Source organism: Panicum virgatum, chromosome 1K (assembly GCF_016808335.1).
Source record: "Panicum virgatum strain AP13 chromosome 1K, P.virgatum_v5, whole genome shotgun sequence".
Lineage (NCBI taxonomy): Eukaryota > Viridiplantae > Streptophyta > Magnoliopsida > Poales > Poaceae > Panicum > Panicum virgatum.
This window is the reverse complement of record NC_053136.1, coordinates 29,268,214-29,339,005: the sequence shown is the minus strand read 5'-3', so window position 1 is coordinate 29,339,005 and position 70,792 is coordinate 29,268,214. Positions and strand designations below refer to the sequence as shown.

At 43.9% G+C, this 70,792-nt stretch overlaps 4 protein-coding genes and 1 long non-coding RNA gene across 10 annotated transcripts; 4 read left to right on the top strand and 1 right to left on the bottom strand.

Annotated features, from left to right (window-relative positions):
• Positions 1–30,193: 30,193 nt before the first annotated feature.
• LOC120701893 lies at positions 30,194–33,582 on the bottom strand. Its single transcript, XR_005686285.1, has 2 exons — positions 33,367–33,582; positions 30,194–30,463 (listed from the first exon to the last, which is right to left on the bottom strand). It is a non-coding gene; the product is annotated as an uncharacterized LOC120701893 (long non-coding RNA).
• A 1,376-nt stretch (positions 33,583–34,958) lies between these two features.
• On the top strand, positions 34,959–38,706 carry LOC120701883 (probable LRR receptor-like serine/threonine-protein kinase At3g47570). The gene is made up of 2 exons (XM_039985693.1): positions 34,959–38,025; positions 38,124–38,706. Exons 1-2 carry the CDS (start codon positions 34,998–35,000, stop codon positions 38,525–38,527), a joined length of 3,432 nt encoding a protein of 1,143 aa, XP_039841627.1. The 5' UTR covers positions 34,959–34,997; the 3' UTR covers positions 38,528–38,706.
• A 448-nt stretch (positions 38,707–39,154) lies between these two features.
• Positions 39,155–50,112, top strand: LOC120701840. 5 transcript variants are annotated; one of them, XM_039985666.1, is made up of 15 exons: positions 39,155–39,468; positions 40,462–40,571; positions 41,240–41,302; positions 41,390–41,570; positions 41,654–41,758; positions 41,824–41,951; positions 42,118–42,619; positions 43,257–43,322; positions 43,476–43,552; positions 45,523–45,804; positions 46,366–46,684; positions 46,773–46,922; positions 47,458–47,994; positions 48,311–48,495; positions 49,945–50,099. In XM_039985666.1, the coding sequence occupies exons 1-15, from the start codon at positions 39,199–39,201 to the stop codon at positions 50,072–50,074; spliced, it is 3,105 nt and encodes a 1,034-aa protein (XP_039841600.1). In that variant the 5' UTR covers positions 39,155–39,198; the 3' UTR covers positions 50,075–50,099. The 5 variants fall into 5 exon arrangements, with proteins under 5 accessions (XP_039841600.1, XP_039841586.1, XP_039841593.1 ...); XM_039985652.1 differs by having other exon boundaries at positions 42,118–42,679; XM_039985659.1 differs by having other exon boundaries at positions 39,199–39,468; positions 42,118–42,679; positions 49,978–50,112.
• LOC120701875 lies at positions 50,076–53,012 on the top strand. Its single transcript, XM_039985684.1, has 3 exons — positions 50,076–50,495; positions 50,596–50,638; positions 52,631–53,012. Exons 1-3 carry the CDS (start codon positions 50,226–50,228, stop codon positions 52,753–52,755), a joined length of 438 nt encoding a protein of 145 aa, XP_039841618.1. The 5' UTR covers positions 50,076–50,225; the 3' UTR covers positions 52,756–53,012.
• Positions 53,013–55,725: 2,713 nt separating this feature from the next.
• LOC120701824 (polyadenylate-binding protein-interacting protein 4-like) lies at positions 55,726–64,179 on the top strand. 2 transcript variants are annotated; one of them, XM_039985641.1, is made up of 15 exons: positions 55,726–55,995; positions 57,423–57,572; positions 57,651–57,803; positions 57,926–58,056; positions 58,273–58,457; positions 58,959–59,136; positions 59,271–59,462; positions 59,842–59,966; positions 61,613–61,682; positions 61,762–61,798; positions 62,168–62,439; positions 62,702–62,848; positions 63,128–63,217; positions 63,612–63,665; positions 63,765–64,179. In XM_039985641.1, the coding sequence occupies exons 2-15, from the start codon at positions 57,425–57,427 to the stop codon at positions 63,795–63,797; spliced, it is 1,815 nt and encodes a 604-aa protein (XP_039841575.1). In that variant the 5' UTR covers positions 55,726–55,995; positions 57,423–57,424; the 3' UTR covers positions 63,798–64,179. The 2 variants fall into 2 exon arrangements, with proteins under 2 accessions (XP_039841575.1, XP_039841578.1); XM_039985644.1 differs by having other exon boundaries at positions 55,727–55,995; positions 61,765–61,798.
• Positions 64,180–70,792: the final 6,613 nt, after the last annotated feature.

The following is a 70,792-nucleotide window of genomic DNA, read 5'->3' as shown; positions in this document are numbered from 1 at the left end:
CACCGAGCCCCGTGGCCTCCAAACCCTAGCACGCGCCGCCTAGATCCTCGCCACGCGTCCGTGGCACGGACGCCGAAATTCGCCGGCCGTCCATCCACGTCCACACCGCGAACCCTTGCCCGGCCGCCTATAAAGCCTTGAACGCCGCAGCCATAAACTCTAGCCACTCCTGGGGTTTTTCCCCTTCCCAATCGCGCCGCCGCCACCACAATCGGAGGAGCAGAGGAGACGGGGGAGAAGGAGCCAAGAACAGAGAGAAGAGAGAGGGAAGGGAAGCGGAAGAGGAGAAGGAGGAGGTGCGCCACAACCACGCTAGCAAGAATGAGCCCGCCGCGGAGGAGCATGGGAACACCGACACTGCCACAGGAGCTCTTCGTCACGCCTATGCCCAGATCGACTCCCTCGCCGTAGCTGCGCGTCCTGCATGGCCCGGCTCTTGCCTGCACCGACTCGCCACGGCGCCGAGCACCCTCGTCCCCAGACCCGCCGGTGAGCCCGCCGCCTTCGCCGCCCATCCAACCTCCATCCCCCTGCTGTCCGGTGAGCCATGTGCCACCGAGCAACCCACTTGTAGCCCGGTCATAGGGACCCGTCCCAACCTTGCTTGCAGGAGCCTACACTGCCGATGCCTTGACCATGCCGTCGCGTCGTGCCACGCACCTGTGTCGCCGGTGTTCCGCGAGCACGTTACGACCACGCTGCGGCCCTGGGTTGCCAGGAGTTCGCGCGTGAGTGCGTTCCCGAACCTTGGCCGGCCTTGACCTCGCCCCGCAATGACTTTTGGCCTCGCCGTCGAACCCGCCGCCGCACCTCCCGGCCATGCTCTGCTCTGCCCGGGTTGGCTTCGCCGCCATCGTTTTACCCCCGCGCCGCCGAACCGAATCCGCTCGGTAAGGCCATGCCGCGGCCCTAGAAGCCAGGTGCCCCCGCGCGTGCGTGCGCCACCAAGGCCGAGCCCTTCAGCCTAGCCCTGCTCTTCTTTGCCTTGGATAGACCTTGCTTCTCCTGCGCCGCCGCGGCCCGGCCATGATGGAGCGCCGCGCGAGCGCAGCGACCACGCCAGGCCTCGGCTTCCCGAGTGCCAACGCGCCCCTGCTTGAGTGCTTGACCGTCGAACTAAGCTGCCTAGCCATCGGGCTCACGCCGCCGTGCCATGTCGGCCTCGTCCTGCACACGCGCCGCTCGCCGCAGCCAAGCCTTGTGCGGTCAACGCACCAGCCGCCGCGTCGCCACGAGCCCGAGCCTGCCCGGCTTCACCTCGCCACCGAGACCCGCCGCCGAGAAACCCTCGCCACGCTGCCGTGGGCCTTGTCTCGCGCGCATGCGACCCTGATCTGTGCCAAGCCTGCCGTTTTGCCGTTGCCTCTTCCTTGCTGCCGCCGTTCGCTCGCCGCCCGACGCCGTCCGTCAGAGTGGAGAACCGAAGGGGATGGCAAAGAGGAAGGAGGAGACGCCGACCAACAGACCTGGAGCTTCAGCGAGAAAGAAAAAGGAAAGAAGAAAAGGAAAAAGGAAGACAAGAAGAAACAGGCCGTCGTCGCCCCGCAGGCCCGGTCCACCAAGCCGCGCACCGAGCCGAGTCGCCTGGACCCCGAGCCGGCCTGTTCAGTCGACCAACGTTTCCAAGCCGGCCTTCCAAGCCGTGGGCCAAGCCAATCTGCCAAGCCAAGCTGGTCCGTTCAACTTTCGGCCCGTTTACCTGTTAAAGCCCTTTTCTTTTTCTGTTTAACCAAACCTGGCACGCGGGGCCCACATGTCATTCTATCCTGTTAGATTGACTGGTGGACCCCACTGAATGCGGACCCCGCTGACTGGATGTGGACCCGTTGATCGTTGACTTGGTCAATGTTGACCGAGTCAACACTGACGTAATGATGACGTCAGCAGAGCCTGACCCCGTGCTGACATCATGTTGACGTCAGCATGACACGTGGAGCGCCCAGAGGCTGCCACGTGGCTAACTGTGTGTTTTTCTTTTTCCGAAAACCTTTTATTAATTCCAGAAGTACTTTTAAGCTTAGAAAATTCTTAATAAATCAACCAGAGCTCCGAAAATTATGAAACCAGTTTCATAATTCTTATAAAATCATGATCTACACATTAGAGTAGGTTTTGTTGTGAGTTGGATCTTATTTGAGTAGTTTTGTGCATTCTTGCACTTTGGCCCCTATAGTAATTTGTAATTACGATTAGGTCCCTGCGAGAAGGAGTTGATCGACGCCCCGGATGCCCAGAAGACCCAGGAGGACATCCCGGACTACGAGAAGCCTCCGAGACTCCAGAAGACTACGAAGAGTCACCAGGTTCACGCCATCTGTGACTTGAATTCCTATTAGGAATTGCTTGCTAGAATTGCTATTGCATTAGTTGTGTGTGTGAGATAAGCCTGAATGGCCTATTTGTATACCGTATCCCTTGCATCCCTATTATACCTTGATTGATTCTTGGATGCTTTGGCTACTATGAGAGAGGATGAGTATGGGAAATTTCATGATATGATAGTCATGCATGAGACCCACTTTGTGAGGAGCCAGAGATAGGGCTTTTAGCGGGGGCAAGCTACTGGCTGGGAATGTGTATTGGGCACATTCTGGGGAGCACCTGTGGCGGGTGTGGGAAGAGAAGAGAAGGAGGGGGAAATACCTATTATGGGTGCCCAAGGAGGGGCAATACCTGTTATGGGTGCCTTTGGCGGACCACTGCGGAGGACTGCGTGAGGAGTGCTTGCCCCGGCTCTTATGGACATATGCGGTAACTATGATTTGTGGGACTTTGTAAACGTGCACGCCACTTATCCACTATGAGGGTGGACCCGGTCCGAGCTAGCTATACGCATCACCAGGCCTGTTAGAAGTAGGGTTGTGCAGGGGAGGCCCGATGCGGGAGTAGCATGGGCCTTATATAAACTCCGGATGGAAAGGGGTGGGGCCACACAACTCCAAGGCAACCTCTTGCGAGAGGATGCATCCCAACTCTCGGACTAGAATCCTAACAGAACTTGACTAGAACTTCCATGTAACCCTGCTCCCCCAGATTATATAAGGGCGAGCATGGACCCCTCCAAAACATTGAACAATACCTGAGGGAATACAAACCACCACACAGGACGTAGGGTATTACGCTCCGGCGGCCTGAACCTGTCTAAATTCTTGTGTTCCTTGCACCATAGCGTTTTGATCTCGGCAAGTCCCTACTCATAACCACTCTCCTCGGGATACCCCTCGGAGAACCCGACGGTAACCGACAGCTGGCGCCCACCGTGGGGCATCTCACCAACGATGGTTAGAAGAATTCGATGGCTTTTCTCGACGACAACTCCATAGCTTCGGAAGGCGTCTCTTTCCGCGTTGGCTCCTAGATCTTCATCAACGGATCAGGTGGCTTCGAAAGCTGCCCAATTGACCGAAACATTCTAGAAGTTTCCGAAGCTGCAAAACTCCGCGAACTCGATGACTTCGTTGACCAACTCGAAGAAGTCGGATTCACGGACGAAACCCGAATTCAACCCGAATTCGACGTAATCGAAATCAAAACATTCTCTGAATTAGAAGAGGACTTGGAAAGACCGTTAGAAGACACCAAGCAAGAAACTTCCATGAGGGAAAAAATTCTACCTTCCAATTGCACCCGCTTCACTGAACCAAGTCCTCAGAAGAAAAAGTCAAAGACCAGCTTCAAGAAAACTACTCGCAAAAAGAAGCTGTCGAAGAACACTTTTTCAAACATCGAAAATATCAATGAAAAGATCGAGCATTGCCTTCAGTTAGCTGAAGACACGTTCAACATCAACACTTCTCACGAAGAGTTCTCCAACCGGTGGGATCTCAACTCTGCAGAGCTGGAACAAGAACAAACTTTCATCAAATATCTTGAAGAATTGGATGATCCAATATCTAAAGACGAACTAGCCGAATGGTCACACGACATCGACTTATTCATGGAAGGATTAAACAGTCCCGACAAGCTCGAAACCATCTGGGAGTAATCCAAAGCGAAAAAAACTATGGGACAATTCACAAAACAAGTCACTGACTCAATTGGATCAATATCTATCACAATCCCACCCTGCAGAAGACTCTGTTTCAATCAAAGACTACATGAGTCGCTGGTGCAACATCATCCAAACTCCAAATTCCCCGACTACGCAAGAAGACCACCACATGCCACGGCTTTTCTCTCCGAAGGAACGTGACAATTTGGAAAAATACGATAAATTCATAAATGAACTTTCAGTTCGAATGAAAGGTGGATGGTTCCGAGTAGGCACCCTTCCATACGATAAAGACCTTCTTCGACACACTCTCGGACTCTCTCCAGATTCGGACCAAGTCTTCAAAAGAAACCGACTTGCGCTACAACCCGATTTGGACAAGAAGACTGAATCCGACAGGGAGTCGACTTCCACAATCACTACAAAAATGAAACTGCAGTCCTCGGATCAGAGAGAGGAGCCGCGATTCTCAAAAGACGAAGAACTACCATTCCAGCAAGGTTTTCTGCTAAAAGAAGACATCATCAATTCAAAAATTCGCAACCACAATCGTGAAATTTTCATGGCCTTTCTTTCGGATACTACAAACCGAAAAGCTAATTCTACAACGCTGGAAGACCTGGACTACGATGAATTCCTTTCTGAACCGGAGATGAGTGAAGCAGCAGCAACTAGCTACGAAATTCCTCCTCCTCCACCAGGAATCACAGTCACCATCCATCTGGACAACAACCCAAAGATGATTCTCAAGACAGAGCACCATCAACAACTCGGCGACTCCTTTGACTACTCCAACAGTGACTTACACAATATTATCAACATTGGTCGCAACCCAAAAACAGTCATCATCAACAAAGGGGAAGACCACGAGGAAGTCGAAGCTTATAGCCCGACATCCAATTACCGGATACCCTACATCTACGGGCACAACTCCCGAAAGCAGCGCCACGACAAAGCAGCACCCCCTTGGCAACCAAAGCAGTCGGCGATTGAAGCTACTCACCAGAAAATCCATTTAAAATGCTTCCTACACCCCAAAGGAAAGCACTCGAGTTTCCAATGCAGCACCCTTCGCAAAGCACTCGGAGCACCTCCAACTTCTGCCAACAAAGACAACAAAGAAGAGAGCCAACATGAGCAATATCATTTCTAACAAACGAAGAGTCAAATGTGCGAGTTACGCAATGGAGTCATCTATTGGGCTTACCCCCGGTCTTACACCCAATAAAGGCTAGGATGGGTTCGCCCGAGCTCTGACCCAACATCAAAACTACTCGTACTGGCAACCGAGTCATCTATTGGGCTTACCCCCGGTCTTACACCCAATAAAGACTAGGATGTGTTCGCCCGAGCTCTGACTCAGTTCACTACTTGTGTTGACAGAAGGCAAATATTAAAACGAGTCATCAATAGGGCTTACCCCCGGTCTTACACCCAATAAAGGTTAGGATGGATTCGCCCGAGCTCTGACTCAGTTCCCAAACTACTCGTGTTGGCAGAAGACAAATACTCAAGTCGACCCCCGATCTTACACCCAACAAAGGCCAAGACGGGACCACCCGAGCAAGATTCCAATATAAAGGAAAAATCGAGTGCTTCAGACCTGAATAAAAGAGAAGATTCCATCGCCAGAGACACGAGCTCTCCCTTCTGAAGGGGTTACTTCTTCAGGAGTGGTCCCTCCATCAGTTACTTCGAATTCCAACCTTTCTTTGTTTACTCAAGGTAAAAGGCACGGCGAATCAGGTAATTGGGGCTAAGGGACATGAGCCTTGCGGCCCTAGAGACAAGTTCTCTATCATCTTCAGGAGTAAAACCTAGAGACATGAGCTCCCCCTTCCTCAGGGGTGGTTACTCCTTCGGCTACCTCGAATACCAACCATTCTTTGTTTACTCAGAGTCAAAGGCACGGCGAATCGAGTAGTCGGGGCTAAGGGACATGAGCCTTGCGGCCCTAGAGACAAATTCTCTACATTCTCATCCATGAGACGACGAATTATTCGACTACTTTGGTACTTGATCTTCGGAGGGACATGCTCCCCATATCCCAAGAGGATTTTCTCGTCCATGAGACGACAACTTATTCAACTACTGCGATACTCGATCTTCGGATGGAACAAGCTCCCTATCTCCCAAAGAGAGATTTTTCTCGTCCATAAGACGACGACTTATTCGACTACTTCGGTACTCAATCGCCGGATGGGACAAACTCCCTATCTCTCAAAAGAATCTCTTCGTCCATAAGACGAAAATTGATCGACTACTTCGGTACTCGATCCCCGGATGGGACAAGTTCCCTATCTCCAAGAAGGACCTGGTCATCCAAGAGGTGACAATTCATTGACTGCTACACACTCGACTCCGAGAAAATACAAAACTTCTAATTCCTAAAAGGAACCCCTCGTCCACGAGACGACAAGCAAATCGACTACTACGGTACTCGAAGAAATAATTCAAGACAGCCGATGACAAGCTTCATGAAAAGGCAATCAGCCTACCGGCCGTCAACCAAAGGAAAAAAGTACTATACATCAGAATATTAAAAGTACTCCAGTGGACTCACATCCACACAAAAGCTAAGAGGATATTACAATAACTGTTCGAGACTCCGGCGCTGGCTCCAAGCCGCTGATAACCTTATCAACGATGGGTTTCATCTCTGCGACATACTCAGAGAATTGCTCCTCTGAGCAGCCAACGGCAACCCCATCACCAATAGGGGATAAGTCCGCGGAAGGAAGAAATGATTTAACTAATCCTAAGGCATGGGCCAAGTACTCTCTCGAGGTATCGGAGAAAAAGCTATTGAATTGCTGAGGGGCTTCGCGAAGACGCTCCAGCAGACTTTTCTCGGCAGCTCCCTCATCCTCCACCATGTCGACGACTACTTTGGCTGCCACCTCAAGATCAGCTGGGTGCTGAGCCTTCTGATCACGATCAGCCGCCAAGTCTCAGATCTGCTCCATATCGCTGATCATTTGCTTGTCAGCGTCAGCCTTGATCTTGGTCAGCTTCTCCACAGCATCTGCGTGACAATAAATAATATTTTTAAGATCAGTCACCAGTTCATCCCTTTTTAACAATAAGCTTTTAAGCTCTGCCAAAGCAAGCAAAACATGAGCACAGAAGAAAACTACTCGAGGGACAAGCATCAAAGAAGGAAAAGAATACCTTTCTTCTCCTTGGCGGCAGCCTTGGCCTTCTCTTGAAGCTTGGAGGCCTTCTCCTTCAAAACAGAGTTGTCCTGCTCCAAAGTCTCAACTCGGGCCCCCAAAAGCCTGGCCTTTTCTAATTGCTCCCGAGAGGACTTCTCAAGAGTAGCCATCTTCTCAAGCTACAGCGCCTGGTCAGCCGTCAACTGGAGATCCTCCCCGGCCCACCGAAGGAACTCGGCCTGCTCAGCGACTTGCTTAGCCAAAACCTGTCAACAAAAAACAGTCAAGACAAAAGTACTCGACAACCCAATAAAAGTACGAAAAGTCACTTACAATAAGAGAAGAATGACAGCCCAGAATCTCCTGGGCTACAGCAGTTGACCCCTCGACTCGCTTCTCCACCCCCTGCCGCGCCACATCCAGTGGGATCAAGTCAACATTGCCAGCAGCCGCAGGACTCTTTGGAGGATCCTCAGCCTGCTTGTCTGAAAAATACAAAGACATTAGCAAAAACTCGACGAAAAAAACAATCGATCGCACAGACTCACCAGTGCCAGCGGCAGGAGACACCTTGCCCGCCTCCCTAAGGACCAGATCCCCCGCCGCGCCAGCAGCGGAGTCGCCCAACCGATCATCCTCCTTCGGCGAACTAGGAGGCAACTGGGCAATATTCTTAAGGGAATCAAAAACTCTCGCCTGATTCAGCCGGCGCAGTGGGAGTCGTGATGGCCGGGCTCACAACAAGGCCTACCGCCTACCTCTTGGAAGGGGAAGGAGGCCTCAGAAGAAGAAAAAAGCCATAAAAAACGATTGCAAGAATCCAGAAAAACAATAGCTCAGACTCACCTGTCACTGCTACCAGCAGAAATGGCTCTCCGCTTCCGAGTCCTTGAAGACTCGACGGCCGGCTCATCCGCCGCCCGATCCTAGACATCAGACACCGTCTGACTGGCCGACGAACCTGCAATCAAGATACAACCATGATCATTCAAAGATCCAAAAGTAGATTTAAACCAAAATGCAAGACAAAAGAAGTCAAATGCACACTTGAGTCAGTATGTGTTGACGATCACTAACGACCAATTTTAACCGTCAACTCCTGCAAAAAAAGGAACCAAAATATGGAATAAATGCTAGGATAGATTTATTTACTAACAAATTCCACAGATGATGTTCTAGAATGTGTGCAGGTGATTTTGAGCTAATTTTGCAGCATAATGGTGTGGTTTAATCCAAGACACGATGTTTCGGCAAATCAGGACGTGACACATGTCAGAATATGGAGTACAGGGCCCACCAGAGCAAGAAACCGACATGATAAAAGACAAACCCCATGCCGTTGCCAAGTGGGCCCAGGAAGCGACCCACAGGCCAAAATGCAAGGTCGGTGGGCCCACTGGGAGGCCGGCCGACCTACCTGTGGGCCCCACTACCTTCAAGTTCCACGTGGAGGTCTCCCATTGGCTGCTGATGGTGGTTTAATGAGGCTTAGCTGCAGCTCACCCCGTGGCTCCCTCCTATAAATACAAAGAGGGGGTAGGGGAACACACACACACATCTCACCCTCTCAACTCACCCTTCTCCCTTGGAGCTTGAGGCCTTCATCCTAGATGCTTAGGTAGACTAGGAGGTGTAGAAGAAGAGGGGGAGAGTGAGGAGGAGTTGGGGGAAGTGCCGGGTCTGTCGGCACTCCTCTCCGCTTGTACCTCAACGGATGCTTATTCGGTTGTAAGTGTTCGAGACTTTATTTGTTTGTTTATTTGGAATTAGAGTTTAGATCGCAAGTTATCATCTCTGCCTTATATTGGTTGATGTGTATTCTAGCGAGTAGCATTTGATCTTAGCTTAAGACCCCAGATAGATAAGGGTAGTCTTGGCCAGGGCTAAGGTTAGTAGGGAAAGGCGTAGACGTGGTGTCTAGGCTGGACTATACCACTCAGTTGTCTGATAGTCCCACGGTTTATAGAGGTAGCCGGTAGGTGGTGATAGCCCTGTTCGAGCCCTAGTAATCCTCCACGTTCGGATATTGGATAGAGGACATATAGGAGCTACCGGCTTGTATAAATCGGTCGATACCTTTAGCTCGAAGTATAACGGCGACGTGATCTCTTCTTCTAGGCTTAGATTCTAGATATAGAAAGTCCTCTCTTCTGTCTTCTCCACACCGGCGTGTGTGTTCTTGGATGAGCCTGAACCCGTAAATAGCGTACTCATGTTCCTCAGTGGATACGGTATCCTGGAATACTCTTGGGTGAAAGCTACAACGGTATCCGTGCGCTTGCGGATTTTATTCGTGACGTTGCAAAATACCAACAAGCTTTCTGGCGCCGTTGCTGGGGAACGGTAGCTACATTATCTTCGGACTCTGATGTCCTCGTATCTTCTTTTTCTTTTTCCTTGATTCTACATCAACTCCCGCTACCCATGGAGCAGCTATCCCTTTTACAGCTCTCTTCATCCAAGAGCAAGTTCTATGAGCCAGCACCCTCTGCTGACCCAATTCTTTCTACTAGATATGAACTCGACTCAGGCTACATAGCCTTTGTTCAGGGAAATTCCTTTTCAGGAAGGGATTGTGAAAATCTCTACCATCATCTGCGCGAGTTCGAGCAAGTGTGCTCATGCAAGAAAATTTCGGGCATGACACACGAAACTCTTAAATGGAAGTTGTTTCCTTTTTCCCTTTCGGGATAAGCGAAGCAATGGTACATTCGTGTCGTAGGCTGTGTGAATGGAAGTTGGATTGAACTTCGGGACAGATTTTGTTCTGCATTCTTCCCGCTTTCACGAATATGTGCCTTACGAACAGAAATTTTAACTTTCTGTCAGAGTGATAAGGAATCAATCGGTGTAGCCTGGGCCAAATTTACCTTATTCGTAAAATTAGGCCCAGACTTGTCATTACCCGAGCATTTATTTCTCCAGCATTTTTATGCTGGTCTTGACAAGGAGTCTGCACCACCATCTCGATCTTACCTCTGGAGGATCTTTCGCTCATCTTACCCCAACCGAGAGTAGGGAAGTCCTCGACAAAATCTTGGACATAACCTCTTTCGTTTGTATCCACGAGCCAGTCCCCACGGAGCCCGAGATGCGTCAAGCGGAGCCTTCAGAAATCGAATCGGAACCCTCTGAAAGCCAATCAATAGATTCGATCTATGAGACCGCCCCTGAACATAAATATGAAACATCGGAGGAGGAAGACCCTCTACCTCCGGAGTTTCTCCGAAGTATCGAGCCAGATGTCTTTGAAGATTTCGGCAATACCTCAAGATACTTCTGCCAAAACCGACCACCAAGTCCTGTCACTCCTACGGATCCCTTAGAAGAGAATTTTCTTCGAGAGACGATTCAAGAGTTGACAACATTGATCAACAACGAATGGTTGCAGGAAGGAGAATCATCCTTATCTCCAATCTATCTAAACTCTCCCTCCTCATCATTCCATTGTCGTCTCTAAGATCAAAATGTGGACGCTCTCTACAGTCCCACTGTCGGAGCTAATCTCATGTCAGATGAGTTTGCCTTAGCTTTTCTAGGCAATTACAAGCTTACTCCGATAGATAGACAGCTCAAGAGACCTAAAGGTTTTCTTACGAGCAGCTACGGGATAATCACCGATGTGCCATTTGGGTACAATGATGTTAAAATCCGTCTGAACTTCCACATCTTCGAAGATCTCAACTTCAATTTCTTGATAGGACATCCCCTTAAAGCTCTCTTTACGGATGTTCCTAAAGACGTATGTTTAAACATCAAGTTAGGGAAGGACACGTTCCACATCCCCGTGGATCGAGGATTAACATGCTCAGTGGAAGACCTCCCTATTCCAGAGCCAATCGAGGAAATAATGGCCACTTCCACCTTCGAGTCTTTGACTCGGACCTCGAGGAGGATATCGAGGAAATGCTGGAAGAAGTCAGCAATGCAAAAGAAGAATCCAATGAAACTACTAAACTGCTCGCGACTGAGAAGCCATCACGACCTCCGATTGAGCTAAAGCCCTTACCTTCCGGGCTTAGATATGCCTTTCTGAATAGAGATGTAGAGTCTCCCGTGATCATCAGCGACAAACTCTCAGAAGAGTAGACGAATAAGCTCATCGCTGTTTTATAGAAGCATCGATCGGTCTTAGGCTATACCCTACAAGACCTCAAGGGCATCAGTCCTGCCCTCTGCACCCACTGAATCCCATTGGATCCCGCAATAGCACCTTTTAGGGAACCCCAAAGAAGGTTGAACAATGCTATGAGGGAGGTGGTAAAGAAAGAGGTTCTCAAACTCTTAGATGCCGGAATTATCTATCCTGTTCCGCATAGTGAGTGGGTAAGCCCAGTCCAAGTCATGCCCAAGAAAGGAGGAATGACGGTGGTGGAAAATAGCAAGAATGAGCTAATTCTCCAACGAACCGTCACGGGATGGAGGATGTGTATAGATTACAGAAAACTCAACAAGGCCACTAAGAAGGATCACTTCCCACTACCTTTCATCGATGAGATGTTAGAGCGATTGGTGAAGCACTCCTACTTCTGTTTCCTTGATGGTTATTCTGGTTACCATCAAATACCCATCCATCCCGAAGATCAGAGCAAGACTACATTCACATGCCCCTATGGAACATATGCTTACCGACGAATGTCGTTTGGGTTATGTAACGCACCTGCGTCGTTCCAAAGGTGCATGATGTCCACTTTCTCCGACATGATTGAAGAAATTATGGAAGTTTTCATGGACGACTTCTCGGTCTATGGAACGACCTTCGATCATTGTCTAGAGAATTTGGACAGAGTCTTGCAGAGATGCCAAGAGAAGGACCTGATCCTCAACTGGGAGAAATGTAAGTTCATGGTCCGTGAAGGCATCATTTTAGGACACTTAGTATCCGAAAGAGGGATAGAGGTGGATAAGGCAAAGATTGAAGTCATTGAACAACTTTCGCCTCCCATCAATGTGAAAGGAATCAGAAGCTTCCTTGGCCATGCCGGATTCTATCGAAGGTTCATCGCGAACTTCTCCCAGATCGCTAGACCCCTCACAAGTCTCCTAGCCAAGGATGTTCCTTTCCAATTCACAGATGAGTGCCATAAAGCCTTTGACACTCTCAAAAAGGCACTCATCTCAGCTCCAATCATTCAACCCCCAGATTGGAAGCTCCCGTTCGAGATCATGTGTGATGCTAGTGATTACGCGGTGGGGGCCATACTTGGTCAAACCAAGGATAAGAAGCATCATGCGATCGCGTACGCAAGCAAGACACTCACTGGAGCTCAGCTCAATTATGCTACAACAGAAAAAGAGCTCCTAGCAGTTGTCTTCGCTATCGACAAGTTTAGATCCTATTTAGTGGGTACCAAGGTCATCGTCTATACAGACCATGCCGCACTCAAGTACCTCTTCACTAAGAAGGATGCTAAACCAAGATTGATCAGATGGATTCTTCTACTCCAAGAGTTTGATTTGGAAATTAAAGATAAGAAAGGAGTAGAGAATTCAGTGGCGGATCATTTATCGCGCATGACCAATACAAATACCCAAGACCCGCCGATAAATGACTTCCTACGGGATGACATGCTTCTCAAAGTAATAGCTTCGCACCCCTGGTATGCGAATATCGTGAACTTCATGGTTTCGGGGTATATATCCCTAGGGGAAAGCAAAAAGAAGTTAGTACAAGAGAGCAGACGCCACCTATGGGATGCACCATATCTGTACCGAGTCTGTGCAAATGGGTTACTCAGACGATGTGTACCTACGGCAGAAGGACAAAAGATCATAGAGAAATGCCATGCAGCACCATATGGAGGTCACTATGGTGTATTTCGCACTCAAGCGAAAATCTAGCAGAGCGGTTTCTATTGGTCATCTATGTATGAAGATACAAAGAACTTCATCCGCAGATGTCCAAACTACCAGAGGCATGGAGGGATCACAGCTTGCGACTCAATGCCCCTGAACTACAATCTTCAAGTCGAACTTTTTGACGTCTGGGGCATTGATTACATGGGACCTTTCGTAAGATCCCAAGGATGCGAGTATATTCTGGTCGCCGTAGATTACGTCTCCAAATGGGTCGAAGCCATGCTATGCAGAGCCGCAGATGCAAAGCATGCCCATAAGATGTTCCATGAGATTATCTTTCCAAGATTTGGCACACCACGGATGGTAATTAGTGATGGAGGGTCACACTTCATTGACTCGGCCTTCCGGAACATTCTCAAGGAATTAGGAACAAGGCACAACATCGCGACTCCATATCACCCTCAGACCAGCGGTCAAGCAGAAACATCTAACAAGCAAATCAAGAATATTCTGCAGAAGACTGTGAATGAGATGGGGAGGGGATGGAAGCTGAAATTACCGGATGCACTTTGGGCATACCTTACAGCATACAAGACACCCATTGGAATGTCACCCTATCAGCTTGTCTACGGGAAAACTTACCACTTTCCCGTAAAACTGGAGCACAGAGCGCACTGGGCTATCCGGAAGTGGAACATGGATCTTAAAATAGACGGAGAGTACCGGAAGTGCCAGATCTCGGAACTGGAGGAATGGAGAGATAAAGCTTATCATAGTGCCTCGATCTACAAAGAAAGAACCAAGAGATGGCATGATAAGCGATTGAAGCCCAAGAACTTCAATCCCGGAGACAAGGTATTGCTCTTTAATTCCAGGGTCAAGTTATTTGGTCATGGAAAACTACGAAGCAAATGGCAAGGACCGTATCACGTCATCGACACATCACCGCATGGAGCCATCGCGATACAAGATGACGGTGTTAACGCCTATAAGGTAAACGGTAAACGACTCAAGCTTTTCCTAGACCATAATAAAGCTCTTGATGAGGAGATTGACTTAGTCGATCCTGTACTTATATCTAAAAAGAGCCATATAGGCCAAAAGGGCAGGTGGGCCCATCCTACTTCTAAAACATACAATCCCACCTGTAGACCCACGCAAACTGGGGCCCACTAGGGCCCAGCCTGGGCCAGCTCCAGTGAGGCCCAGCTTCGGGGCACGGCCTCCTTGACCCACCTAGAGTCCAATTCTGTGGAGGGGCACGGTGTTTCGCGACGAGAAAAGGAGTCTCGCACCCTTCTTCTTCTCATCAGAAACCCTAAACTCCACACCTTGTTTCCATCTATTCCCCGAAACCTCCATTGCTGTCCACCAGCATCCCATCACCATCAACCCATGGCCGACAAGGAGATAGTCCCTTACGTTGCGCCAAAATCCCGCCAGGGCGATCCACTTAGCCCTATGGAGCAATACTTCGCGGAACAGGCCCTCAAAGAAGAAATTGGAGGTCTTCGCAGTCAAATTATTCCAAGACGAGAATGCACCTAGGCCGAGGCTTAAGCCCGATGAGGATTATGTGCATTCATGGGTAACAAAGGAGGGCCAGATAATCAGCCACGACTACCGGCACAACAAGATATCTCCTGATGAGCCGCCACTCCAACCACGCCTCACAATCTTTGGAGTGAGACCACCTGCCAGAGCAGAAGATTATCAAGACAAGTCTAAGATAAGGAAACTTTCCAATGAGCTTACAAAAGCTCATATTGCCAATGTCAGATTGGACACATCTCAGCAGAGGTTGAGGGAGGAGGTCAGAGAGATGCAAGAGGACCTCGACCTTTACTTCAAGTTTCTTGATGAGAGGATGGATCGTCTAGTAGAGGCACTAGGGATCCAAGACTTTGAGTAGGAATCTTAGATAAGACCCCTCTCGTTATGGAGTATAGGGCCCACCAGAGCAAGAAACCGACATGATAAAAGGCAAACCCCATGCCGTTGACAAGTAGGCCCAGGAAGCGACCCACATGCCAAAATGCAAGGTTGGTGGGCCCACTGGGAGGCCGGCCGACCTACCCGTGGGCCCCACCGCCTTTAGGTTCGATGAGGAGGTCTCCCATTGGCTGCTGATGGCGGTTTGATGAGGCTCGGCTGTAGCTCACCCCGTGGCTCCCTCCTATAAATACAAAGGGGGTAGAGGAACACACACACACACATCTCACCCTCTCAACTCACCCTTCTCCGTTGGAGCTTGAGGCCTTCATCCTAGATGCTTAGGTAGACTAGGAGGTGTAGAAGAAGAGGGGGAGAGTGAGGAGGAGTCGGGGGAAGTGTCGGGTCTGTCGGCACTCCTCTCTGTTTGTACCTCGACGGATGCTTATTCGGTTGTAAGTGTTCGAGACATTCTTTGTTTGTTTATTTGGAATTAGAGTTTAGATCACAGGTTATCATCTCTGCCTTATATTAGTTGATGTGTATGCTAGCGAGTAGCATTTGATCTTAGCTTAAGACCCCGGATAGAAAAGGGTAGTCTTGGCCAGGGCTAAGGTTAGTAAGGAAAGGCGTAGACGTGGTGTCTAGGCTGGACTATACCACTCAGTTGTCTGATAGTCCCATGGTTTGTAGAGGTAGCTGGCAGGTGGTGACAGCCCTGTTCGAGCCCTAGTAATCCTCCACGTTTGGATATTAGATAGAGCACATATTGGAGCTACCGGCTTGTATAAGTCGGTCGATACCTTTAGCTCGAAGTATAACGGCGACGTGATCTCTTCTTCTAGGCATAGATTCTAGATATAGAAAGTCATCTCTTCTATCTTCTCCACACCGGCGTGTGTGTCCTTGGATAAGCCTGAACCCGTAGATAGCGTACTCATGTTCCTCAGCAGTGTTTTCCTTACCGATCGGTAACCGCCGGTTACCGCCGATTTTTACCGATACCGCTACTAGGCGGCAACCCATACCGGCGGTAAATTTCGAAAAAATTCGCCCGAATTTAAAATTTTCAAAAATATTTGAAATAAAAAGGAAAAAATATGGTAAGAAAGTAGAGATGACATACATCATTCTAATATAGAACATGTTCAAATATTTGACTGTTTGGGCACTCAAAAAAATAAAAAAAACTTTCGGACCGGTAATCCCGAGCGGTATCCTCTAATCCCGAGCCGTATTCGGCGTTTTCCGAGCGGAAATCGGGGCGTTTGGACCGGAAACCACTGCATTGTGAGTATTTCTTGATTTTACATTGATTTTTAGATGTTTGTTGTGTAGCTATATTCAAAAACATGTGTTCATATTAGCTATATGGATCCATTTGTTCATGGTAGTTGGATGTTAATTTGTTCATTTTAGCTATATGTATATATGTGTGTTCATATTTCAAATATGTACATATATTTTCATTTGTTCATTTGTTCATTTGGACCGGAAACCACTACTATGTATTATATATATTGACGATGATGGTTTGTGAGGACTATGGTTGTGATGATTTACATGGACTATTGTTGTGATGATCTATATGGACTATGGATGTGAATTTCTATTTTTATGGATATGAATTTCTATTCTATGTATGTGTAAATGTTATATAATTGTTTGATATGTACCATCAGTAATGATATTTACAAAATTACGGTGAAATGCTGCCAAAATTTTTAATTTTCCAAAGTCATACGGTGTTTACCGGTTAAAAACGACGGTTACCGGTCGGTAAACATCGATTACCGGTCGGTAAACAACGGTTACCGGTTTTTTGAATTTGAATTGTCATTTTGAGCGGTTTCTAGCGGTTTTCGGCGATTTACCGCCGGTTTACCGATACCGCTAGTTGGCGAAAATCGCTTTACCGTCGGTAAGGTGAACCCTGTTCCTCAGTGGATACGATACCCTGGAATACTCCTGGGGAAAGCTACAGCGGTATCCGTGCACTTGCGGATTTTATTCTTGACGTTGCAAAATACCAATAGTATGCGCCAAAGGCACATCTTCGGGCAGCGGAGGCTTAGTCTGATAGTTTTCGGGATTAATCAGCACGAAATATACCAGATCAACTCAACTACTCGACAAAAAGTACTCGAATCAAACTACAGTCAACCACTCGAAACAGTACCTCCCGAGGACGCCTGTCACCTCTAAAGGCCCCAGAAAGACTAGGCCTCCAATCTACATTCTTCAGAACTGCGGCCACCCGATTCTCCAAATCATCCTCCGAAATCTTCTCTCGAGTATACCGAGTGGGATCCTCCTCACCCGTATACTCGAAGGCAAGATGATCTCGCCGCTACAGAGGTTGAACCCTCCGAATGGACCAATGCGCCACTACAGAAGCATCACTAATCTGATGTTCCGCCTTCATATGCTCAATCTCCCCAAGGAGAAAACTGACCTGGTCCACCCTACCTCCCCTAGAATTCCAACTTGGTCTCTTCACAGGGGGACCAGGAGTACGAACAGGAAGAGAAAAGGAAAGATTCCTAACGTAAAACCACATCCCCTTCCAGTCGATGACCTTGTCACTCAACTCATAGGAGATGTATCGGGGTTTCTTCCCCTGACGGAACTGCAACCCAGCACCCCCAACCACGTCTATCTTTGATTTATTAGGGTGGGGTTTCAGATGGAAGAAATACTGGAAAATATCAAAGTGGGGTTCAATCCCCAAGAAAGCTTCACAAAGACGAACAAAAATCGAGATGTAAAGAATAGAGTTAGGGGTCAAGTGATGCACCTAAACCCCCTAATGGTGAAGGAGGCCTCACAAGAAATCAGAAACGGAAAACCCAAGGCCGCGAAGAACATGAGGAAGAAAAACAACAGATTCGTTTCCTCCCTCATGAGGAAAAGATTCCCCCTCGGACCCACGCCAATGGATCACGCTCCGGGGTTGAAGAAGATGTTTTCCCACAAGATCCAGAAGATGGGAGTCGGTACACTTACTCGACTTCCACCCGTGGACCTCCGCATCGCCAACGGCTGCGTCGTCCACCTTCCCCTTCGAAGCAGATCTTTTCGGCGCCATGACAATAGAGAAGCGCAGATCCACCCTCTTGCTTCATGCTCGGGGGCTAGCGGTGGCTAGTTTCTCGCAGCACACGGAGGCGAGAGTAGATGAGTTTTGCTGCGGCAGAAAAGGCCAAGGAAGCGCGCTAAACCTAGATTTACTCGAACAGTTAAATAAGCAGAGCCAGTGGCAGTACGGTAAAATAACAAGAAGCCCAAAGGTCGCGTACCGGTTTCAGAGTTATTTCAGCCAGCAAAACCCAAATTTCTCCGCAAGAAAAAAGCGGAACCAACACAAAAAAACAGAGATTTCCATTCAGGGATTACATTCCAATACAAGAAAATACACAGATCTCAATGGTTTCAACATTCCAAACCACTCGATCTCAACTACAAAAAGGACAGCCCAAGGGCTGATACGAAGATACAAAGTTCGTTACTCCCAAAGGGGAGTAACCCAGATACATTTAGGGAGGAAAGGCTTGTTGTAAGAAAATATGGATGGTCCAGAACATCGCAAATCCTCTTCTTGTATCTGCTCTTCTCCCTGATATATTTTGCAACAAAAATAATGTCATCTCTCCAGAAGCCATCGAGGAGGAAACAACCACAGTTCCCACCCGAAAAAGCTCCTGACACGGCTTCCACCAGCTCCCCATCAAGACAACCAGGATGGCTGTGATGTGAGAAGCAAAGATGGTAGCCTGAGAGACAACAAGTGTTTGTGCTGCTCGCAAACACTCTTCTAGCATCTTCAAGGAAGAATCGAGTACTCTCATCAGGAGGTCGAGTACTCTCCAACGAAGAACTCCACTTGGAACCCATGGCTACATCTGCAAGAATGAAGACCCAAGCGCAGCAGACCCCACTTAAATAGAGAAAGCAGCAAAGCCGCAGCTCAGCCCATGACATCCAACGGCAACCATTTTCGCCCAAAGACAGGTGCAAATGGTGCATGCCGCAAAAAAGGAGTAGAATGTTTGTCTAGTTGCTGGATATAGGAGTTGCCTGCCTCTTCTGGTGAGGGGAGATTAATGAGACATGTTGTATTTTGGCCCAGACACCATTATTGAAGCCAAAGAGATTGTGACCAAGATTAGAGAGAACATGAAAATTGCCCAGAGTAGGTAGAAGAGATACACCGACAAAAGAAGAAGAGATCTCACGTTTAGAGTGGGAGATCATGTGTACTTAAAGGTATCACTGCTTCGGGGTATCAAGAGGTTCCATGCAAGAGGAAATCTTGCCCCTAGGTACATTGGACCATACCCGATTATTTAGAGGATCGGGAAATTAGCATACAAGTTGCAGTTACTAGAAGAGCTTGCCGGAGTGCATCCAGTTTTCCACGTACCACAATTGCGCGAGTGTTTGCAAGTACCGGAGGAGATAGTACCAGAAGTAGTAGATTTGCAAGAGACTCCTGAATATGGGGAATATCCCGTGACGATACTGGACCAGGCAGAGAATGAAACTAGAAGGACCACTATCTCGTACTGCAAGGTATTATGGAGCAATCACGGTGAAGCCACTTGGCAGAAGGAAGCTGATTTATTTAAAGGAGAAGTACCCACACCTCTTCGAGACTCAAGTAAACCTTTAATCTCGGGGATGAGATTCTTGTGAGGGGGACAGACTGTAACATCCCATATTTTTATGGAATGTTATATTGTAACACCCTAACTTAATATTCTTAGTTAATAATAAATTTAATTGGTTTTAATTAAATTTCTAAGGTTTTTGGTGATTAGACTTGCATTTAATCTAATTTTGATCCTAAAGTAATTAAAATTTATTTTAGGTCAAACTTGCTTGTGCATTCATGCTGGTGCATAAATTTTATGGGTTGAGTGCTTAGGGTTTGAATTCAAATTTTGGTTTGAATTCAAATAGTTGAGTGGTGTTTAGAAATAGAAAAGAGAAAAGAAACTAGAAAAGAACCCAGCCCAACCCAAAGCCAAACCCAACCCAGCAATCCAGCCCAGCCCGCGTCCCCCTCGCTCTCCCTCACCCCGCACGGCCCACACCCCAGGCCCAGCTCGCGCCAGCCTGCTCCCGCAGCTCCCACTCCCGCGCGCTCGGCCCGCTGAAACTGCTCGCCCCTCACGCGTTCCCTCCCGTCTGGCTGACGGCCCAGTCCCGCACGCCAGCAACCCCGCTCTCTCGCTGATCCGTCGGTCCCACCTGCCAGGTTCATCTCCCCCACAGCGCAACGCCCGCGCCCGAATCTCGCCGAGATCGCTGGGATTTCCTTCCGCTGCCCCGCGCCGTGATCTCCGGCCCTCCCCTTTAAACGCCCGGCCTTCCCTGCACCTCGTTTTCCCATCCCGTAGCCACACCAATCCCTAGCGCCGCCTCCACCCCGCTTCGCCGTGCGTCGCCGCGCTGTGTCTCTGCACCGGCGCTAAACCGCCGTTCCACCGCCTTCTAATCCACCAGAGCCACCGTAGGAGTATCCTCGTGCATCCAGGAGTCGAACCCGGGGGTCCTGACGCCCAGAGCGTCCCCGCACTCCAATTTTTGGCCCAGGTGGGTTACGCATGGCGAGCTCTTCCTTTTGCACCAGATAACGGCCCGAAAGACCCACTGTAGCGTCCGAAACGCTACTCCGGTGAACTCGCCGCCTAGGAGTCCTGCTCCGGCGGGTTCCACCGCTCTGTCCCGCGCTCGGCTAACCCTGGCCGCAGGATCTCGATCGGACGGCCCTCAGAGACCCGAGCCCAAGTCAATGCTCCAACTTACCGGTCAGCGCTGTTCTTTTTGCAGAAGAGTCCCGCTGGCTTTCAAAATCAACCCGCGGTCCTGATCAGTGTTAAAGTATTTACAGTTTAGCCTAGTTTTTAGCAAATAACCCCCTGACCTTCTTAGAAATAGAACCCGCCGTCCTAGCTTGGTATTTTTGAGAGTTAGACCCTAGAACTAAGGTTTAATTATGTTTTAGTCCTCGGTTTTGCCCAGAAACCCCCTGAAACTTCAGTTTTCTTACAGTTTAGTCCCTGAACCTTGTTTTAGCCTAGAAAATGCGTTTTAACTCCGTTTTAAGCGTTCTTTATGTCCACGCGATCGTTGTAACGCGTAGAATAGTTTTAGATTAGTTTAGTGTGCTGTTTTTATGTAATGATGTATTGTTTCTTAGTTTTTGTTAGTGTTTGCTTGTATGCTTATCTTTGTGCATCGTTTTGGCCATGTGTTCGTGAGTAGACGTTGATCCATCTGAGGAGCCCCAGTACCAGTACCAGGAGCAGCCGTCTTCGGAGCAGTTTGAGCAGCAGCCTGAGCAGTACGAGGAAGGCAAGTATAACATGAACAACCTATCACCTTTAATTACAATTTCATACTGCATTTTAATACTGTATGCCTTTAAGGACTTTTCTAGCCACTTTATATCCTTTATATATACCTTTGGGTTGCATTTTGGTTAGTTGTGCTAGGTTGCTGCGCTATAACACATTCTGGTCCTTTTTAATTAATTTGATTAATGGTTTACTTGAACTTAATTCTGAGAGTGGCCCTCTGTGTGGATGAGTGGCTCACGTCTCGTTAAAATATGGTTTTTGTAGAAACATGGTTTAGGGGGCCAGCACGGTGCTTAGTGCTTGGTTGGCCACTCTCCATAAGGACCGGTTCATAGAGCGACAACCTGGGACAACAGCGCTACCACAAGGCTAGAATGGGATAGACTTGGCTTACTAATTAGGTCTTTTTGGTTTGGAGTAACTTACCTGCGGGGCAAGAGTAGTAAGCTTCAATGGTCCCTGCTCCTCCGGCTAGTCTGTGCTTGGTTTGCGTACCTGTGCTTGTACCCCCGTGAGGTGGGCCCCATCGTCGCTGACCTAACTCTCGAGGTTACGCCTTACCAACGAGATTCTTTGTAACGGCCTCGTAGTGAGTCGCTAGTCATCTCACCTAAGGAAGTGTGATGAACCTCTAGCGTAGCTCACGACTTGTGGGTAAAGATGTGCAACCTCTGCAGAGTGTAAAACTGGTATACTAGCCGTGCTCACGGTTATGAGCGGCCCAGATCCTCCTTTTGATTAGTGGGGTTGTCTCCTTCCGACGAGGGAGGTGCCTCTCGGGTTACCTTGGTATGGTTTGGTATGGTTCTCAGTAGTTTCATAATTAATTCTGATTAATTACTATGTAACTGGGTTAATGGTAATTCATCCACTCGTAGTAAATAGCTTTAATAAAATTTTGCCAAGATTAAAAGCTAATGCAGTTGAGTCAGCCAACCTTAGAGCCCCATAGTTTGTGTTATACTTGTTGAGTACAAGTTGTGTACTCACTCTTGCCTCTTCTCTACTTTTTCCTCTCGACTACGCTACTGCTGCTCAGTTCCTGCCGACTCGAGGGAGTTTGCTCAGCGCTACCAGGACTACGAGGACTTCTAGGCGTTCGTCTCCCAGTCGACGTCCCTGTGGCGCCCTGCTCAGCTTCGGTGAGCTTTTATCGTATTTGTACTTCGCTTCCGCTGTATCAGACATTTTTGTCATTAATGTAATAAATAACATTCGTATTTCGATTTATTATGTCTTATTCATGATATGTGCTGTGATATACTGTTCATTCTATTGTATATACGTGTGACTTGATCCTGGCACGTATATGATTGCTCGGTTTATGTCCTTTTATAAACCGGGTGTTACATATATGGCGAAAAATGTAGATTTTCAAAAACTTTTTGTGTTGTGATAATTGGTAGAATAATATAACGTTGACCTCATCTTCCATCTCTAAGTCCTAGTAAAATAAAATTTAAAACAATAAGGTTCATATTGTTACAGTGAATATTTGGAGTTATTTGAATCTGATTGAATCTACCTCATTTAAAATTTATTTGAATGGTTCTGTTTGAACTTGTGTGCATTTGATTTGAATCCAGCCATTCAAATCAAATGCAAAAGCTAACAGGGCCTCTAACTAACCTAGGCCTAAACCCCTAGCTAACACAGCCCAACACTCTAACCCCTACCCAGCCTAGCTGGCCAGCCGGGTCTGCTAACTTCCTTGCCGGCCTGCACGTCCCAAACCTGCACGGCCATGACCTCGCCTGCATCACCACCGCCCCTAGCCATCTGCCCATCCAGTGCCCTGCACAGACCCAAACCCCTCTCTTCCTTATCTCTTCTGTCTTCCTCCCACACGCCACCCCTCCTCCCCGGCCTCTCCAGCGCCGCCACCTCCCTCCCCCTACCTTGCCGCGCGAGGCTACAGCGGCCTAGGGCCGCATGGCCCGACAGCAGAGCGGAGTAGCGGCGATGCGGGCCTGCTATGCGGGGTTGCAGCGGCCTAGGCTGGATTGGCGCAGGGCACGCAAGACCAGGTACGGGCCGAGGATCCAGCGGTGGAGCACGGCTGGCAGCAACTAGGCTTGATGGGGAACGGCCTGGGGAGTGCAGCTGGAGTCGGCCTGGAGGCGCGAGATGCGAGATCAGCTAGGTGCATGTTGCGGGTGCAAAGGGGCGTCTATTCATCGCTAATTGCGATTCCTGATGTTTTCATCGCAGAAGCCGAGTGGTGTGCGGAAGCGCGCCAAATTTTCCTGATGCAGGCTCCATGCGTGGGTTGCGTGCCGGCGCGCACGAGCTGAAGCTGGGGTTCGGCCCATTATGCTGAGTTGTTCAGCCCATTAAGAACAAAATAAGAATCCAATTGTTCTGTAATTTTGTTCTAACCCATGAATCGTTTCGTACTTTTGAAAATATTGAGAACATTATTAATTATTTTCTAGCTCGCTTAGTTTATTGAACATTATTAATTTTGAACATTTTTTTGACTCACTGTGTTTATTGAACATTCGAACATTCTTAAATGTTTTGAACTTTTCAAAATTGTTAAAACATTTCTGACCAATGAAACGTTTTGAGCTTTACAAATTGTTTAGTACATCTGAAAAAGTTGAGAACATTAATAATTTCTGACCAATGTAAACATTTCTAAATATTTACATTTGTTCTGAAATATCAGTTTGTTCTAACATATTTCAAATTTGTTTTGGAAACATTTCAAAATTATTTTGGAACATTCAGATGATTTCAAAAAAGTGTTCGGAAACATTCTGACTTTTCAGTGTTCCGAAACATTCATTTTTGTTCCAAAACATTTAGATTTGTTTAGAAACATTCAAACTTCCAGACTATTCCGAAAAACTTTCAGAGCTTTTGAAACAATTCAAAGTGTTCCGGACATTCAGATTTGTTTCGAAACATTTACAAGTTTTCAAAAAGTGTTCCGAAACATTCTGATTTGTTTAGTAGATTATCCAGGAACTTTTTTTTAAATTTGTTGGGGAACATTTCAGAATGTTCCATTGGAACTTTTTAAAATGTTCTTGAACATTCAAAAAGTTCCCGAATATGTTTGTAAACATTTCAAATCAAAGTGTCGAGTGAAAAAATGTTTGAGAACAAACTCAGAATTTTTTCGTAAAAAGTTTTGAGAATTATTAAAAATGTTCATGAGGAAATTTGTTGGGGAACATTTCAGAATGTTCCATTGGAACTTTTTTAAATGTTCCTGAACATTCAAAAAGTTCCCGAAGGAGTTCGTAAACATTCTGAAATGTTTACAATCAGAATGTTCCATTGGAACTTTTAAAAAAGTTTCTGAACAATTTAAAATGTTCCATTGGAACTTTTTAAAATGTTCTTGAACATTCAAAAAGTTCCCGAACATGTTTTTAAACATTTCAAATCAAAGTGTCGAGTGAAAAAATATTTGAGAACAAACTCAGAAATTTTTTGAAAAAAGTTTTGAGAACTATTAAAAATGTTCATGAGGAAATTTGTTGGGAAATATTTCAGAATGTTCCATAGTAACTTTTTAAAAAGTTCCTGAACATTCAAAAAGTTCCCGAACAAGTTTGTACACATTTCAAAAAATATTTGAGAACAATTTGCAATGTTCTAGATAGTTGTTAGAAATGTTCAGAAATTTTTTTAAAAATTTAAAAATTTTAGAATGTTCCATTGGAAGTTTTTAAAATGTTCGTGAACATTCAAAAAGTTTCAGAATGTTCCATTGGAACTTTTTAAAATATTCCTGAACATTCAAAAGTGTCAAAGTGAATAAATGTTTGAGAACAACTAACAATGTTCTGGATAGTTGCTAGAAATGTTCGGAAAAAAAGATTTCTGAATAATTTGTTTGGAAACATTTCAGAATGTACCATTAGAACTTTTCAAAATGTTCCCGAACAAGTTTGAAAACATTTCAAAGTGTCAAGTGAAAAAAATGTTTGAGAACAACTCACAATGTTCTGGATAATTGCCAGAAATATTCGGAAAAAAAGTTTTGAACATTTTAAGATGTCTTCTGAAGAATCTGTTTGGAAACATTTCTGATTGTTCCACTGGAACATTTCAAAATGTTCCTTAACATTCAAAAAGTTCCCGAACAAGTTTGTAAATATTTCGAAGTGTCTAAGTGAAAAAAAAATGATTGAGAACAACTCACAATGTTCTGGATAATTGCCAGAAATGTTCTAGTGGAAAAAGTTTTGAATATTTTTAAATATTTCTGAATAATGTATTTGGAAACATTTTAGATTGTTCTCTTAAAACTTTTTAAAATGTTCCTGAAGAATTTGTTTGAAAACATTTTAGAATGTTCCATTGGACTGAGCTGCACTCACTCCTATGAACGCATGTACGCAAAAAATCCTACCCCTATGAGCATTTTCGAAGATTGAGCTGGCAAATCTTCGAGATTGATGAAGTCACCGTAGGCGCCTCGCTGTAAACGAGAACGTTGGCTACCACTAAAAGCACAATGTTATTAAATTCTGAAATATTCGTTTTCACGGAAAGTCGAACCCAGAACATGAGGTGTTACTGAAGCTCTTGTAACCACCAGGTTACAGGCCCTTTCGCTCATCATCAGTATTCAATGCATATAAATGCCGTTCTCATTTCAGAATCAAAACTTGACGAGAAACTTAAACATATGCACTAAATGTTGGTTGCAGACTTGTGGTATATACTTGTTGAAGAAGAAAAGAAAAGAAAAGAAAAGAAAATAAAAGCATGGATATATAGCTTGCTTATTGCTTTGCTGTCGCCGCAAAGCAAAGCACAGGAAGAAATAGAGAGATAGTGACAAGCAGGGGAAGGAACGGATGGAAGAAACGAACAGAGAGAGTGAGAGGCAGCGATAACTCTTAACTACTCCAGTAATCGAGACATTGAAAGGAAAATGGTCGGTATGTAGAAAAGCCGAATCGCTACATTAAAATGGGCCATATGCTAAACGTGCCTCAGAAATTGAAAAGGACCAAGGGCGCGGCGCGGAAGCGCTTCTGCGACACGATCGAGCGCAGTAACGCGCGCGATATATAGATTCCCCCGGTGCGAGGAGGGTGGCGCGGCGTGGGGCTGCATGCCCGGCACGAGCAGGACGTGCGAGAACTCGTGGCGCGCCCCGAGCTCCGATGGCTCCGGTCCCCGCGCGGGATGTGGAGCGACCGGTGCGGGCTTGCGGACATGCGGGGGTGCGCATCCAGGCACTGAGCATCACAGCATGTTGTTGCGGCAACGCGGGACCTCGGTGCCCGTCGGCCTGGAGCAGCGGCGTTGACACAGTGCAACCACGGCGGCCCAGAGTAGCGACGTCGGCGTGGGGCCGTGGTGCCCCGCAACACGGATCGGAGCTGCCGCGACAGCCCGCAGGAGGCTCCTCGATTTTTTATTTCATTGTTTATTTGATCGGTAGGAGCCTCTGAAAATCCATTTCTAGCTAGGGACGAGTTATGCCCTCGCCCGTGAGGGCATGACCTGCCCCAGAAATAGATTTTCAGAAGTGGGCAATTTGTAGCTGCGCGAAAAGGAGGGGCAGGTACTCCGTCCGCCTCTAAAAATTGATTTTTAGTAGTGTTTTACTCTCCCCCACTTGTTTAGTTTGTCCGTCCCACACGATCCTCTATTGATAATGATACTGGATAATTTTTGTTCCAATGAAGTCTTCGCATACATTGACCTGTGAAGTTGCTCATATTCATTCGATGACACCGTACCTTTTGTTTTAGTTTAAATCGACATGGCGCTAGCAGAGACGATGAACGAGATCAGCGAAATGATAGATATAATGTGCGCAGGCGGCAGTGAGAAACCAGGCTCTGAGCTCAAGTGGTGGTGTGGATGCGATGCGCGGCCCGGTGCTCCAGCTCGGCTTGCGCAAGCGCAAGGTAAGGAGGCTTGGTCACTGAGTGCGTGCAAGGCGCGGCACATGGATCAGCTCAGCTGTGTGACGTGCAGTACACGCATCAGACGTCCAATCACCCAAGACGTGTTGGACAAGATCTAAATTAAACTTCAGATAGTGTCAGCTTGCTCTTTCATCCGTGGAGGCGTTTTGGTTTATTCTAGCAGTATTGATTTTTGTTGGTAAGTGTTAGCTTCCAATCTAGACATGATATTAGATTTTATCTTGCCCTAGTCTGCATCCTACTTTTAGTATTCCTTTTTTGCAATGTAGATGTCTTATTTTGTGCTTTGCTAGGGCATATGTTGGATTGATATGTTTCTTCTTTGTGCACAACAGAAGAATATATATGATGGGTCATGCAGTGAATTCTGAAGATGATGTAGACATGGATCTAACTAGAAGAATGTATATGAAGGATCCTGCAACAATCTATTTAATGTCTTCCCTTAGATAAAGAAATTGGGATGAATTCAATGTGCATATTCGATATGGTATGTGTGATCTTTTGCCAATTGCGTTAGAGAGTGCGGAATGTTCAGTTTGCAGCACATTTGAGAAAACAACAATAGAACTAATATCAAATTTTATTTTCAGTTCCTAACTCTGACTATTTGTTGACTTGAAGTTCAGACCATGGCCAGCGTAAAGTAATCACACCATCATTTCTATGTCAATTGACAGGATATTTCTGCTGCATGTATCCTCCTAAACCAATCATGACCATGGTCATTTCTTTGAAGTCCTCTCCTTAATGTAAATTGCAAACTATAATATTTTTAGTTTGTTCGTTTTCTGTTCCTCCATTCGAGGCTGCTGTCTCCTTTAATGACACTAAGCCTGTAGTAAGGCTTCCAATTTTTTCTAGTAATTATGATTGGTTACAAATAATCTTCATTGCTCTGCAATGCTCCAAATTATTCTATCTCGCTAGGTATATTCAAGTAATTTGTTAAAATTCTTACTTTTATCGGTGCAAAATGTTGCAATTTGTCAATAGCTCAATTTATATTACTCACATGATTTGGTTGTCCATAGTTCATGAACAATCCTTGGCAATTTCACTGTTAGGCCCTTCCTTTCACGCATCTACACAAAGCTTTCAATGTTAAGTTCTTGATATAATATGATTTCTTCTGTAAGTTATCCTACCTTTCTCATATAACCCATCAGTTGGTTCTGATGATTCACGGTAATTTTCAAGTTTTTCACATTTTGTCAAGTACAGGCTGAATATTCTTACATTCACAAGGCATACTAAAATGGCTGGTCCAGTATATGTTGGTTTCATAGGTTGTAACTTGTAAGTTGTAACAACTATAGCATGGCAATGTTGGGTCTCCGAATATGTGAGCTGCCTAACCATCACTGATCTTGCTTGTTGTCTTGTCACTAGGAGAGTGGGGGCGTGGAGAGCCACGGAGAGCATTGCCTGAGCTGACTCATACGGTGGTGATTGAGCATTGCTTAAACAAACACGGCCGTTGATGCAAGAATGATTGAAAAATTGTGTGACATCTGTAGTATAATTTTCTCTTTGGAACTCAACAATGGATCGGTCTAAAAGACTATTGTTTAAGGAGTGCATTGCTAATTGTGTTGGCCTTTCTATTGACACTCAGTCTAGAATCATGAGGATGGTTTTGGAATCCATCCCGACATATATTAGCAAATATGAGCACGCACTTCATCTGACATAACTAAAAGTTAACAAAAATATATAGAAAAATAAAATAAGAGTATAAGAAATTGGATTGGAGTGAATGAGCTTCACAGTGGTGAATTTTATTTTATCAAATAATGATTCATACTATGTTGGAAAGCTATATATTTTTGTCACAGCTAAACACTACTACAGAAATCCTAACCGAGGCAGTCAAAAAAGCATTAACTGAGGCGGCTCTGCCTCGGAGCAAAGGCCACGGTTAATCGTGGCATTAACCGAGGCGGTTGCAAAAACCCTCTCGGTTAATGCTTTAACCAAGGCGGTTTTTTATAATTCAACCGCCTCGGTCGAAAAAAAATTAAAAAGAAAAACAAAAGCCCGCCAAGCCCATCACGGGCCCACCGAGCTCATCACGGGCCCACCGAGCTCATCACGAGCCCATCCGCCGCCATACTGTCGCCGTTGCGTCCATCCACTGCCGCACCAAGGAAGGGAGGAAACTCGCGGGCTTCGGGAGTCCTCGCCACCAGGAGGAGCTAGCGGGCGCCGGGAGGAGCGTCGCGAGATCTTGCAGGCACCGCCGGGAGGAAGGTCGCAGAAGGAGTCCTCGTCGCCACCGACGCCAGGAATGGAAGGACACCCGGAGGGGGCCGCTCCACTGGAGGCCACGCTCCCGGTGCCCGCCCCGGAGCTCTCCGGCATGGCCTCAACATCGAATTCCAGGTGGTGTGGGTGGTGGTCGTGGTGGTGCTGGTGCGGCTGCGGAGCCCATCTCACCAGTGCTGACTGGTGCTACGACGGCGGGGGCTTGTGGTGGTGCTGCTGCTGCTGCTCGTGGAAGAGCTGGAGGTGGTGCCCCGCGGCAGCGGCCTGGTGCTGCAGCTGTTGCGTGAAGGGTGCCTGCCGGGGGGCGAAGTGGGCGAAGTGTAGTGGAGCAGGAGGGGACGATGGCCACTGCTAGACAGAGATCGGGAGGGGGAGGCGCCGCCGACAGGATGCTAGGGGAGAGGAATGGACAGGGTGGAGGATATAAAACCCTAACTGGATGGTATATATAGACTAAGGTTGATATCGAGTCAAGATGGGCTATTTGGGCTAGCGGGTCGGGCCTGATTTACCGAGGTGGTTGAGTTACAATGCCCACCTCGGTTAATATATTTACCGAGATAGTTACGTTAGGATGTTCACCTCGGTTAATCTACATTAACCAAGGCGGTTGATATAAGGGAAACCGCCTAGGTTAATCGATTTTGGGAGGCAGTTTTTTTAACCGCCTTCGGTTCACAAAAAATGTCTGCCTCGGTTAATCCTAGGCATTAACCGAGGCGGGTTTTTTAATATGCCCGCCTCCGAGGCAATTTTAAAGCGCCTCAGTTAATGGAATTTTGTAGTAGTGTAAAGACCAATATGGAATGAAGCATTGCTCTCATGGAAAAGCATAGTTATTGCTATATATTGTGGAACATGTGTTTGATTCTGCATTATTGACTCTGGTTGGCTCTAGATTCAGCTACTGAAGCATTCATCTAACATGGCACCATGGACAAGCACCAGGATATGGACATGATGTACAAGGAGGACCACGGGGGAAATGATGAGCACCGCCACCGCCACCGCCACTAGACCCGGCGCCAGGCATAGAATGATGGGAATCTACAACAAATGATACAATTGTTAGGGGACTACATCCAACCAACCGAAGAAAAAAATACGTAATGCTTTATTTGGATCGGAAACCCCTTATCCAAACAGAACCGCAATAACAAACACAAAGCAACACACTTGCAAGCCATGCTTTGCAACCACACAGGCCAAAATAAAAGGGTTTTGAGTAAGGAAATTGCTCTAAAACACTTAGGTTTGGATTTGAACACGCATCCTTCCAGTTTTCAGATAACATTACCACTATGTGGAAAGTGTTTTTAGGTAACGTGCATAAGTTACCCACTACACAAAAACTTAAAGGTAACAGAATTTGATAAAGCCGTTACCAATAAGGCCACCGGGCCCGTGCCTAACGTGGGCAACAATGAAGTCCGTTACCAATGACAAGCTATTGGTAACGGACTTATCTACATTCGTTATCAATGCAACAACGAAGTCTGTTATCAATGCCTAGCTATTGGTAACGGACTTTATCTACATCTGTTACCAATATGGTGAACATTGGTAACGGGTATTAGTTGTCCGTTACAAATAGTTGTTTATTTGTAACAGGCACTTCTTGCCCATTAAATATATTTGATGAGCTGTAATGGCCATTTATGTTGCCCATTACCAATTATCTGCTTGCGAACAAAGTCTATGTTCACCACTATTGCCGGAAAGCAGCTGATGCTTTGGAGGCGATTCTTACACTTTTGCTAGTTTTACTTTGGGATTACTTCTTCCGTGTTAGAGGTAGGCATTGTGCCCCCGTTCTTCTCCTTCTTCTCCTCCTCATCCCTTCTCCTCTTTGAAATTTTTAGTGAATTTAGCAAAAGTAGAATTTTACATATTTATGATATGTTACTTCTGAGATATGAACTACTACCATTACGATACAGTGGTATCTAGGTATTTAATAGTACTAAAAGTTATTTAGAGGCCCAAACTTGCGACGGAGAGGGGGGATTTACAAAAGTGTGATTAGAGTCGGACGGTTAAGTGTAAAATTACCCACTCACCCATGCCCCTTAGATGTTGATCATGTGGCCCAGATTAGAAGTTTGCACGGTTGCACGAAGAGGTTGGTTTTGCATGTGATACGTTGCCATTAGAAAAGGGCCTATAGTACCGGTTGAAATTGCCTTTAGTACTGGTTATACCGTACTAAAAGAGCCTTCGGTCTCAGTCTTCATCACCGAGTAAAACAGCCGATACTAAAAGAATCTTTTAGAACCAGGCAAAGGTTCCAACAGGTACGAAAGCATTTTTTTACGTCAAAAAATATACTAAAGTGATCTTTTAGTACCGGGTCAAGTCTCAAGTCATGCGATTTTTCACGCAAAATATGCACATATGCGGTGGCCGGGAATCAAATCTATGACCTCTTGTCTCGCGCATACCTCCCTTACCATCTCACCTGCACAGCATTTGTGATTGAGAGGGAGATACTTTTTTTTTTTGAAGTAACTAGTGGAGGACCCCTTATTACCGGGTTATGATCCCATGGAATATCTAGTAGGCACGTAGATGAAAGCTCAGTAGGAACTCATTTAATCTACTATCAGTACTGGAACCGGGCTGTTTCCCTAGAGCCAAAACCCTAGGGAAAGCATTTTCCTAAGAAATTTGGTAGCGAAAGACATCTAGGGAAAAAATTGGACTCCTAACGAGAATTGCTCTACGGTTTTGGGGGAATGTTTACCTACCCAGGGAACCTGCCTAGAAAAAAATTAGAAAAAATGTGGCCCCCCAACTGTGCTCCTCCTTCTATGCTCCCTCACTAGCCCTACATGCCGTTGAGCCCTGTGCCGCCGCCATGCGCACGACGTCACCAGCGACCGCCGTCGCTTGAAAAGCGTCATGCGCTCACCGTCAGTCGTCTCCGTGGTTTGTGTTCAGCCGCATGCCAAGGTGACCCCGCCCTTGCCGGCCCCTTCATCCGCTCGCTCCAAGTGTCGTGCTCTGCCGTGGGCTCTGCCCCTAGTAGATGACATCCTTGGAGCTCGGGCTCGCCAGGCACTGGCCCCTTAGAGACGCAGCGATGGGTGAGCTGATGTCGTATGGGGCAGAGAGGTGGTTAGAGACGAAGGATGGCCAGTGGGAGCGCCCCATGGTGTGCACGTCCGAGAGCGCGACCATGACCTCGATGCCGAGGCCCTTGGCGGGGAAGCTGCCCACGAGCTCGAAGAGGTTAAAGGTCGGCGACGGGAGGAAGTCGAGGTGTGGGAGGAGATCGAGATGTGCCCGTTGAGGCGGCCAGCGGCCATGTCAAAGTTGACCCCGCGGTCGCCACCGAGGAAGGAGGACATGTCACGGGTGATGAAGGCGATGATGTCCGCGCAAGAGAGGACGCCCAATGCGAGCTCCGACCGTAAACCGGCGTCTAGGACCTGGTGCACTCTAGCGGCGAGGCGACGTCCAGGACCTTGTGCGGGCCAGCCTCAAGCTCCTTTGCTCGCTGGCGTCCAGGGCCTCGTGCACGCCAGCCGCGTGCTCCGTCAGTCGCGAGCCAGTGTCCAGGGACCTCATGCACGCCATCGAGGACTTGCTGGAGTTCGGGCTCGCTGACGTTGCACGCCGTCGATGGGAGGAGAGTGATGGGATGAGAGGATAAGAGAGAGGAGTGAAGGGGCGAGAGGAAAAGAGAGAGAGTAAGGGGATGAGATTGAACTTTGATACAGCAGGCAGTTCACGTGATTTCCCCGGGAACATGGTGAAATTTTAGGGAAAGATTCACTATTTTCCTAGGAAACGAGTTAGATTCCTAGGTATTTCCCTGCGCTTCCGGAATAAACTCTAGAGAAACCATCTTTCCCTAGAAAATTCAGATAACCTAGGGATTTAATAAACACTGGGTTCTAGTAGTGTATGAAAGGTACGGTGGTGGTTCGAGACAATTTTTCACTCACCAGGGCTTGGATCTGTCATGTTTGTCGTATGATCATCAGTTTGATGGGCGATCGGCGCCATGGCCAATGCCGCCACCACCAGCAAGACGATTATGCTCGAAGAACGCGCAAGCTTGCTCCAGCACGCGGCGGCGGTAGCCATTCTCTCAAGTTGCATTGTGAAAACCAACCTGGCCGCGTGGGCACACCCTATAAATCCCACACCCTTGTAACCGCGTTAACCCACGCACTGGTGGTCGTCGTTCCTTCCTGGTGTCTTTCCTCGGTGGAAATGCGGCAATAATTCAGCTACTACTAGTAGGTAGCTTTGTGGGTGCTAATAATAATTCCACTCACCCTATACAAGTCATTGTCTGAATGCAAGTCTGTGTTCCACTCTTTTTTTTTTTTTGTGGATTCACGCGCATTGGGCAGCGGCTTCCAAATTACAAGCCGCCGGGGCCGTCCCGGAGAATTTTGACGCCCTGTGCAAAATCCTAGTTAAGGCCTACTTATAAGTGCTAAAAATAAAACAATGACCATTCGTACTATAAGTTTAAAGCAACATAAGATAGAACAAGAACTATACCATTGCTCGAATATGCTGATAATTTTTACTTGAAAAAGAATCATATGCATGCATAATCTTCACTTAAAAAAGCAACGTTTTTTTAGTGTCCCTTGAAATTTGAACACTACATTAACAAAGTAAATGATGCACTAATAAATATTCAGTAACCAAACAAAAAGCATGAAAGAAAAGAAAATGCATGAGATGGCTTTGACGCTTGAAAGTTGAACCTGCGAGACAGAGCAAGAGCCAACATGGCCGAACAGGGTTGCAGGGCACAGGGCTGAGCGTTGGTGATTGGCGCTGCCGTCCTCTACTTGCTTGCCAGCACGCTACGTTTGGACTTTGGACTTGGGAGCAGATGGAGCTGAACAGCACAGGAGCGCAGGGCCGCAAGGGAAGGTGCGTCGCCGGCGCCACATCTTAGAGCTTACGCGACGCGAGAGCCGATCGGCAGATTGGGAAACGAAACATCGAGCAACGAATGGCCGGCCTGATGCAGTTTAGGGATGATTAACCTGGGTCTGTAAGTATTCTGTAATACTCCTAGTTAGTAGGCTAATTTGGGAGCCACTAGCAAGTGCCTGCACGTGCCTCGGGACGGGCCTGAAAGCCGCAAGAAACGACTCCAAACAGGCCAAAGTCTTTGAGTAGTGGGTATCCAGTCTCCGCAGAGCCCACACCACTGCTGTAAGCCACGGCGTTCTTCTGTCGTTCAGCACTTACTCGCCGAGTTATTTGAATTGGGTCGGACTCACAGCAAAAGACTTGACAAAACCACTAGCCAGGAGAATGAATTATAAAATTCCCATGGTATTCTATTGTGCGGTCATTGTTATCCTCCTCTGGTTTTGACGAACACTTAGCTAGGGATGATGGACTCTTTGCCTCCGGATAGCCTGCCAGCTAAGTCTTCGTAGTGGCCATGGCACATGGGACCACTCCATAAAGCTCAAGTGTCATTTCAACTTGTGTCTCCCGGCACCAACTAAAGTATTATATATAGTGATAGAAACTCATAGCAACCAAAGCATAAACCATTCCTCCCATTGGTCATCCAAATAGAGAATAACAAAAGAACATGGCTGATCTGTTCATAAAGCTTCACCGACACTTCTATATTTCAGTTCATGTCTTCTTCATCCTACTCTGCACCTTGCCATCTTCAATTGCAGTCACTGAAAAATTCTCAGATGACAGACAAGCTCTCCTATCTTTCAAGTCACAGCTCTCCAATGATCCTCTTGGAGCATTGGCCTCATGGCACAATGATTCTGCCAATTTCTGCAAGTGGCAAGGAATCACATGCAGTAAGAGGCACACTAATCGTGTCATTGCACTGGACTTGCACTCCAAGGGCCTTGTTGGTCAGATACCACTCAGTATAGCCAACCTCTCTTTCCTCACAGCCATTGACCTATCTGATAATCATCTCCACAGTGCCATACCCTATGAAATTGGTGGCCTAAAGAGGCTTAGAAAGCTGAACCTAAGTATGAATTCACTCGACGGCACGATACCTGCAGCTTTGTCGTCGTTGTCTAGCCTCGAGGAGATCAGCCTCTGGAACAATTCACTCTCAGGTGAGATCCCTTCAAACCTTAGCCGATGCTCCAACCTCAAGTTAATCCATTTTAGTAGCAACAAGCTCCAAGGAAGAATTCCTACATGGGTTGGCACACTCCCTGCCCTCCAAGCATTGATTCTGTCAGGAAATAAATTTGTCGGTAACATCCCTGACTCATTAGGCACTACGCCATCTCTTACCTATGTTAACCTAGGCCAAAACTACCTTACTGGAGGAATTCCACGTAATATAACAAACAGTCAATCTCTGCAATCCCTAGTACTCCCATATAATGGTCTTAGCGGCAGGATTCCTCCAGAATTGTTCAATAGCTCGTCCCTCTTGGTGCTTGATCTTACACGCAACAATTTCAACGGAGCTATACCATCTGTCAGTTCAGTGTCATCACCTCTTTTTTCCCTTACCTTGGGCGGTAACAGCCTTTCAGGAAGCATCCCTGTATCCCTGGCGAATTTTTCTTCCCTTTCGATGTTGTACCTTGGTGACAACAACCTCATTGGTAGCATACCTGATAGTTTGGGCATGTTGCAACTTGAAAAATTGGATATAAGCATCAATAAGCTGTCAGGCTTGGTACCATACAGTATTTATAATATGTCATCATTAACTTTTCTAAGCATTGGTAATAACTCCTTTGCTGGAAAACTTCCATGGAACATTGGTCTCCTCCTACCTTCCATTAGCACATTGATACTACAAGCGAACAGATTTGAGGGTCCGATTCCAACCTCATTAGCCAATGCATCTAGTATTGAAGTCCTTGATCTTGGGGTGAACTCATTCCATGGGTTAGTTCCTAAATTAGGGACCTTGACTATGCTGAAGGAATTGGACACAGGTGTGAATCACCTCGAAGGACAAGTTTGGAGCTCTCTCTCCTCTCTCGTAAATTGCAGCAATCTGGTCAAATTGCTCTTAGATGACAATAAGTTCACAGGAAGCCTGCCTGAATCAGTTGGCAATTTTACGATAAATATCAACTGGTTATGGTTAAGCAAGAACAAATTTTCAGGAAGCATACCTTCTAGCATTGGGAACCTTAAGAACCTGACATTGCTTTATGCAGACCAGAATCAGTTAACTGGAAGTATTCCTTCAAACATTGGCGATCTACACAAATTGGGTTCTCTAAGCTTGGCAAGAAATAAGCTTACAGGTGTCATTCCAAATTCTATCGGTAATCTTGAACAGGTGGAGGAGCTGTACCTGGACAATAATGAACTAGAGGGGACAATACCATCCACTTTAGAAGGCTGCAAAAATTTGCTGATTCTAAACTTGTCATCTAACAGCCTTGATGGAAGCATACCAGTAGAACTCTTTAGACTCTCATCACTTTCACGCGGATTGGACTTATCCAACAACCTCATTAGTGGTTCAATACCATCACAGGTTGGGAATCTTATAAATCTTGGACAGTTATATCTTTCAGGAAACCTGCTGTCAGGAAAAGTTCCAGTTTCCATTGGACAATGTGTGCTTTTGCAATCCCTGAAATTGGATCAGAACTCCCTTGATGGTGGTATTCCTGACTCCTTCAGAAACTTAAAAGGTATTGAGGAAATGGACCTCTCTCAAAACCAGTTATCAGGACCCATTCCAAGTTTCTTCGGATCGTATACTTCATTGCAATACTTGAACCTGTCTTTCAATGATTTTAGCGGGCCAGTTCCAACTGGAAGTCCTTTCGACAGTACAGCTGAGGTATCCCTTCAAGGAAATAAGATGTTATGTGCATTAACTACAACACATGGGTTGCCACCCTGCTACTTGAGTGGAAAAAGGATATCTTATATCTTGAAGATTGTTCTTCCACTTGGTATTTTTTCCTTGCTTTCATTGCTAGTTCTATTGTGGTTATTTTTCACTAAGAGGAGAAGACAACCTCAGAGGGTTTTCATCAGTAACAGGAAGCTGAAGAAAGTATCTTATGCTGACATTGTCAAGGGAACTAACCATTTCTCACCTGATAATTTAGTTGGGATGGGTCGGTTCGGGGCAGTATATAAGGCTGTATTGGACGTTGCTGCTCCTCCTGTAGCAATTAAAGTGTTCAATCTTGAGCAACATGGAGCAGTGAAGAGCTTTTGTGATGAATGCAAGGTCCTGAAAACAATTCGTCACCGGAATCTAATCAACGCCATCACCTTGTGTTCTACCATCGATTACAGTGGGAAGGAGTTTAAAGCTCTCATCTTTGAATATATGCCAAATGGTAGTTTGGAGAAGTGGATCCATCCGACAACATATGGATCCGGAGAGAGGCCACTAAACCTTAGGGAAAGGATAAACATAGCCATGGACGTCGCATATGCTTTGGATTATCTTCATAACCATTGTGTGCCTGCGTTGGTTCATTGTGATCTGAAGCCAAGCAATATTCTATTGGATTATGACATGACAGCACATGTTGCTGACTTTGGATTGACAAAATTTCTGAATACAAGCTCATCCATGCAGCATAACAGTTCTACAATGTCATCATGTGGACCCATCGGTTCAATCGGATATATTGCACCAGGTTAGGCACTAAGCATCTAGACCATGCCATTTCAGGCTCGTTTCTATTGATTTCTTGTTATTTTATATATACCTCTAATTTAGTCATCATCAATCTAGAGTATGCCCTGGGCGTCAAGAATACAACTGAAGGTGATGTCTATAGCTATGGAGTACTTCTTCTACAAATGATCACCGGAAAGAGACCAACTGATGAAATATTCAAGGATGGCTTAAACCTCCACAATTTTGTGTATGCGGCATTTCCGGAAAGGATCAGCGAGATTTTGGATGCTAATTTGCTACAAGAACTCAGTGATACTGGTTGTGATTCTGAAGAACAAAATTGTGCTGAAGCTTGGATGCACGGCTGCATTATCCCACTCCTCAAAGTAGGCCTTTTATGCTGCATGGAGCTGCCAAGACAACGATTGAGGATCGGCGATGTCTGCAGTGAAGTTGCTGGAATCAAAGACGAATACTTAATGTCACTGCTGCAATTGAAGCAACGTAATGGTTATTAGCTAGTTCATCTTGAGAGTGATGGTTTGATGTGATATCATTTTTTTTAACCTTTTTTGGTTTCAGCAAAATACAAAACTTAGCCATGTTCAACTGGTTTCATAACAAAGTTGTAACGATACAACTGTACTGTTCCGAACCCTTTTGTATTTGTAATATTAATTTCGAGCTCTTTTGATCATTTTCATCCCGAATACTAGGTGTAAGCGAGAGCTCAAAATGACTTTTGTGCCCAAAACTTGCGAGAAAAAATGCATATGGTTTTCAGTCCCTCGTCAAGAAAGCAAGCAGTTGGACACCTCATGTTCCTTGGCCCATGTTATAGGCCAGCGAGCGAAACTTGGTTTCCATTGTTCGAATATTGATTTCATTTAGGCTTTTCAAAAAAAAGAAAATTGATTTCATTTCATCCAAAAATTGTCCCATGCCTGCCACGCGTGGGACCATTTTGCTGAAATCCTACCCGTAGAATGTATGTAAATCCGCAGCCTAAACATCAGAATTCAGAAATCCTTTCAAAAAAAAAATCAGAATTCAGAAAAAGCCAAGAAAGAGGCGTGGCTGCCGACTGCAGATATACCGCGGCATATACGAGTCCTGCACTCTTCCCCTTCCTCCTCCTCCTCCTCCTCGCCCCGCGACAGATCGCCCCACCGCACGTCGGCCCCCGCCAATGGCGGCCGCGCTGGCGAGCCGCGTGGAGTCGTGGGTGCGGGACCAGGCGTCGCGGCTGCCGCAGGCGCCGCGGTGGCCCTGGCCCCCGCCGCGGCCCGCCTGGCCGTGGCCCGGGGACCGCAGGCGCCAGCGGGAGCGCATGTTCCGGGAGGAGTTCGAGCGGCGGCGGCGCCAGCTCCGCGAGCTCTGCCGCGCCGTCCGCGTCGACACCGTCGCCGAGCTCCAGGAGCTGCTCTGCGCCATGGTCCTCGCCGAGTGCGTCTACAAGGTCAGTCCGGCGGCACTCCCCCCCATGCTGTTGCCCCGCGCTCCCTGCATGTACCTTTACCGATCCCGATGGACGGATCGATGGATGGATAGATCTGGGCAGCCATTTTCGCCCAGAGACAGGTGCAAATGGTGCACGCCGCAATAAAGGAGTAGAATGTTTGTCTAGTTGCTGGATATAGGAGTTGCCTGCCTCTTCTGGTGAGGGAAGATTAATGAGACATGTCTGTACGTTTCTGTCATGCAATAATCGTGTAGTGTTCCATCCATCAAATGTAGGCACACCAGCTTGAACCAAAACTGGTATGGTTACATACCCTATACATAATATTTTGGAATTCATCATTTTGTGATTTTCCCACTAAGAAATAGCACTAATATTTGAGGTGCTTGCTTGATATAGTTGATCTTGGATTATTTATGCTCATCTTGATATAATATAACGGCCACAACTCATGTTGATTATCAGATTTTATTTGTTTTTATATTTACATTTCAAGTCTTCACCCGGTTTCTAAAAGGTCCTATTGTCTAATTTCCACCTAGCCCATGATCAATGTGCTAGGACCCAATATGCTGACTGACTAGTGCCTTAAGCTTTTGAAAACACTCCCCCCCCCCCCCCCCAAATAAACATTAAATGCCTGAATGTTTATATTGTGCCTAGTTGCAGATTCATTACATTATTTTATTCATCTTCACTTGTAATATGGCTGATTATCATCACTCTTCCCTGTTGCAATCTTTCTGAATGTTCTTACTTATGTGATTTGCTATATATTTCTTCTCTCTGTATGGTTACAAAAGCAGTTGTTGCCAATCTGAAGAAAAAATCGTTTGCTAGGATAGTAAGAACATTTAAGCCTACCCAATTTTCTTGGGACTAAAAGGCTTTGTTGATGTTGATAGTAATAATATTTAGAATATTTCACAATATTCAATTTCTCTCCTTGCCACATGTCAGTTAATTGGCCTATTTATATTTTTTTTGCAGAGGCCTGTTTCTGAGATGATGAGATATATCAACAAATTTAAATCTGATTTTGGTGGAACCATTGTGTCCCTAGAGCGTGTTCAACCCTCTTTGGATCATGTACCACATCGGTAAGCCAAGAGTTAAAGCCCATTCAGAAGTTCAAATATTTGTATTTTGTGCTTCTGTTTTCGGTCTTCACAAAGTTTGTACTCAGACACTTCAATCAAATACAATAAATTTATTATTTGTGCAACCACAATATCTAGTAGATCAAGTCCATGTACAATGCTTGCTTCACCTGAACTCCCTTAAAGGTGCCCAAAGAGGTGGTCCTTTCTGCAATACTGTAGATAAAGCAAATTATGCTATGGGATGTCTTAAATGTGTGGTATTGCTGGAAAGCATTCTATTTCTCATGGATGCTCCTGTACAAAAATCTGCCTTATATCAAGGTTTTGAAAGGAGATTGCCAACGTATGGATCTCTTCTTTGATTTGAATTATGAGTGGTGACTAGCACATGGAGATTAATTCTAGCATCACTACTTCACTAAGCTTACTGGTCCATGGGCATTACATTTTATTGTGCACATTCTGTATTTTCCTTATGAACCCTTCACTATCGTGTACGGACAGTCTACTGCTCTCTTACAAGGTCTTGCAGCATTATATCTTTAGACAGTATCTTTATTTGTTCTTATTATCTTTTTCTTATTTTAAATAGTCGAAATAATGACAACCTTCACATGGTTTTGCTGTCTTTTTATATTAATCTAATTAGCAGTAAAATTATGTAGGTATCTGTTGGCGGAGGCTGGTGACACCCTGTTTGCTACCTTCATTGGCACAAAGCAGTACAAGTAAGACTTTCTTGGGAATTTCAGACTCTTTAATGTCTGTTATGTTTGCAGTAATAACTGCATCAACTGTTCACTTTTCTTCTATAGAGATATTATTGCTGATGTGAATATACTCCAAGGGACAATATTTCATGAGGAGACCGCTCAGGATTCCGCTCTTGATGTTGACTCTGAACAAAATGATGCTCAAAAGGGTGAGGAAAACCTTGGGAAATCTCATCGAGAAGCATCAAAGAAGTTGCGAAAATCAAAACCCGCAGCGCACCGAGTAAGCATTTTCTTGCGGAATCGATTCATCTTGTGTATCACATATCATTATTGTTAGGATTTGCCTAATGTAGTACCATACAGGGTTTTATGGCTCGTGCTAAGGGGATTCCAGCACTGGAGTTATACAACCTTGCACAGAAAAGGAACAGGAAACTTGTTCTTTGTGGACACTCACTTGGTGGAGCGGTAGGTACCTGTACACAGTATACAGTACCTCATTGTTTGGTCATACTTCTTTGATATGTCTGCAGGTAGCTGCATTGGCAACACTCGCAATCTTGAGATTTATTGCATCCTCTCCATCTAAAGAGGATAACAGGCTTCCTGTGAAGTGTATCACCTTCTCTCAGCCACCTGTTGGGAATGCTGCTTTGAGAGAGTAGGTTTCTTCTGATATTGCTATAATGCTGCACTTGACTGAGCGTAGGATTATTACAATTACTATTAACTAATATTGCTTGATTTATCTGGAGAGAGATGTGTTAGTTTAACAGGATTGATACTATCAAACTTGCTTATTTAGCCCCTTGTTTGCCTTTTGCTAGTTATGTTCACAAAAGAGGGTGGCAAGGCTACTTCAAATCCTACTGTATTCCAGAAGACTTGGTGCCACGCATTCTATCCCCGGCATACTTTCACCACTACAATGCCCAAACACCTGAAGCATCTTTTATAAATAAAACTGATGTGAAATCTGAAGAAAATACGGTGACAAGTGCTGAAAAGCCCAAGGAGAACAATGGGGAACAACTCGTTCTAGGTGTTGGTCCGGTGCAAAAGTCACTATGGAGGCTTTCAAAACTTGTTCCGTTGGAAGGGGTGCGGAAAAGCTTAAGTGTAATCCAAAAACAAACAAATGTTTTTGGAAAGGCACCATCACAATTAGATAGCTATTTGCAATCAAAGGTTGATGAATCAGAAGAAGAACCACAATCTCTAGAGATTCAAGAAGGTTCACAAGGAATTGCTCTTACCCCTTTATCTGATAAAGATGGAGGGCACGATGAAGATAGTAACAGGACTGAGAAAATAAATGCATCTGAAACTGTGAGTTCTAAACGCTGGACTAGGGTACCTTCTTTGCCTTCGTATGTGCCATTTGGTGAGGTTAGTAACATGTTCTTAATTAATGGACTCTAGTGGACTTCTTGTTTTTACTCCCGTTTAACATGATACCCATGCCCCTTTGCTTCAAATTGGAACTTTCAATTCATTAAGGTAGATTAACATATTTGTAAACAGATTGTCTGCGAAGCACAACTTTACATGTGAACAAAACATGTTGCCACACACAAATTTCCAGACACATGATTGAAGGTCATCCATGGCATAGTGCTAAACCTAGAACTTTGTTATTGAAATATTTACCTTTTCCGTTTCTAATTTTCTGTAATTTAACTCCCAACATTATGCCACATAAAATTTTCTCTCTAGCTGTTATGGATTCTCAATTCTCGATTCTGGGAGTCATCGGACTTTTGGATTTCCCATAATCAAGCCTTCAAAATCGGCCATAAGCTGAAACAAACAGGGCCCATATATGTTCAGAAAATCATGCAGCAAAATATTACAATTTTATTAGTGTGTCATCCATGCTCTTAAAAGACCCTAAGCGATTTCTCATGGTACATCCATATCTTGAAATGGATTAGAGGTTGAACTTCTGTCAATGTTTTTTTATCAGCTTTACCTGTTGGGAGATTCGTCAGTCAATACACTATCAGATTCAGAATACTCCAAGATGACATCGGTATGAGCTTCTTATTTCAGTGCCCATACTCCTTATTTAAAAAGCTCTAAAAGATAGGAAGCATGTTTTATTTTGCTTAGGTTTTGGTTTTGAATTTCTTGCCATATTGGGTCTACTCATTTTCTTGCTGTATTTTGGCAAAGGCATTTGCAGGTGCAGTCTGTTATATCAGAGTTAAGAGAGCGTTTGCAATCACACTCGATGAAATCCTACAGGGCTCGGTTCCAAAAGTAAGACCCCACTATCAGGTTATCTTCAGCTAGAACTAGCTCTTACCCAAAACTTTCACCTTCCATCTCACTGGACCTCATACCTGAACTTTCATCTTAATACCAAATATGACCTTGAAGTTATTTCATCCTTTAATCTTAAACCTTACATGGACATGAATTCTTCATGAATAGCTACAATGATTAGAGAATAAAGAAATTTTGTATTATTTGTAACGGTCTTCTCGGTAAACATTATTTTGCTATAAAGGTTAGGCAAGGTATCCACACTGTTACATCCAACACAGGGGAAATGCCACTAGGCATGTGTCAATGCGACTCTTTACTTTAGTTACATTAATCGCAAGGCAGCCAACTCATAATTTATGGGAAACAGATGCGACTAGTTCTCCATTTTCCTATTTAGAAGTGCTAAATCTGAGCCTTTGCTAGTTTGACAAAAAAAAGTGGTTTGGTAATATTTTGTTTTATATTCAAATTTTGAAACGAGAAACTTTCTTTTCTGCAATGAAATACGGAATATGGAAAGACAAATACCTATGTGCTGGGTGTAGCTACACATAATTACTGGATAAATTTTCAGTAATAAAGACTGCACATGATTAACGACAGTCTTTTACTTATTCTTTTACTAGCATGATTTAGTAATACGGCAATTCGGTTTAGTAATTAATGGTCAGTTTGGTCAGTGATTTGACTGCTGGGTGTAGAATAGTCGCTACATCTAGGGTGTAGAATAACATTAACGAAGAGAAATATCGTAATAACCCTTAAATTAACAAATTGCTAAATTGAATAAAAAACTTAATCTGTACATATGATAAGGCAAGCCCATGGCAAGAGAAACAATGGATAACAAGAACTTTGTTATCTATTTGACCATGATGATGGTGTGTTGAAGCAAGCTTTAAGGAATAAGGCATTATCACGTGTTTATCAACAAAGAAACTCTGAACATGATGAAATTTTTAGACATATTGCCTCTGTTTCAAAATGTAAGACATTTTAGCTTTGTTCCAAGTCAAAATTCTCTACATTTGACTAACATTATAGAAAAATATATTAACTTTACGGTACAAAATGAATGCACTATCAAGACTTTTAATTGTGGATTCAAATGAAACTAATTTGATGTTGTAAATGATGATAATGTGTTGAAGCAATCTTTAAGGAATAATTCGCTATTATTTGTTTGTTAATGAAGAAGCTCTAAGAATGATGATTTTTTTAGACATATTGCCTCTGTTTCAGAATGTAAGACATTTTTGCTTTGTCCTAAGTCAAAAATCTCTAAATTGGAGCACTATTATAGAACAATATATTAACATTACAGTAACAAATAAATGCATTATCAACACATTTAATTGTGGATTTGAATGAAACTAATTTGATGTTGTAAATGTTGGTGCATTTTTCTATAAACTTGGTCGAAGTTAGAGAAGTTTAACTTAGAATAAAATTAAAAAGTCTTACATTTGGAACCTAGTGAGCGGCAGCGCTATTACTGAACCGAGGTACCGTATTACTAAATCACGGTGTAGCGGTTATTCTACACCCAACACTAAAATTATTGACCAAACTGAACAGAAATTACTGTACCGAGGTACTGTATTATTGAATCACATTCAGTAAAACACAGAAAATACTGAACCAAGGTACTGTAATACTGAATCACGTTCAGTAAAACGGTGTCATTAATCGCGCGCAGCTGTCGTTACTTAAAATCTGTCCAATAATTAGCTAGGTCTACTGCACCTAGGTGTAGAATAGCACATGGGCTCAGTGTATAGATCATCCTGGTGTGATACTGTTTGTGGTAAATTATTTTCTCTGCCACATTTTGATCATTCTCAGTTTGTTTCTTGGTTTTATCAACTTGTGTATTTAAGCATTTCTTTAGTTGTATATCATTCAGTCTAATTGGAACCAAATGACCACCCACAGCTAATGTTGTAGTCTTCTTTATGCAGAATATATGATTTGTGCATGTGTGCAAATGCCCCCATATTTACGGGCATTGAACAGTTGCCACAATTTTCACATCTACAAGAACTAATTGGTCTAGCAGCTGCTGATTCTGTTGAACTTGGTCATATCGTGGATCCTCCTGTTATTCGAACTGCCACTTCTATTCTTCCTCTTGGATGGAATGGACTCCCTGGTGGTAAAAATGCTGAGCCGCTGAAAGTTGACATAATTGGGCATGGCCTGCATTTGTGCACTCTTTTCCAGTCACAGATAAATGGAAACTGGTATGCATTAGTTTGTGAAGTTTTACGAAGTTTCGCCATAGAGCTCAGCAAAGTTTATTTTATTTATTTAGCAATGTAATTGGGTAATCACTTTAGGCTTTTGTTAACATTTTGGCTATGTAGCACCGATACGGATAGGCGTATTAGTATCGGCCCGATACGGATACGTGGATACGTCAAATTTCTGCAAAACTTAAAGGCACAAAGGTGTATCGGAGTATCGGATACGGATACGCGGATACGTATCGGATACGTGATACGGGGTCATGTTGAAGTATCGGGGTTACAGAGCATTTTGGTGTCTTCTTTATCTTGTCACACTACAAGTTTTTGTTAGCATTTCGGTGTCTTCTCTACCTTGTCATTCTCTGTTCTTTAGATCTAGAACATTAAGATCATCAAGATAATTTTTTTTAAAAAAAACTGTCACTCAAAAATGATTCTGCACATGCTAGGGGTGCAATGTATATGATTGTTCCATTGGATTGATTGACTATCATGTACACACAGTGGTATATCTTTAAGTATTTCCATACTTTAATTGGAGGTATTTGTATACAGGTATTCCACAGTAGTAGAGAGTCTACCATCAGCCACTTCATACTCACCAAATGAAGAAATGCAGCCTACATTGCAAAAAATGCGGATCCATGTTGGCCATCCACTAAAGCAGCCTCCAAATTACACTAGTGAGGATTTCATGGTTCCTGTGATCACAGGTGCTGATTCAAACCCGGAATTTGGATTTGAGTCATTGTTTGAAGATAAAGATTGCTGCAAGGGTTTGAGTGGATTTCTCATATATGGGACAAATGATTTTGTAACCGTATGTAAAGAGGTCTATGTCAGGACACGGAGGGTGCGATTGCTTGGATTAGAGGTGCCTCCATATCTTTGGGTATTGTTATATGTCCATTTACATAATCTCCATGGAAATGCTACATATTGGATATATTCGTGTGCTGTAGGGGGCAGGTAAAACTTCCCTGCTTAAAGCAATGTTAGGACAAGTTAAAGAAAGAAACAATGCAGTTCTTGAATGCATACATGTAGATTTGCATGGCAAGGGAATATCAAGCGGATTGTGCTACATAGATTCAACAACAGTGAACTTGCAGGTATTGTTGTTGCTTTTTGTTCTCTTCAATTTAGCTCTAAATGTGTTCTGTTAAGAATTTACTATTAACTTGTGACACAGTTGAAACCATTTTAAAATTGGTGGCTCTTGTTTTAAGTTTCCGTCAAAGCTCTTATATGTTGATACAACTGAAAATGCATACTCTCTAGTTTACACAACTTCATTGTGCTGGACTGCACTACTTACCCAGTAGGTATGGAAAATGTAATGGAATTGTGGGATGAAAATTGATGTGTGAATTAGAAAACTATCTGGAAAAATATGCTTGGAGTCTTTTTTTTTCTAGTATGATGCTGAGTCTACTGGAGTTAAACCATTTCTTCTGAAATGTGTAATTGGTCGGTATTGTTATTGGGTTTCATGGTCCACAGAAGTGCGGATACATGGGGAGTAACCTGTTCCTTGTTCTTGTCTGGTGAACTTCTTTATGGTAGATGAAGAGTGGATATCCTGCTGTTCTGTCTATATCCTGAATATCTAACCCTATGAATTGTTGTGAACTTGTCATATATCAGGAGCTACCTTTGGAGGTTAGGCGGTTCAAAGAAGAATTGCTCTTAGGAGTACATGATCTCAGCAGGAGGACTGACCTAGTTATTGCCGTGCATAACCTAGCACATCGAATTCCACAGTATCAACAGTCCAATACTTCTCGGCCTCAGCCTGCTCTTTCACTTCTCTTGGATGAAGCTAAGGCTCTTGGCATTCCTTGGATTCTTGCAATAACCAACAAATTCTCTGTCAGTGCGCATGAGCAGAACTCGTTGATCAGCTCAGCTATTGAAGCATATCAGGCTTCTCCAGAGATGACGAAAATTGTTAACTCTACCCCATTTCTAATGCCAAGTGCTAGAAATAGTTTGCTACCGACTGGTTCATCTGCTGTGAATTTGGGGAACAAGGATCCTGCAAACAGATCTGCTTATCTTCCTGTAAACTTTGCACTATCACCATTTCAGAGGAAGGACATTGTTATGCATGTGGAGGGTGTTACTGCCCTTCGCCAACTTGTGCATCAAGTAGTCCTCAATAATGAAGAACCAGCATTTGAGGTACGTTTCGCTATCCTTCTATGTTTGTTTTTAAGGAAAAAAAATGGGGCAAGAGCACTATCTTATGTATTGCATGAACATTAACCTTTTAGAAACTCAGGTTTGATAGTACTGTGTATGCCACATGTATTGCTTCAAATGTGCCTTTATGGTATTATCACGGCAGAATAGCATGGCAGCTTTCCCATAGAAGAGTGCCATCCCATGAGCTGAGTTCGGAAGATTGTGAGACTAGGATGAAGTTCATTGCTAGGATTTTAAGGCATACTTTATTACTTTTAAGCTGCAACCCTAAATACTGCACATGATCGAACAGGAGCTTGCTCGTGATAGATTGTCGCTGGACCTGGCGCGTGAGAAGGCGGCATCTCTGCAAGCGAAACAGAAGCCACCGAAAAGAGATGGCTCCGTTACAGCTGCTGCTGTAGGTGCATCACTTGGTGCGGGCCTGGGGATTGTAATGGCCGTAATAATGGGAGCAGCGTCAGCCCTCCGAAAGCCGTGATTCTTCTTATCTTGTTTTGATTTATTTATTGTTTATAATTTCTTTTATTAGAATATATTTATAGTTTATTCGTGTTCCGGGCATTGAAGAATTTCTCGGTAAAAAAAGGGGTAGAGCCCTAGAGGGCACTAGGTAGTCCAGAATAGGTAGCACTAGCAGATAGCGGAGTGCACATTTGTCTGTGTAATTGTATATACAATAGGTTATGCCTTCACTGATCATATGTTATGTTTGTTTTATTTTGATATATAGCCCTCGGGTATGTTCTTTACGTCACAATTATATTCTACTATATCTTCATCATTTTATCAGTCCAGATTACCACTGTCATCTCTTGTTAATCTGACAATAGAGGGGATAAAAAGCGGATGAGTCTCCTCTGCAGCACTGCAGGGAGACTCCCACTGACCTGTGGCCCCCTAAACCATGGGGCCCGTAGGTCAGTGGCACCAGTCCCTCTGCAATACTGCAGAGGAACCGGCTAAAAAGCACCCGCCGTGCTCCTCCGGTTGAAATAGTAAATGCCTAAATGGGAAAAGGGCGTGATAGAAGTGGCTTTATTTCATGCTAAACAAATTGTAATCCCACTTGCCCAGACACTTTTAAAAGCACCCGCCGTGCTCCTCCGATTGAAACAGTATTTTATAGATAAACTTTGTAATCCCACTTGCCCAGACACTTTCAAAAGCATTGATCCAGTTTGTAACATAAGCATTAAAAATTGGCTTTATTTCATGATAAACAAATTGTTATGCCTACAACTACTTGAGTATGCAACAGAAAGAATCAAAATGGTTTATTTCCTATTTAGATGCAAATTATTTTGAAGTTTCTAACATGACATGGTTTTATAAGATACTATGGTTTTGAAAAACTATGGGATGTTTGGATACAAACCTTATAGTTTAGAAACTATGGTAAGATTGTAATCTTTTGTAAATTTGATTGAATTTATCATTTTGACACCAACAAAAATAATTAAATTTGCTGACAGTTTAAGCCATGCCCGCCAACATGGCAAAATAAGCTCAAGGGAATAACATAACTATACACACATTTTGATAAGTTCATGTATCTGTTTGCACATTTTTGTCACTTATTGAGCTAAAGTGATATAATTGTGTAAGTTCTTTATGATAACTGTAATTTACATTTTTAAGGGCGTGTTTGTCAGCACTCCAGCTCCAGAAAAATGGCTTCGGAGTAGCAACTTCACTTTTTTGTAACTCCACTCCACCAACTCCAGAAAAATAAGAAGTTGCACACTATTGCTTCTAAATCTTTAGTTTGTAGGTTTCATGGTTTCTCAAAATTAAGACATTCAAACAAGCCCTTAATTCATAGTTGTACTTAATTTGTGCTCAAGCATTTTTCATCTCTCAAATGTTGTGAAATTTCTTCGTTGGATTTGGCCATTGCCCACTGTGGACTTTTAAATTTCACAGATCTCTTGTTTCACATTTTGCGTACATTCGAAGGATTTTTGCCCGAGTGACCGACGTTGCTGATTGCTGTCGTCCGTCCAAACGATCGACTGTGAGCGGCCCGGATCTATCCAAACCCCACCCCCGGTGAGCGGCGGCCGCCTCTGCAAAATCCACGCAAAGCCCTAGCCCCGGCCGCCGCCTCGCCCGGTCGCCCCCTCACACCGACTCGCCGGAGCTCGCATCCTCCTCCTTCGGCTGTCACCTGTCCTGATCGCGTCGAGAACCACCTCCGCCTTCCGATGGCCATGGCGCAGCGGGCGATGGGCCTGCTCCGGCGGTCCGTCGGGCTCGCGTCGCCGACGGCGCAGAGAGCCCTGAGTACCAGCACCGCGCCGGCGGCGGAGGGGGCGGCGGCGGCCGAGGCGACGGCGAAGGAGGCGAAGAAGAGGAAGAAGAAGAACCTGTTCGATGTGGTGCAGTTCCTGCCCGGGTGGGGCGTCGGATACAAGGTCGCCAAGACCACTTGGCGCGACGTCTCCTACCAGATCACCAAGATCAACCTCTACAAGGTGATCCACTCGCCCTCTGTGAGCTGTGGGCGCTTGCGGCTGATTTTTTCCCCCTTTGTCATTCCATTTCGATTGGTTTATTATGATTTTCGCAATGCAGGACGGTCGGCACGGGAAGGCGTGGGGGATTCGGTACAAGGCAGGTTAGTCTTTGCCACATTCTCGAACTCTTGCTTGACGTTGTTGTTGTTGTTCTCATCAACTGCTTGTTCAATTTCCCTCTTGCAAAAGCACATTCATGATATGTGCACCACACATCCATGATTCAGAGTGTTTTTGTACGAATCGAGATTATGGATTTCACTAGTTGACATCCCTAAAGAACTTGTCACATCTAGATTGTGGAATATGCAGAAATAGTTGCACTTAGACATCAATAAATGCAGCTGCTGATCCTTCAATTTTTCTTCTCCTGGGTAATCAAAATGATTTCTCTGTGACTGACAATTCTGATTTTGAGATGTCTTTTCACGATGGTGGACCAGTCCCTGTACTCGTTAATGGCTTAGCAAGGAATACTTTTCATTGACAATATCAAATTTCTCACTCAGCAAAATGAAAGGACATACCACTTATATAGTTACTTGTTTGATATAACTAGAAGGTAAGCACTGCTATTGAGACATTTTAGGACATACACAATCTGTACAACTGTAACAATGGAACAGTAGCTGGTGGAGCATATGGACAGTGTGATATCTTTTCTTATCAAGAAAAAGAATCACAAGTCAGAAAATTGCAACTGTGTGAATCCCATAAAAAGTACACAGAGAATGCTTTAGAACATGAAAAATCAAGAGTTGAGATGTTTGGACATATTAATATTATCAACTGCCGAGAATTGAATGGTTGGATAGTTAGTAGACAAATATCCATTATTGTTTTATTCTTTTTTGTTTTTTCCAATCAAGAAAAAGAAAAGCAGGAGGTCACCAAATTGCAACTGTATGAAGAGAAAAGAGTATACACAGAATGTTTCAGGACATGTGAAAAAATCAAGACTTTAGATGTTTGGACACATTAATATTATCAACTGCCAGAATTGAATCGTTGGATAGTTAGTAGACAACTATCCATTACTAATTATATTCTCTTGCTGTTTTTGTTTTTGCCAATCAAGAAAAAACAAACGCAGTAGGTCATCAAATTGCAACAGTATGAAGATTCCCATAAAAAGTACATACAGAATGGTTCAGAACATGTGAAAAATCGAGAATTAGATGTTTAGACATAAAGATTATCATCTGCCACAATTGAATGGTTGGATTTATTCTCTTGCAATTTTGTTAACAGAAGAAGGATAACATGTTTAAGATATTGTTTCTTGATTATACATTCCTATTTCTCTGAAGAAATTGCTTGTAGTTATGTAGAATATAAATTGTGGTGGTGATTGCTTCAGTTAACCAAGTGTTTTATCCCAGTTTAGTCAACCTGAGTAATACATTATCTGTGATGTCTAAGGTCCGTTGAGGCATATAGGTTATAGATAACTGTAGTATTATATACTCCATTAATTCAAATATTTTTCCGATTATGTTGTAGCTTGAAAATCAACTTATGTTCCCTGTGTCTTGTGAGCATAATATATTATTAACTCATCTGTATTTTTTTTTTTGCGCGTGAACATATTGTTCCTACAACATCTTTCTTGTTATGTTGTTTCTATTATGAGGGTATAAAGACAACATTCAGAATATCCGGTGGACAGATAGACATATTTGTGTATACATTTATTTTGCATTTTGTTCAAAAATTGTTGGGTACGCTTCTTATTAGTGTACTAGGTGTTTCTCCACGTGTGTTTTGATCATGATAGAATCCATGATGCCTTGACTGCTTTTCCCCTCTACCATGTCCTGTTTGCTGTTTCTGTTTGTCATGGTCTAGTTACTGTGTTGGCTGCTGCTCAGCAATCAACCAGCAGCCAGGGAGGACAATAACAAAAAAAGAAGTAAAAAAAAAAAGAACACACTGTCAAAACCTTTCAGAGTGCTTCTTCTGTTATCTCATATAAAATCATGTGTACATGTGTAGGTAGGATAACACAAAATAAAATAGTATACAAGTTGCTTTAGTTTTCATTATATTTTCTAGAATTTGTTTGCTCGATTTCTAAATGAATTCGCTGGCAGGTGTTCAAGCTGCAGATGCTCCAATTAGAATCAGTGGGGTTAACAAACGTGGGTGGAAGTACATAAAGGAATCACAGAAGAAACTACAAGATGCCCCCAAAGTAGAAGCCCCGGTCACTGCCTAGTTGCAGCCTGTAAGGTGCTTATTGTGTTTCTTCTATTGTAGCAAAATTTTAGATGGTTATTGCCAGATGAACACAGATCCACTTTTGAATAGACGCAATGGTTCCCAGTTTGTCGATGACGACTGAACTCTCTGCAGACTGCAGTGGTTGATGTCTTTTTTTTTCCTGGAACTTAACCATAATGTACTGATACAGAATTAACCGTGTTTATGATGGCATCTAGTTTGTATTCTACTACAAAGCTTTAATTCGTTCAAGTGAATGTTCTCCTGTAATGCCTGTTCACCAAGTTGAAATCTTTCATGTGAAATTACTGAAGTAATAAATTTCTCATGTGAAAATCGAAATTGCTGTTGAGCGAACACTGGCTGTTGGGAGATACATGAGGCCCTGCTTACTTGGATTTGTAACCGCAATTGAAGAATAAGAATTGGGAGGGGGGATTGGAGAATTGGAACTGGGTTGAGGCCTGAATTGGTGAATGGGAATTGGGAGGTGGGGAAGAATTGGAGAATTGGAGTTGGGACTCGGCAATTTTGCTATTTGTTGGCAACACCAAACTGGAATTGGAATTGCAACTCAATTCAGGCAGAAATGCCATATAACTAAAGAAGCTCTCCAAATAGGGTTGTAAACGGTTCGAATACAGACAGACGAATATTGTTGATATCGTATTTGTTTTCATATTTTTGTTCGAATACGGATAATGTTAGTTTTTGCTAGATAAGATTGTAATGGATATCGATATCATAAAAAATGTAACTTTTTAGTATTTAGATACGGATCGATTACGAATATTGAATACTCGGAATCGGATATGGACAAATAAAAATCCTAACAGACCAGATCGAATTTGAATACGGTCGGAAAATATCTGTACCATTTACATCCCTATCTCCAAATCAGAGATCACGCCCTATTGAGTTCTGCTTCCCACCACGTCAAGGACATGTCGATCCCCATGTAAATATGTCACCAGTTCCCCACGCCATATCATGGGCGACACCCCAATGCTATAAGGCTATTCCCAGTGGGTGGTTTCATCTCACTATTTCCAATACTGTCACATCATCTAAAATGTCATGAAACCACAGATGGAACAACCCCTACAATGCAAGATTTCAATTTTGGTGTTTCCTATGTGCTTATTACATTTATTGCATTTAATTGTAAGACATATAATGACTTGGAAACAGTGTATGTGGGGTTTCATCTAGATGAAACTCCTTCCATCTCTCTCTTCTTTAAATCATTGCCATGTCATCCAAATTGTTTATGAGCCCGTTTAGTTACCAAAAATTTTCACCCCCTTGAACACATGTATGAAACACTAAATGTAATTAAATAACAAAACTAATTACACAGTTTGGATGTACATGACGAGACGAATCTTTTGATCCTAATTAGTGCATGGTTAGCCATAAGTGCTACAGTAACCCACATGTGCTAATGCTGCGGTCAAAGGTCTCAAAAGATTCGTCTCGCGGTTTCCAAGTGAGTTCTGAAATTAGTTTTTTAATTAGTGTTTGAAAAGCCCTCCCGACATCTGGTCAAACATTGACGTGACACCCAAAAATTTTCTTGTTTGGGAACTAAACGCCCCCTATGTGGCACCCTATTTTAATGTGCATGAAACATCATGAAACTTTTCATTGGGACTTGCCTAAAAAACCACACTACTAACTCCTTGAGGTAGCCACTGCTCGCAACAAAACTCCTATTATAAGATCCATTCTTACCACTTGGTCTACCTCCGTGTTAAATTGTTCTCATTGTCATACCATAACAAAAGGTTTAATGCAGATTAGGCCAAAACCTACAGGGAGGCAAGCAAGGATTATTTCGAATATACTAGAATCATGCATTCCCTTGAGAGAACAAGCCAGCTTGAAATTGAATCAAGTCACTAGCTTCGGATACTTCTACAAATCTAATTTTGTTTGCATATATTGAGATGTTATTCGCACATATCTACAATCGATCTCTGTTCTTGCCTTTCTCTTTGTTTGCAAGGATGCACAACTTGGATTTCTCAATGTGTTCAACCAAACATCTGTTGAAATTCACTTCCAAATTCCATTCCAGCAAATTTCTCACCAATCTTGTTTTGGAACCTCATTTTCATTCTGGCCCGGGTATGGGCCTCATTTTATATGGCAAACTAGGGAGACCGTAAGGTTCTCCTATCTTATCCTTGCCATTTTTTACATTTTACCAATTTAAATATAATATTTAACAATAATTTGTGTTCAACATAACCCTAACTCTTTTGATCACGCCATGATGTGCGAGGGGACTAATGGACTATCATGTTAAGGTCTATGCTGCAACAACCGCAATTCACACGCCATGGCACGCCAAGAGGTTAGATGTTACAAACTTAGTCGACAAGAAGAGACTGATATTACAATATTAGATTTAATGGAGGTTTGTATGTGGCCCCTATCTTTCTTTCCCTCCATTGACTCGTAGTCATGTTGCTCCTGCAATGTGTGGTGTGGGGATACTGCTAGAAGAAACATGTTGAAATCTTGTGAGCAAGAACCGGCGCAAAGCTGCAAAGGAGCTGAGTCTTTTTTTTTCTTTCCTTGAGCTTGGAGCTATAATAGTTGTTTTTCAATTGGGTAACTTTTGGTTGTTGGCGAAAAGGAAATGGAGGTTTGTAGGAAAGGAAGAAAATGAATGGAAAAGGAGGTGAAATTGTGTGTGTGACCCCCCCCCCCGGGTGCACGTACCACGTTACCCACGCAGCCGTGGGCCCGGACGCGTAGCTCCGCTTACTACGGCAGGTGCGCGTCGAGCCGAAGACCCCCGCGCGACTTGGCAGCGCGCGCGAGAGCAGGAGCAAAGCAAAGGGAGAGCGGCGCGGCGTGGCCACGCGGCGTACCCGCGGACCCGCCCGTCCGCCCGCAGAGCCCGAGCCCGAGCCCAGAAAGGTAAAAACAACACCTCACGGCTCCCGCTGTCGCATCGCACGGACCACCCCGATTCATTCGGCCTTCCCCTTCCGCCTCCCGACCGCGGCTGCTGCGGCGACCCAACCCGACCCCACCTCCCGCCGCCGCCGCCCTCCGCGCCCTCGCCGAGCAGAGCTAGGGTCCCGGCGGCCGCGAGCTCTCAGCGCCGCCATCTCCGTCCACGCGTCCGAGCGCTACCGGAGGCTGTCGCGTCCCCGGCTCCTCCGCCCGTCCCCGGCGGCGATCCGGCCGGCCCCAGAACCCTAGGGTTCTGCCGCAGCAGGTAGCTGACCCTCCCTCGCACGGGGCCTCCCTCTCGCCTCCTCCCCGCTCCTTCTGTCAGATCAGGATTCGGGACGGGCGGCGCGCGGGCCCGCGCTTGGTCGTGCGCTGGAGATCGTAGACCTAAGGGCGGTGGATTAGATCTGTGGGATTGGGGGCGCGTGGGCTCTGGGAAAGCTCGGGGGCAACCGTTGCTGGGGTCGGATTTTGTTTGTACTCACTTCTGCGATCCAGATTTTTTGTGCCAATGTGATGGCCTAGCCTTTGAGCTAGTTATTTTTTTCCTTTGCTGGGTAGGAAACAATTGTAATGTAGCTTTGTGGGAGTTGTCTCTGTGGACGCTTTGCTGCTAATCCAGCTGCAGTTTAGCTCCAGCTAGCATGACATGGGCAGTGCAATCCATTGCAAAATATTCAATATATGATGTTGCATCTAGCCAATCATATTCTGTTTCCAGTAATCGACTTTTTGTTGTTGGGATGCTGTTGCTTGTGTTGAGATGGTGTTGCATCTAGCCAATTCAGTAATCATGACGGTCCCAGAGACCCAGACTCAATCAGTTTTAACATCTTAAACACAATCTCCAATTGCACACTCTGAATGGAACTGTGGAAGTATACCATGATGACTTAGACCACATGAAACAACCTCCTGCAAATTTGCTTGTTAATATGTAATCTCTATATGTTCATTGATGCAGCACACTTTTTTCTTGAAAGATAATTGAAGCTTGCAGTAATTCATTTCGGAATGGTGTATTTGTATGCGTAATGTAGCAAACTGGATTCACAATCGTTTACATACATCGCATTGTAGAACTTCATTGTTCCATTCCCTGTTTTAAAAAACGTTTTAAAACTACGTTTAATCTTGATTAAATTGTAAACTTTGGCCTAGCGTTGCGTTTAATCACAGTGTCGTTTAATCACAAAAGACGTTTAATCTACGTTTAATCACAAAAAACTCTAAACCATAGGCTAGCGTTCACCTAGCGTCTAGCGTTTTTTAAAACCTTGGTTCCATTGCTACCTTTGCCCAAATGCCATTGCAAGTCCTAGTTTGGTTGTGTGCTAAATGAGTTATGTGCAATCTGATTGTCCAGCTAGCACTTTTTTCCATAGTTTTTCTGCTTCTTATTAGCTTTATAAGGTTGATAATGCTGTTTCTGATCAAGGTGCCTCCATGGCAGACTTTTTATAGAGTGATGGAAATCTTTATAGGTAATGAACCACACAAACAGATCTTACACAGCCATTTACCTAGGATATGCTTAACGTAAACATGTAACCGTAATATCATAATATGATGACCAGCTTCTAAATACTTGTTCTTCAATCAGTTTGTCGCTAGTAATCGTGCAATTTGTGTCTGGTGTGGTGTATGCACAGCTTTCTTATTATCTCAACATTAATTGAGTTTCTTATACAGGAATGATGAGTCATCAACAGCAAATGGCCCCTCCGAGCAGGGGTTCTGTGAATGGTTTGCCCCATCGAAAGCTGGACAGGGAGAGTAGCGGGAAACATGACAATAAAACAAATTTGATGAGATCATCATCTGGTGGTCTTGGTGGTGCAGGTGAATATCACACCTCATATTAAATGCTTTAATACTTCAAAATTCAAGTTCTATTGCTGATAATCTTTTTTGTTTAAGAAAATGGCATCAAACTAGGGCATACAAGCCATTCGAGGGATCGGCTAGTCTATGTTCTAACGCAACTTGTTGGGCATCACGTGGACGTGCATGTGAAAAATGGCTCTATAATCTCTGGAATTTTTCATGCAACAAACTCTGACAAAGACTTTGGTACACCTCTCTCTTTATCTTTTCCGGCTTTCAAGAATCCTTTTTAGCTTTCTATTAGGATTCTCATTCCTTAATTGTATTGTCATATTCGCTCGATACTTAGCTTGAAGCTTCTCCTACAGGAGTTGTCTTAAAAATGGCTCAGGTCATAAAGGATAGTTCTGCCAGAGGACAAAGATATGCTGCTGATGTTGTAAAGAAGCCTGAGACTATGATAATACCAGCAAGAGAGCTTGTACAAGTTTTTGCCAAGGTTTCTTTTTCTTTTTTATTTTATGGTCTATGGTTTGCAAATTTTTCACTTGTTCCCTCCATCATTATTATTTGTTTGATTTCTGTGGGTACCTTTGTTTCAACATTGGTTGAATTGACAAGGTGTCATAAATTAGTATTCTAGATGTCATGGATTAGTATTCTGTTTCTCTGTCAGTAGTTTATTATGTTGTGACTATCTATTATCAATTATCAGGATGTAGCACTTGGTGGTGATGAGCTGCCAAAAGGTCCTGGCCATGACAAAAGGAAAGACTTACTGATTGATTCTGCTATTTCTCGCACTCATTATCTTGAAGAGAGAGAACTTGAGCGGTGGGCGCCGGATGAAGGAGATTCAGAGTGTATCGAACTCGAAAAATATGACAGAAAAGGGAATAGGTATCTATTGTGCTGAACCGAATTTAAGCATTTTTCTTTTTCTTGCATTAGTTGCAACAACCAATCTGCTTAACTGATCAAGATTTATGTCTTGTCGTGTCAATTGCTTTATCAGCTTCTGTTAATTGTTTAATGCTGATCCATTGTATAATTAGATCAATAACACAGTAGAGAGCCAAGTGTGACACGTTAAACAATGGAAAAAAACAGACTGTATAAATAATAATATTGATCAGCAATATGTGACTGGCCATTGTGACACTGTTGCACTTTTCTTTTATAGTAGCGCCCTAATCATATGTTCTCATCAGTTTATGTTTTGGATGGAAATATTGCTGGAACATGTCTGGCTTCACTGTAACATGCACAAAACTATGAATGAAGAAACAATGTTTTAGGGAATGAATGGTTCATAATCCTGTATTCTGGTATTGATATATTTTGTTATGTGCTTTGGTTGTACAAGTCTGCATGATAATTATAGCAATCATATGTTTGTAGGAGCTGGGACCAGTTTGAAACCAATGCAGCTTTGTTTGGGGTAAAGAGTACTTTCAATGAAGAAATTTATACCACAAAGCTTGAGAGAGGTCCTCATATGAGAGAACTTGAAAAGCATGCTTCAAGAATAGCTAGAGAAATAGAGGGAGAAGATACCAAAGATATTCATCTTGCAGAGGTAAGCCTAGACATATCTGTTTTCGGTCCCACTCTTGCAAGTATCAATATTAGTGAAGACTGAAGTGCATGAAATATATTATGCAAGCAGATACTTCTTAGCAAACATCTTAAGTATTGAGATTACATCTGCAGGAAAGGGGCTTATTCCTGGGTGATGACTTGGACCATGATGAAGAGATAAAATATTCAGCAGTGCGTAGAGACGCTGATAACAGCAAATACAAGACATTTACAAATGTCCCAAGCAGTACACGTCATGTTGATTCATTTAACAGGACAGCCAACATTGATCCCAAGGATTCACTGGCATCTTCATCAACAATGGTACAATTACTTTATACTAATGTCGCTAATTAAGTGCGTTTTTAGATGTTTGGCAGTCTCTATTGTACACTTTTGCTGGTTAATTTAATTTTTACAGCAAGTTTGACTGCATGCATTCTCAAAAAGCTGGGGTGTAGGAGTATAAGAGTCTGTCTTTTTACATGTTTCTTTTTAGCCATAAGTTTGGGAAGTGTTTGTCTTTTGTTCAGTTGCTGCATTGTAGGATATTTCATTCTAGAGGATCTTTCAAGCCAAATCACGATTTTGTTTCTAGATTATGACCTATAGACACACTATATACATAAACAATAGCTATTGTAATGCAATATTTCAAAGCATGACATGTACAATTTTCTTAGTTTGTATTTTTGATCTGCAGGATGAAGAATCATCTTCCTACATATTTGATGATACTGATTCATATGCCAATATCCAAACCAATAATGTTAGCCAGCCAACATCTGACGACCCATCAAATAAGCCCTTTTCCATTGACGAAAGCAGGTAAAGAATCCTCTTCATCTTCATGAGCCTTCAATTTATGAGCATATAAATTGCATGGAGGATCTATATATAGTAGTTATTTTTCAAGGCAGTCCCAATGAGTTCATGTTATCTTTTACATAACTCCCACGATAAGGTTTCTTTTTATGGTGTAACCTCAATTACATCAAAATGTTGATCTTTAGGTGTTCTGTTCTATCTCCTCATCTCCACCCATGTCACAGTCCTGGTACCTACCCTTCTGATAAAATAGATTCATTAGCTTGATAAGCTTCTCATGCTCATATGAGCAACGATTACACAAATGTGTGTCATGAACCGTAATTAAAGTATATTGAAGCATGTGTTGTCATTGCAAGTAATTCAAGTAGTATAAAAGACAACACTGTTTTAGATCAGCAGATGTTTCCTGGTAGGAACTGGGGTTCCGCTATGCAAGGCGTATGCAGCGAGGAAGAAGAACGATGAGCGAGAGCGAGAGAGAGAGAGGGGCCGGCTAGGGCTTCGAGAGAAGCCGGCAACAAAATAATTGTTGCAGCTTGATTTTCTGATAACCAAATGTTTACAATTTATATAAGTCTCTAGGGTTTTCCTCTAAAAGGCTAATAATCTATGGGCCCTGGGCCCCTACTGACCGTGGCCCACTAACCACTTGACCGGCGCCTCTTGTAGGTAATGCCGGTCATAACATTTCCACTGTTGGGGATGGGAGCACGGAGCACTCTACTAAGAAACATTAAGCAGGACATAGAACAGAATGGGGTATCTTTAGAAATAGAAGAATGCTGGTTCATTTACTGAACATTTGGTTGGCCAAATCACATTGATAGGGTAAAAAACAATTTCAGTCCTTACCCATTGGCACACATGCCATTGACTTAGCATTTTTAAATCTTCCTTACATGCTGGACGTCTCAGAATTTTAACTTGCTACAAATCACAACTGATGGTGGGTGAGTGGATATCTTGCTGCTGACTGCCGTGATTTTTAACTTTGACATCAGACAAATCTTGGAACTCTGGACAACACTAGAATACAGTTAAACTCTTAATCATATAATAACTCGGTTAACTCACTTCATTCATTGTCTCAACTAGTGAACTCTTTACCATAATTCAAATTGTCATCCTCAAGTGTAAATGTTATTTGGCATATAATTGCTATGCTCATTGTAAATGTTCCTGCCCTATCCCCATGTATCATTGTGCATGTTTTCCCAAAATTCTATTCATCTGAAAGCTTTGTTGTTGTTCAAATTGAATGGTGTGTACGTATTTTTCATGATTCCGCTCTATAATTTTTGGCCAACAATTGGACTTGTAAATGGGTTTAGTGATACAAATATGGAACTATTAGAATTCATTCCTATTGTCTTTTTTTTTGCGACTTAATTCATTCCTATTGTCATGATACATAAGAGAGTTGTGATTGAACCTTAACTTAGAAGATTATAAAATGTAGATCTTGTCTTGTAAAACAGAAGCATTCCAGTGTTAACTGGTTATCCTTGACATGTTTTCCAAGCAGACACTTTAATAGTTGCTATGGTAACATGCTGTCTTGGACTGTCCTAATAAGAACATGTTAGGACAGATTACAACATAGTTGATTCATACAGCAAATTTGACATTGTTGTGAGCCTTAGGTTGGACAAGAAGCTAAGCAAAGATGGTAATGACAACTTGGATAAAAGAAAGTTGCAACCTGAGAATACTGTAAGTTTATGCTACTGTGTTAAAAATAAATATGAAAACTTTTCTTTACATATCTGAGCAGAACCTGTTTTGTTTTTAGCAGTTATCTGGTGGTGGCAGACCGCTTATTTCTGAAGGTGAGTGGTAATGCATCGATTGGAATTTTTCTATACTTGTAGCTTGCTGATTTCTTCTTCTTTTTGTTTTGTTTTTGTTTTTTTTTTGCTTGTTGTTGTTGTTTTGCTTTTAGCTATTACTTAATGTATGAAGATAAGTTTTAAATGAGTGGTTCCATCTAGTTACATTACATTCACAAAGGTGCAACTGTTACTGTGGATTTCCGCACCCCATGAGCAAATTCAACATGTTCAGTGTTCCAAAATTTGAGCAAAAGAAAAATCATGACTGGTGCTGTTCATCCTTTGCTTTGTTCTTTCTGTTATTCTGACTTCTATAAACTGTATCCAAGTTCAACAGCATACATTATGATGCTCAACTATTTGCAGGGCTGGATGGACCACCTTCAAGTTCACATGCATATGAACCCTCATCTTCTGGTCAAGGATTCAAATCTCCAGAAACCCCGGATTCAACAGTATCTGTCAAACATCCTTCTGCAGTGGAACCTGTTACTTCCTCTCAAAGACCTGGTAGTTCGACGTCTTCGACGTCAGAGCGCATTGCTGCAAACTCGGTGGCGAGCGCTCCTGGCTTGTCGCCAAGCTCTTCAATAGGATCTCTTACCTCAGAAAAGTCAACTCTGAACCCAAATGCTAAGGTCTGGCTGACAATAAAGTTGCTTATATATCCCATCCGGTCACATTTCGTGCTGAATCTGCTAACATCAATCTTAAGTTGCAAACTGCCTAACTTCTATATATTGGATATCAAAATTTAAAAGTTTGACCGTAGGATCTAAACAATATGTATTTATGATCTGACATAGTATAATCAGGAACTGCATTGAGACTGATGAGCATCTCTCCATTTAGCTTCTTTTGGCAAATTATCAGCAACAATGATAGTTGTTTTTTAATCAGGAATTCAAGCTAAATCCTAATGCCAAGAGCTTCACTCCATCAGCATCTCTGAGGCCACCACCTCCTCCAGCATCTGATGCATCATACTACTATCCCAATAACATGCCGACCGCACCACTTGGACCTGGTCTACCAGTGGGCATGGGGGTGAGCATTTTAGTACTTTTTCCATCATAATAGTAATATTATCGTAATGGTGGTTTACATACGAATCATTTTCCCTGAAACACTGACTTTGGATCTCTTGTTTTTCTGGATGGACCTCACTGATGATATATTTCTACTGTTTTATTGTTCTTGAACATTAATGAAGTGCTAACTATTTTGAGTAGTAGTTCTTTTCAGAGGGTTGTATTTAATATGTTGACTTTATGTTCAAATGAGTAATACATTGTAGTCACTTCATTTGTTTAAATTAAATTACAGTTCCCTCCAGCATATGGTGGCCAGCCTGTCATGTATAATACTCAACCTGGAACACCACCCCAGGGTTACATGCATCCTGCGGGGCCGCAGGTGAGGAAGCTTCACCTGCAATCAAGCTAACTTCATGTTTTCAGTTTGTTAGCATCCCTTGATATATCATGTCTTGGGCAAATCTATAGAACTGCCATGATTGATGTTATGCACCCCTGACCCCCCCCCCCCCCCCCCCCCAACTCCCACCCCCCAAGTTTTTTAATATAGTCCCTTCAATTCTCTTGGATGTATTATCAACACAGTGCTGGTATATGGTATCTCATGTAGGGCTGACCAAATGAAGCGGATTTAAAAATATGCTGTATGCAAACTGTTTTATGATTAACTTTTGCCATTTATTGTTCATTATACTTAAATGAAGCACCTTCTGTCTAATTTGTGTTGCTTTGTCAATTTACTGTTTGGCTAAGTCGACTTACTTTGTGGGCAGTATGGACAGCAGATGATGATGGGACAGACTCGTCCTGTTTATTATTATGCACCTGTAAGCTATTAACTTCTCTTTCATCTGCGCTTGCACACGAGATAAGCCTACACTAGTCAGATCCCCTTAATTGTTTGTGTTTGAAATATGTTTTTGCAGGAGATGCAACAATACAGAGGAAGAAACTTCTAAAGCATACTATTTTGAACTGCTGCTGGATTAAAGTCGCAGCAACCCCCACTGATGGGATTATAACCAGGCAAAAACCGCTATTAGAATGGAAAGAACTGGTGATGATCTCACTCCGACTTGTGTGCTGCTTGGATTGCTTTGACAAAAGGCTCATCATTGCTCCTTACCTGTGCTCAACTCCGGAGGAAGTTCATTATTTTTGTCAGACTTTTGATGTAAATTAAATTGCGGGTCATCTGTTGGACCCTGAAATGAAATTCATAAATGCGTGAGTTTGTCCCATTGTAATATTTATTTATGCGTTGTGTTCCTTCAGCTTGTTCTGATGTAAGATTTGGAAGGAATTATCAGTTAAAGGGGATTAAACTGCAAACTTGATATCTGCCCGTTTGATGGATTCTGATCTGCTGCATGGATGCCTTGCCTTGCAGATAGTTGCAGAGTCGTGCGTGACGCATTTCACTTTTTGGTTGCGGGTATGGTTTTTTTTTCAGAAGCCAGGCTTAAGCCTATTTTGAGTAAATTTTATAAGGTGATGTAGGTGGGCTAATCGAAGGGTTGTATTATATTTGTGCTGAGTTAGAGGGAGGAGAGAGGAGAAATATTATATTTATGCCGAGTTAGAGGGAGGAGAGAGGAGAAACTTGCTGCAAGTTTATAATCCCCTCATAGCTGACTGTAACAATGACTAATAAACTGTGACTTTAATAAATTTACTGTAACACTGACTCCAATAAGCTGTGACTAATAAACTCTGAAAGAACGAGACAAGAAAGATAATTCATGCATTAATAGTGCAATGCACATACATAGCCAACTATTATATGATATGACTGTAACAATGACTCCAATAAACTGTGACTTTAATAAATTTACTGTAACACTGACTCCAATAAGCTGTGACTCTAATAAATTCCGAAAGAATGAGACAAGAAAGATAAATCATGTATTAATAGTGAATGCACATACATAACCAATTATTATATGAGTTGGCTATTATGTTGGTTTAGGATGACATAGCAACGAGATATAGCCAATTGTCAGCTAAATTATTAGTCTTTCTAAAATCGCCATGCCTTCCGATCTACTCTGCGCCCTGTGTCACTCCCAATCGCCGTTCTTGCCACACACTCTTGCATCAACGCTTGCAATATAGTGGTAGACAGTAGTAATGGATTATAGTTCTAGTTTTTTCTTCACAATGCAACTTGTCTCTTATGTAACTTTAGCTTAATAAAATAAGAGTTCGGCTCTTAGATTATTAGTTAAACTTTTAGACCTTACATTTTGGTATGGATGGAGTGCTCAACAATGTTCACGTTGTTCTGTATATACCACTCCCTCCATTCCAAACTGTAAAAGTCATTTTAGCAAATCAGATACATATTTTTTGCTATTGCTATATATCAAGACAGATCCCTGGTTTTGGTGGTAAACATTGAAGTGATCAGCTGATTTGTCAATAGAGCCAGAAATTGAGTGTCTTTTAATCTTGATTATTGGGCCAGTGTCACAATTCAGAGTATTATTCCTGGAGGAACCATTTTAAATTCAGTTCCTTATTCCTTCGGGCCGATCGATTGCTTTGGCAAGAGATGAATTCATTATGAAGATTTCTCCTTTCAGTTGGCTGGAATGCTTTCTGGATCAATAGAAAATCAGTGAGCGGCTTTTCATCAAATTGATGGTTTGATTCGGAAATTGAGGTCTCAAACGGATAGTAGTTTTGGTCTGATTGATAATTAATTTGGATGGTGGCATTGCCAGCTCAATTGCTTGGTTCTGGATTTTTGAAATTCTGGGAAAGAATCATGAGAACTTGGGAAGCGTGTTACTTGACTGATCATGAAAGTGATTGGATTTGTTTAATAAAATCTGGATCAGTCAGGTGTTAATGTTCAGAACAGAAAGATATTCACATACGTCTGAGCGTCAAGGTATGAATGGATGAAAAAGAAGCCGATTCATTCATTAATACTATATTTACAAAAGGCCGATCTATAGATCAGACTGTTACATTGGCTATTTCTACTATCTAATCTACTGACATTGCTGATCACATTGTCAACGCTCATTTCTTCGCCGATGATGGTGGTGATGCCGTCAAGGTCACCAATGAGTTCCTCGATGTCTTCCCGCGCCTCGCCTTCGTTGAAAACTGGGTGCGGGGTTCGGGGATCATTGCCATAAAGTGTCTACACTACGGCCAAGGCGTCGGCGGCGCTTAGGTGGATTCCGTGAACGGCAACCCCCCGGACACGGCTGGGGATATCCTCCAACCGGGCGGCGATGGTGTCGTCCCGTGCGTTCACCCTGTTGGTGGCGGTGGCTGCTGCAGCATGGAGAGATTGGACGTGCGATTCCAGGACTAAAAAGGAAGGGGCGAATAAGGATCAATTGGAAATCAATGATATATCAGAAAGTGGTTTTTTAGTCGACCATAATGAACTCACCTGCTACGTGGGCATTTGATGAGAACCTGTGGGAGATTTCCCGATCTTTCGGTGAGGACGAACTGGATAACTCAATTTTAGGGAAAAAGGAGACGTTGGCGGTTCGACTTCAGCAATCCAGAGGCGCTGCACCTTAGCAACCGATACACCTCCTCCCTGGTCGCCACTCCCTTGCGATGCGCGACACCGGCCACGAGGGTACCCGTTCTGCAAGCAACCGAAAAACTCGCAAGAACAAGTAAACAAGCACTGAAATCGCAAGGGGGAAACAAGAACTCAGTCTGGATTAATCGAATATGGGGTTTCGAATACAAGGAGACGGGCGGCTGGATCAGCACGCGCGCTCCAGGAGAAGTAGCAACTGCTAGTTCATGAAAACAAAACCCACCCTCCATGGCGGCGGCTGGGGGGTATAAGTACTGGGAGGGCAACCAGAGAAGCTCCCCTCCAAACCCTAGGACGCGCCCTTGCTGGGCTCTATGGGATACTGTTGGAGTAATGGGCTTGGCCCATTTATTCTAAAGCAATAAAAGAATTTAAAGCCCACTATTAATGCTAGGGAATTAATGCTTAATTCCGTACCGGGAATTGAGGAGGATCTCAACCGACTTAAAAGGTGGACTTCTTGTACACCACTTGTGAAGCCGGTAAGAGGAGGACGGTGAACCACACGCGCGCGCGCGCTCGCTCGCCGGGCCGGGCCGTGGCCGTGGCCGTGGCCGAGGCCGAGGCCGAGGCCGAGGCCGAGGCGAGGCGCGGCGCGGCGCGGCGCGGCGCGGCCGGCCGGACGGGCGGTGCGGCGCGGCGCGGCGCGGCGCGGCGGGATGTGATGGCTATTTTGCCGTTGACAGCAATTAATCGTGCGATTAAACGTGCAATTAAATCTGTAATTAATGGCCATAACCGCATCACCTAAATGACTCTGATGGTGTCCAGGTTCAACGAACCTGAGCACCTGAGTCACTATATAAGGAGTGCCATGCCCCTCATCCATCCTGCACCAGAGCACTGAGGCAACTCGGCTCCTCTCTTCTCCCTCTCCAGTTGCAACAACTGAGTTCCCCCCAACGCTAATCTCTGCGCGCACAGAATTAGCGTGAGCAGGCCTCCGAAACCTTGCTCGCCTTGAGATCCTGCACGGGATAGGCGGGCAATCAGGTTTTTGGGTAACGCTTTAGCGTGACTGCTCAAAAATACTAAGGCTTTGCCCGATTGTACGACTACTTCCTGGTGGACGAGCCGAACGACTACGTCGACATTCTGGTGGCCGAACGACTACGTCGACTACATCTTGGTGACCGTTCGTGGGACTGCACTGCGAACTTCTTCCTGCACCGATTTAGTTCGACTACTTCGACTGAGGCCAACCGAGTAGATGTCTACTCCAGTTGGTAACAGCGCAGCCAATGCCTCCGGCAACGGCCCCGCTTTAGGGTACTCCCTGAAACTTTGGTTATTTATATTGTTTATGCTTATATGTGTGATAAGTATAAACATGTTCACATGTTTTCTTTTACTCCTTAAAGTCATAGAAATATTGCTAGTTTATACATTTAATTTTGGAATTAAAATATACCGAAAATTGCCTAGATTTCTAACAATCCAAAAACCTGATTATGTTAATAGGCTTTCGGTATCTAGCTTTGCTGCATCAATCAAACCATCACCTTTTGATGGTTCAAATTACAAACGTTGGCAAGAGCGGCTTATACTGTGGTTAACACTATCGAGAGTGATCCATGTGAAAGAGGGTAAGCCTGAACAATTCTCTCCAGAGGAAGGGAGTGCGTTCGATGAGGCTGATATCCTCTTTCGAGGCTTGATCATTAGTGTTCTCGGTGATAACCTGGTGGATTCTTATATCCGGCTGCCAACTGGCAAAGCTTTGTGGGATGCTCTTGAGGCTCAATATGGAGTATCTGACGCCGGGAGTGAGTTGTATATCATGGAGCAGTTCCTTGAGTACAGGATGGTCGAAGACCGTTCTGTAGTGGAACAGGCTCATGAAATACATACTCTGGCAAAAGATCTCAAAAATTGCAGCAAAGAGTCCCCATGTGTGTTACCCAATAAGTTTGTGGCTGGAGGTATAATCTCTAAGCTGCCACCTTCTTGGAGGGACTTTGCTACTTCTCTAAAACATAAGAGACAGGAGTTCACAATAGATGGACTCATAGGGACTCTTGATGTTGAGGAGAAGGCGAGAGCAAAGGACATACGTGGGAAAGGAGTTGTTGGTGCTTCAAGTGCCAATCTTGTTCAGAAGAACAACTCCCATAAGAACAAGAAAAAGCCACCGCAAAACCAACCAAAGACTAAGAAGACAACCACTTTTAAGAAGAAGAAGAAGACGGGAGCCTGCTATGTGTGTGCTAGTACGGATCACTTTGCTGCAAAGTGTCCGAACCGCAAAGGCAACGACTCCGCCAACATGGTTATTAGCGAGCCTGGAGGAACTTCGGGGTACGGTAATTTATTACCTACTGTTCTTTCAGTCTTTGGTTCACCCGAGTGGTGGGTTGACACTGGTGCTAATATTCATGTTTGTGCTGATGCTTCTTTGTTCTCTTCTTACCAGACCGGCGGGACTTCCTCCTTGCTGATGGGGAACGGATCACATGCGCGTGTTCTTGGTGTTGGTACGGTAAATCTGAAGTTTACTTCGGGGAAGACCGTGCAGCTGAAGAACGTGCAGCATGTCCCCACCATCAAGAAGAATTTAGTCAGCGGCTCTCTACTGTGTAGAGATGGTTTCAAATTAGTCTTTTAGTCCAATAAATGTATCTTGTCTAAGTTTGGTACTTTTGTTGGAAAAGGTTATGAAAGCGGAGGTTTGTTCCGTCTTTCTTTGTCAGATGTTTGTAATAAAATTGCATACAATGTTATTAACGTTGATGAAACAAATGTTTGGCATTCGAGGCTTTGTCACGTTAATTTTGGTTGTATGATGCGCTTAGCTAATTTGAGCTTAATTCCAAAGTTCACTTTTGTCAAAAATTCTAAGTGTCATGTATGTGTTGAATCAAAACAAACTCGTAAGCCTCATAAGACCGCGGAGGCAAGGAGCTTGGCACCCTTAGAATTAATTCATTCCGATTTGTGCGAAATGAATGGAGTGTTGACAAAAGGTGGTAAAAAATATTTCATGACTTTGATTGATGATAGTACTAGATTTTGTTACATCTATTTGTTGAAGTCAAAAGATGAAGCTTTACACTACTTTAAAATCTATAAAGCTGAAGTAGAAAACCAACTTGAGAGAAAGATCAAAAGAGTTAGGTCAGATCGTGGTGGCGAGTATTTCTCAAATTTATTCACTTTATTTTGCGAGGAACATGGTATTATTCATGAGAGGACGCCTCCCTATTCACCTCAGTCAAATGGGGTTGCCGAAAGAAAGAACCGCACTCTAACGGATTTGGTTAACGCCATGTTAGATACAGCGGGACTTTCCAAGGAATGGTGGGGTGAGGCTATATTGACTGCATGTCATGTCCTAAACCGTGTTCCTACAAAGAATAAAGAGATAACTCCTTTCGAGGAATGGGAGAAGAAAAGGCCAACACTGTCATACTTACGTACATGGGGTTGTTTGGCAAAAGTGAGTGTGCCAATAACCAAGAAACGTAAGCTTGGACCTAAAACTGTGGATTGTATCTTTCTAGGTTATGCTATTCACAGCGTTGGATATAGATTTTTAATAGTGAAATCTGGAGTACCTGACATGCATGTTGGTACTATAATGGAGTCCAGAGATGCTACATTTTTTGAAAACATTTTTCCCATGAGAGATGAAACAAGTTCATCTAGGCAAGAGTTCATCAAGGATGATGGCTCTGCTGAGCCGATAGAACACAATGAACATACACTTGTAGAAAATCCTGAGGAGAATAACAATGATGCTCCGAGAAAGAGCAAGAGACAAAGGACTGTAAAGTCTTTTGGTGATGATTTCATTGTATACCTCATAGATGATACACCCAGAACCATTGAAGAGGCATATTCATCTCCTGATGCTGACTATTGGAAGGAAGCAGTAAGGAGTGAGATGGATTCTATTATGTCTAATGGAACCTGGGAGGTCGTTGAACGTCCTTATGGATGTAAACCGGTTGGATGCAAGTGGGTGTTCAAGAAAAAGCTTAGGCCAGATGGTACTATTGAAAAGTACAAGGCTAGGCTTGTGGCCAAGGGTTATACACAAAAAGAAGGAGAAGATTTCTTTGACACTTATTCACCAGTTGCCCGATTGACCACAATTCGAGTGTTACTTTCCTTGGCAGCCTCTTATGGTCTTCTCGTTCATCAGATGGACGTTAAGACGGCTTTCCTCAATGGAGAGTTAGAAGAGGAGATCTATATGGATCAGCCGGATGGGTTTGTATCAAAGGGTCAAGAAGGAATGGTTTGTAAGTTGTTAAAATCTTTATATGGTCTCAAGCAAGCGCCTAAGCAGTGGCATGAAAAGTTTGATAGAACTTTGACCTCTGCCGGCTTTGTTGTGAACGAAGCTGACAGATGTGTGTACTATCGCTATGGTGG

Coding starts and splice junctions, on each gene's coding strand:
- LOC120701883 (XM_039985693.1), top strand. CDS start 34,998: ATGGCTGATCTGTTCATAAAGCTTCACCGACACTTCTATATTTCAGTT. Junction 38,026..38,123: donor AATCGGATATATTGCACCAG/GTTAGGCACTAA, acceptor TCATCAATCTAG/AGTATGCCCTGGGCGTCAAG.
- LOC120701824 (XM_039985641.1), top strand. CDS start 57,425: ATGATGAGTCATCAACAGCAAATGGCCCCTCCGAGCAGGGGTTCTGTG. Junction 57,804..57,925: donor AAACTCTGACAAAGACTTTG/GTACACCTCTCT, acceptor CTTCTCCTACAG/GAGTTGTCTTAAAAATGGCT. Junction 59,463..59,841: donor TGGCATCTTCATCAACAATG/GTACAATTACTT, acceptor TTTGATCTGCAG/GATGAAGAATCATCTTCCTA.
- LOC120701875 (XM_039985684.1), top strand. CDS start 50,226: ATGGCCATGGCGCAGCGGGCGATGGGCCTGCTCCGGCGGTCCGTCGGG. Junction 50,496..50,595: donor CCAAGATCAACCTCTACAAG/GTGATCCACTCG, acceptor TTCGCAATGCAG/GACGGTCGGCACGGGAAGGC. Junction 50,639..52,630: donor GGGGATTCGGTACAAGGCAG/GTTAGTCTTTGC, acceptor ATTCGCTGGCAG/GTGTTCAAGCTGCAGATGCT.
- LOC120701840 (XM_039985652.1), top strand. CDS start 39,199: ATGGCGGCCGCGCTGGCGAGCCGCGTGGAGTCGTGGGTGCGGGACCAG. Junction 39,469..40,461: donor TCGCCGAGTGCGTCTACAAG/GTCAGTCCGGCG, acceptor TTTTTTTTGCAG/AGGCCTGTTTCTGAGATGAT. Junction 47,995..48,310: donor ATGAAGAACCAGCATTTGAG/GTACGTTTCGCT, acceptor ATGATCGAACAG/GAGCTTGCTCGTGATAGATT.